Genomic DNA, 71,435 nt, shown 5'->3' with positions numbered 1-71,435 from the left:
TCAGAGAGGAAGAGATTAAGAAATCATGAAAGGAGCGGCTAGGTGGCGCAGTGAGTAAAAGCGCCAGCCCCGGAGTCAGGAGGACCTGAGTTCAGTTCTGGCCTCAGACACTTAACACATAAAAAGAAAAAACACTAGCTGTGTAACCTTGGGCAAGTTACTTAACCCCAACTGCCCTCCAAAAGACAAAAAAAAAGAAATCATGAAAGATCTCTTGTAGGAAATGGCAGTCAAGCTAAGCCCTGAAGAAAGCTGAAGAGAGAGAGGATTCCAAGCATGGTAGAAACAGCCAGTGAAGAGGAGTGAGAAGCGACTGGACAAACTGCCAACTTAAGTCTCTTTAGAAAGGTGTAAGCAAAGGTCTCAAGCTGCTAGCACATGCATAAGCATGACTTGTCTGGGTTCTATTCAGGGGTATGCTGGTAAATGTTTTACAACCAGCTCTCTGAAAAGAGATATGTATGGAGAAAAACAAGCAGGATGGTTCCACTGGATTACAGAGTATACGGAAGGGAGTGATGTGTAATTAGCCTGGAAATGTAGACTTTAAATGACAAATAGAGGAATTTAGATTTGTATCCTGGAAGCAACAGGGAGCCCCTGAAGTATCTTGAGAAGGAGAGCGGTATGGTCAGACTGGATATTTAGAAATATCTGGCAGCTGTTTACAGAATAGATTGGAGAGGGGAGAGGTTGCATGAAGATAAAACAATTAAGAGACTATTGCAATAAACTAGGCAAAGAGTGATGACAAACGCCTAATCTAGGATATTGTCTGTATAGTTGGGAAGAAGATGGCAAATGAAAGAGATGTAAAAAGATAGCCTCTGGGAGCAGTTCCCTAAGTATGCAATGTTCCTGTCTTAGAATCTTGGGAGTTGGGGGAACCTTCTGCCTGGAGCTTTCCAAGAAGGAGGAGCTGGCATGGAGTGGGGTGAGGAGCTAAGGATATGTCTCCGCCTTCTGATCCATTCCCATTTCAGGGGGATGGCAGGGAGGAGAAACGGAGCTGTGCAGACAATTACAGGGGCTAGCTGAAATCACACTAAATGAGCTGATGTGTTATCACAGGGTAATTCAGGGCTATTACTGGTCCTATTACAGCCAAGCTTTCAAGTCACAAGATATTAAAGCACCCATCTAATGCCTCCTTGAGTTAATGATAAGGGTGTGGGGAGACAGCCTACAAGATGCTAGATGGCAGAAAGAAGCCAGACTAGTATTTTAAAAATTGCCATGAATAATCCACACATTGGTAAATTCTGATTTTTATGACGTGATTTCTTTAAGTTTTTAGGCCTGGAGAAGGGAAATGACTTGCCCAAGATCACAAAGAAAGTAAGTAGAAGAGTCAATATTTGAACCCACATTTTCTCACTTCATATTTGGTGTTCTTGGCTCACTGCTTCATGCAGTATCATGCTGCTGCTTCTAACATTCTGTAGAAATTAAGAAACACATCTGGAAACTTTAATGTGCTCTGGAAATGTGGGTATAAGGTATGTGTGAGGTTTTTCCTTTCCCCAGGAGCACCTGCTCCACATTGAAACTAAACACAGAAAGGCAGGCAGGTTAAGGAGCAGCCAACACCCACATGGCTCTTAGTCTCTCCAGTGGCTGGGAAGGTACTGAACTGCCAGCTTAAGTACCTTTTGAAAGCCTTGAGCACATGCATGGGCATGACCTGCCTGGGCCCTATTCAGGGGTATGCTGGTCTTACAACCACTTCTCTGAAAAGAAATATAAATTAGACACACTTTTAAGTTTAATCTGCATTATTAAAATTTTCTGCATAGCTTCTTTAAGTCCACACAATCAACAAAATAAACCGAGCCCTGGGGCGTAGTTTGCCGATTTTCTGAAGTGTAAATGTTCATACTAAACATGAAGAGTCAGTTGGGCTTGAGCTGGTTCCAGCACACCCCAGGTTCTTCCCATTTCTTTAGTGTCTTATAAAGCCCAGGTTCACTTTCATCTTGTGTAGCCTAGGGGACAAAATATGTTCCAGCAATTTAAAATGTATCAAAATTGCTCATGTCCTCATTCCCTTCAAAATCCTAATCTCCTTCCCAACTTTGCATGACCCAAAAGGATTAAACACTCATAATATTTAACAACCAGTCAGCAAGCATTTATTAAGTGCCAGGCACTGTGCTAGGTTCTAGGGATGCAAAAATAAAAGCAGAACAGTCCCTGCCCTCAAGGAGTTTATATTCTAATAGGAGAAATCGGATGTGCATATGTAGGTACATGGTAAAGATCCACAGATACAAGGTCTGGATAGGGAAGATAATAGCCCCTGAAGTGATTAAAAAGGCCTCAGATAGAAGGTGGCCCTTGGGCTGTCTTGAAGGAAAGCAAGGATTTCAGAATGTAGAAGTGAGAAGAGACTGCATTCCAGGCATGGGGGACTTGCCAGTGCAAATACATGGAGACTGGAAAGTGAGTGTCATATATGAGGAACAGCAAGAAAATCAGCTTGGCTGGACTTTGGATTGTGTAGAAGGGAGTAATGTTGCACAATAAGGCTGGAAAGACAGGTTAGGATAAGGTCGTAAAGAGCTTTGAAAGCCAAAGAGAAGAATTTGTATTTGATTCTAGAGATAACAGGGAGTCAGTAGAACTTCCTGAATAAGGGATTCCATGGTCAGAATTGTGCTTCAGAAAGGTCATTTTGGCAGCAGCGTGGAGGATGGACTGGAGTGCAAAAAGATGACACAGGGAGATCAATCAGGAGGCTACTGCAATTGTCCAGACTGAATGGAATCCAATAGCCTGTGAGGCTGAGCCAGCCACTTCTAGGGAAATCTGAAATTCCAGATCCCCTCTCCCAGTCATAAGCACAGTATTACCCAGGCATACTTCAAAACCATACTGACACATCCAGAGAAAGAACTGTGGAGTCTGAATGCAGATCGAAACATACAGGGTTTTTTTTTTCTTTCTCATGTTTTTTCCCTTTTATTATTTTGCTCCCTTCTAAAGAGTTCACTCATATATTTTCTGATATAGTCTAATCTGTATAACTTCTCCAACAGAAGTTTTTCCTCCTGTTTCCTTGTATAAAAAAGGTTTACTTGCTATTTGCTATTATGTTGGTCTTTTGGTTTAGCACACACATAATGGAGTGTTTGACACACATACTAAATAATAAATGCTTTTCCCCCACCCTACCCCTATTCATCTGGGGTCAGTTGCAGGGCAATGGCTGGCAGACTTGGGCTGTGGTTAGAAGCAGCAACATGGTGCCTTTGGTATAGTAGCAGGAACAGTGGATTTAGAGGGAAAGGACCTGAGTGAAAAACGTAACTCTGACTTACTGTCTGTGTGATCTGAGGCTTTCTAGTTCTTTTCATTTTGATGGGTGCCATGTAGCATGTGGGCTGTCCATCTATGGTCTCTCACTCCCCTGACATGCCCTGCTCACCTCCTTTTTCAGTCAAACTGTACATGTCTTTGATGGGTCTTTTATGTAGAAAAAGTACTAGGCTGGGAGTCAAGACACCTGAATTCTGGTCCTGGACTGATACTAATTTATGGTGGACTATGGGCAACTTGACTGGTCAGCCTCAGTTTCTCATCTTTAAAATAAGAAGGTTGGACTATCTTGATCTCTAAGGGCCCTTCAGCTTCCAAACCCTATGATCCTGATTTGGGATTGTTAAGTGTCCTAAGTCATATATATGTCTCTTTTTTAGCATCTTCTGTATTCTTCCCATCCAGAAGTGCCAAAGAACTAGAACCATGTGTAGGAGCACTCACATAAATGGAGGTGCCTAGGGCCAACAGAGACAAATGTCAAAAAAATATTGAAAGGTTCATATTTGTTCACAGAAAAGAAAGTTAAAAACAATAAAAATACAATCATGACAAACATCACAGAGTCAATCAGCTGTTTGATGACAATATTACCAGGTAATGAAAAGGGACATAGCATAGAAGTGTAGACAGTGAGCCTGCTGTATGTTGCAGCATGGGAGTCACTTGGTCTGTTAATTAGGGGATCTACACACACACACACACACACACACTCCTATGAGCCAATGCTGGCTGCTTTCAAACAGCCTGGGAGACTGAGGCTGGTCAAACATCAGAGGCCCAACTGAGGACCCACAGGGAGCCATCTTGAGATGCAACATGGGCAGAAAGATTATTTTAAAAGTTGGACAGGTGGCAAAGAATTGGAAATCAAGGGGATGCCCATCAATTGGGGAATGGTTGAACAAGTTGTGATATATGAATATAATGGAATACTACTGTGCTATAAGAAATGAGGAGCATTTTCAGAGAAAGAAATTAAAGATATCTATAAGCACATGAAGAAATGCTCTAAATCACTATTGATTAGAGAAATGCAAATCAAAACAACTCTGAGGTACCACATCTCACCAGTCAGATTGGCTAAGATGACAAAACAGGAAAATGACAAATTCTGGAGAGGATGTGGGCAAATTGGAACACTAATGCATTGCTGGTGGAGTTGTGAACTGAACCAGCCCTTCTGGAGAGCAATCTGAAATTATGCCCAAAGGGCTATAAATACTTTCATATCCTTTGACCCAGCAATACCACTCCTAGGGTTATATCCCAAAGAGATCATAGAAGTGGGAGGAAGACCCATATGTACAAAAATGTTTATAGCAGCTCTTTTTGTGGTGGCAAAGAATTGGAAATTAAGGGGGTGCCCATCAATTGGGGAATTGCTGAACAAGTTGTAGTATATGCATGTTATGGAATACTGTTGTGCTATAAGAAACGAGGAGCAGATGGTCTTCATATTTACCTGGAGAGGCTTATATACAAATTGATGCTGAATGAGAAGAGTAGAAGCAGGAGAAATTTGTGCACAATTATAGACACAATGTATGTGTGATGACCAACTTTGATAGACTGGACTCTTCTCAGCGATGCAGTGATATAAGTCAACCCCAAAAGACTCATGATGGAGAGAAATGTGTGCATCCAGAGAAAGAACTAGAAAGAACTGAGTTTATATCCAGGTGGAAGCAAAATACCTGATCTTTTTCCCTTTCTTGTTTGGTTTTATGTCCTCTTTACCATTTTTCATTCCATCTGATACAATCCGTCTTTATAACCTGACTAATGTATAATGTGAAAGTATTTACAGATCCTATACTTGACTATATGCAGCCATGGGGGAAAGGGGAGGGAGGGGGACAAAATGTGAAACTCAAGTAATTGTGGAATTGAATCCTGTGAACTAAAAGGAAACAAATTAATTTTTAAAAAAATTATTTTAAAAAAATGAGGAGCAGACGGACTTCACAATAACCTGAAAAGACTTATATAAACTGATGCTGAGCGAGAAGAGCAGAACCAGGAGAAATCTGTACACAATCACAGACACGATGTATGTGTGACGACCAACATCAATAGACTGGGCTCTTCTCATCAATTATAACCTTACATTGCTGTGAAGAGCCCAGTCTTTTGACTCAAGGTACTAGCAGGGGAAAAGACCTCTTGAAGATGGTGGAATTTGAGATTAGTTTTGAAGGGAGCCAGGGAAGCTAAGAGGTACAGGTGACGACAAAAGGAATTCTAGGTTTGGGGACTAAATCATGCAAAGGCTTGGAGCTGGAAGATGGAATGTTTTGTGGGAGGAATAGGTCAGGGTGGCTGGAACATAAACTACAAGGAGGGGAGGGAAGGGTCAGGAGTCAGAATGGGATTGCCACTCACTATGGGATGAAACTATCCCATATCCTAATTTATTACTATAACATTGGGAAGATATTTGAGAAGCCTGCTCTACAAATGATCTCTGGTTATAGTTGTTCCCTTGGCAAAAATGAATCTGAGAGACCATGGAAAGACAAGCACCTTAATGCACTGTTGGTGGGAACTATAAATTGGTTCAAATATTCTGGGAAGCAATTTGGAATTAAGCTAAGATGATATTAAAAGGTCCGTCTTTTTGACCCAAGGATCTGATTGCTCAGCCATATATCCCAAAGAGGTCCAAGATAGAAAGGAAGGTTCCATGTACATCAAAATATTCATGGAGCAGCACATTTTGTAGTAATAAAGAAGGAAACAAACTAGATGTCCAGTGACTGGGGAATGGCTAAACAAATTTTGGTGCACAAATGCAATGGAATATTACAGCACAGAAAAAAATTATGAATATGTAGAATTCAGAGAAGAATGGAAAGAGTTATATCATCTAATACAGAATAAAATAGGCAGAACCATGAAAACAATATACATAAGGACAACAGAAATACAAATGGAAAGTATACCACCAAAAAAAAAATACCCTTAAAATAAACACTGGTAATTTTAAAGACCAAGCTTAGCCTTAAAGAAGGGATGAAAAAACAAACCTCCCTCCCTTCTTTGCAAAGGTGGGGAATTGTGGATGTGTAATATTGTACATATTGTCAGTCAGCTAATGAGTTGATTAGTTTTGCTGAACTGCTTGGCTGAGCTCCCTTCTCCTAAATTCATTGTTGCAAGTTGTTAATGAAGTAGTTAGAAAGACAGGTAGGTAGGGCAAGAGGAAGAATCCATTCAGGAATGAAAGTAATCAATTAGTTATTAACTTTTAACAAAAGTTAAAAACTTTTCTAAAGTTTTTGTTTTGTTTTGTTTTGGTTTGGTTTTTTAAAGTGAGGCTGAGATTTTAGACCTTTACCCAGAATGGTACAGTCATTTAGAAGTTTAAATGTATCTTTTAAGAGTCCCATTTTAGTCAGAAATAATAGCTAGTATTTATATAGCACCTACTAGATGCCAGGCACTGTACTAAGCGCCTTACAAATATTACGTAATTTGATCAGTCAGTAAATGTGATCTAATCTCTGATGTGAGTGGTAATTCCTTTGGGTCACAAGAAGTTGAGAGGGAGATTAAAATCTTAATGGGAATGGGGGTACAAGCCAATTTTGATAAACTTATGAATTATTACACATGATCTCTCCATCTTAAACCCAGATGAAATGAGATAGAATCCAGGCAGACGCTGGGAGGCTGGGAACACTTTCAATGTTCATGCAGACAATATGCATCTATCTATGCCAGGAGGGCTGGAGGCAAGTGGACACCATTTTGCCACTCTCCTTTCTTAACATCTTTAGCAAAAGTATATCCCAATGAAAACAGGTGTATTTATAAAGAGGAAAACAATTCCCCCAGAACCCCCTGGCATTAGTAACATGATATAGTCAACCTATAGCAACTGTGAATCTTTCCATTATTTTTTGGATCATCTGAAATTTTGATTCTTTAGAGATGTTTCATGATTTGTAGCCATCTAGCACTACCAGGGATATAGATGAGACTTGAATGGACATTGGTATAAGGCAGGGGTAGGGAACCTGAGGCCTCAAGGCCACATGTGGCCCTCTAGGTCCTAAAGTGTGGCCCTCTGACTGAATCCAAACTTCATAGAGCAAATCCCCTTAATAAAAGGATTTGTTCTGTAAAACTTGGACTCAATCAAAAAAAAAAAAAAACCACCCAAGGACCTAGAAGGCCATATGTGGCCTCAGAGCTGCAGGTTCCCCACGCCTGGTAAGGGATGCCAGGATATCTGTAACCTAAAGTCTTAGAGAGCTGCCCAGGGCACTGAAAGGTTAAGTGATCACACTGACTATAGGCATCAGAGGCAGGACTTTGAAACCCAAGTCTTTCTGACTTCAAGGCCAACTTTCTATCCACTATGTAATGCAATATAGAGAAGATGGGGTTTAGCAGTAGGTTGTAGCTCTGGTTCATTAAAAGCATCATGCAAAACATAAAAAATACTCATGTGGCACCAGAGCTATGATTTTATCAATATGGCTAATGCCCTGTTGGAAATTCCCTCCACTGATGCTGACAGCAATTTGTCTGCAATTTGTAATCTTAGAGAGTTGGGGGTGGGACATTAAGAAATTAAATGACTAAAAAAAAGAAAAAGAAATTAAATGATTCACCCAGGGTTCTATAGTCAGTATGTATCAGGGACAGGAGTTTAACCTACATCTCCAACACTCCCAAGTCAGCCCTCTATATCTATTCAAATAGGAGTTTTTTAAAAAAGATGCAAAGTAGTATGCCTGATGGGCCATACATGACCAGGCAGGATTTTGCATGGTACAGTGGGGAAACAGAGCCACAAGGATGAAGGTGGTTACTGTACAGGTTAGGGACAAAACCAAGAAGTAAATTAAAGTATCCTGACCAGTGGCATATACATCTTTTCTCTTTCCTAGATGAATACTCCTCCCTAGGAAGAATTATGAAGTGAAATTTGCCTTTGAATTTTCAGTCACTCCTCTCCTCCTCCCTCCCTCGCCCCACCTCCCCACCCCCAACACCTGATGACTGATAATAGCTTTATATTTTTTGTGACAAAGTCCTAACTTAAAGAAATTAATTTCTAATGGTGAAATATAAGCAGATAGGGAGGGGGAATATTTTGAAAGAGAAGACTTCTCTCTTCTTATTCCATTGTCTCCACTTGCCAGTATGCCTGACTACATCTCCATGGCCTATGACCCCATTTATTGCCTTTAAAACACCTAAGATTCTGCTTGCCTTAAGCTTAATTTTTCCCTCCTCTCTTGGGAAAGATGCTTTTATTTTCCAACTTCCACACCAAATGTGGGGCACTAGTGGGACTTTACTGCCACCTAGTGGTCTCTGGCACGGCTACTTTAATGTGTCCATTCCTCTCCAGATTGTACTCTATATATAATACTCTGGACTTTCTCAACCTCTTTACTTTGGAAATTCACTTCCCCCTGGGATTTCTCACACTGACAGTAGTACCCTCCTCCCCTACAGTATATTCCTCTGATTGGTTGGTTTCTCCTAGATTCCCCATTCAAAGGAGGACTACCCCATCAGCCATGTCTTCATTCTTCTGCGGCCTTTCTCTACCACGTGCCCATATGCCCCCTCCTCTCTTCTTGTTGGTTCACCCTTTTTCAGTTTCACCTTATGTGTCGTCTTCTCCCATTAGAATGTAAGCTTCTCAAGGGCAAAGACTTTCTCTTTGTATTTATATTCCCAGCTTAGCACAGTGCCTGGCACAGAGTAAACACATAATAAATGCCTGTTGACTCGACTTGATTATACTGGTTTTTAACGATTATTATTATTTTGGTCACAGATTCTCCCCTGTGTAGTGTGGCATAGCCTCTTCTCGGAATGTTTTTAAATGCATAAATAACCTAGGATTACAAAGGAAATTACAGTGAAATGCAGCTATAAAAATATTTTAAAAGTCAAATTCACAGCTCCTTGAAATATATTCACTGACCACTTGGAGGTCTGTGGACCCCAAGTTAAAAACTCCTGGTAATACTATTTCCAGTGGAACACAAAAATCTATAAATAACTCATTTGCATTTTGCCTCCTTCTGTCCTTTTTTTTTTTTTTAATCAAAGCCACAGACAAAGAAATAAAATGGTTGGAGTTCCCCCTCTTCTCCCTGAACTCCCTCATTCTCTGGTGGTAGCCCTGTGGCAGCTTAGTAAGAAGATTTGTAATGAAGCTTCAGCAGCTACCAAAAAACCCTCAAAGTTTATGAATTAGTGAAAGAGAAAGCCCAGGGGCTAAGGCCAGAGTCCCCAGAAGCAGCCAGGACAGGAAGCACATGTGTGGTTCAGCAAGGCCTACTGACCAGGGCGGATCCTTCACAAGTCACTGAGTCTGTCACACCCTTGGTGGCTGGATTGGTTCCAGGGCTGTGCTGGAAACTTCTGGATCTATTCAAAGGCAGTATTAGGGAGTTATTCTGGACCTGTTCCTATCTTAGTGGAACCTCCTGAACCCTTAGAAAAGATAAAAATTGATTCCTATCTTCTAGACTAGTGGTTTCCAAAATAGAGACCCATACCCACCCAAGTCAGAGGTATGATCCCCATGGAGTGATCAGCCAATTAGAAAGCAGGAATGTAAACCACATCCCATCCTCCCCAAGAGTCTCCAACACAACCATACACCCCAAATCTGACACTCCACCTTCTCCATCTCATCCTTCAGCTGTGCAAACTCCTAATTTCTTCTGCACCAGATGTTGGCCCTCCTGGGAAGTTATAAGCTTCAGCTTATATACTTATATATTCATTATATTATACTTATTATATTTATATATTCAGCTACAATACTCCACCTCTACCTTACTCAAGTCCTGCCCCCAGATTATTTTGTAGCTATGATAGATTGCAGACCCAAGGCTGGCTCTGCACTCCAAGGCAATAGTTGGTAAAAGCCTCACTCTCATTTTCTTTCTTTTTTTTTTGCTTTTTGGAAGGCAGTTGGGGCTAAGTGACTTGCCCAAGGTCACACAGCTAGGTTTTGTGTTAAGTATCTGAGGCTGTATTTGAACTTAGGTCCTCCTGACTCTAGGGCCGGTGCTCTGTTCACTGTGCCACCTAGCCGCCCCTCATTTTCATTTTCAATGGGACAAAGTAACACAGGATGAATAGGCATGAATAGTTTCAGAACTGTATCAAGGATCTGCATTACAGATCTCATTACAAATTATTTTACATCTCAAAACTCGTCTCTGTTCTTTTTACCATTAAAGGCATCACATCATCTTTCCTTTCACTCACTCCACATATGCAGTTTTCAATTCTTATCATTTCTACCTCCATGCTATGTCTCCTACCTCTCCACTCCCACAGCCACCATCCTAGTTCAGGTTCTCATCACCTCTCCCCTGGACTAGGGCAACAGTCTCATAATTAGTTTCTCATTTTTAAGTCTTTCCTGTCTCCAATCCATCTTTCCATGCAGCGGCCAATGATTTTCCTAAAGTGCAATTCTGACCATGTTACTCCCCTACTTAATAAACTCTAGTGGCTCCCTATTGACTCAAATTATTTCATCCTTTTGAAATTTTCTTTTTCTGTAAGTTATATAATACCATTTTAGTATAATAGCTTATTATATAATTTATAAATAAGTAAATATACCCATATTGAAGGATGAGAGTTCAACATTTTTTTTTTTAACTGACAGATGCATGATCAAAAAACGTTTGGAGACCACAGCTCCAGATCAGTGGGTACCTGGATCTGGGCATGGTCCTAGGCAAGATCTTTGTGGCCTCCACCCCAGCATACTTCAAGGAGTAGACAGGGGAGTGAGAACACATGTTAAAAGCAGTGGTTCAGAAAGATTAATTGTGCATGGATTAGATAAGGGAGAGAATGGAAGGAGACCCATTAGATTATTGCTATAAACTGAACTCTGAATTAACAGATTATAATGTTATCATTCTACTTTTTCATCTGCCTTGCTGTTTTTTTTATCTTCTCTATGACCTCCAAACCCTCCACCCCTGAGTCCTTTTCCAGGTTATCACCCCTGCACTGGCTGTACTCTCTTCCCAGCCCCATCTTTTTTTTTTTTTTCCAAATCAGACCAAGGCTTTTATTTATTTATTTCTTGCATTTAAAATATTCTTCGATGACATCTTTGGCCTGAGATTCCTTGCCATAGTCCTTAACAACAACGCAACTGCAGCCAACCACTTTACGGGGCTTTCCCTCTCTGTCAATTTTACAGAGGCCTACCCATTCACCCAACTTCTTGTTGTCATCAACCTTGATCAAGTTGATTTGATGCTCAGCACATAGGGCCTCAACCAACTTTACATACATAGGTTCATCACAGTTGGAAGCAAGTACACAAAGATGGGCTTGGCGTTTGTCCAAGGCTTTGGCAGCTTCACGAATTCCACGAGCTAGGCCATCGTGGATGAGTGCGGTCTTCAGCACTTCTTGTAGAGTGGTGTTAACGTCCATTACACCTCCAGCAGCAATGCCTTCCTCGGCCATGGCAGCGGTTCACGGGTGAAGCTAAATCTTGAAAGCACCCGGGAGCCTCCGCCTCCCGCTCAACTCAGCAGCGACAGGGAAAGAGCTTCCCAGCCCCATCTTGACTGTTGGGGGACTAGTTTAACTCTACCTTGGCCTCTTCTTTGGAGTTCCTTGTTCTCTTGTCCCACTGCAGGCTGGCAACAAGCACTTATTAAAGTGTTGAATATGCCAAGCATTGTGCACAGGGAATACAAATACAAGCAGAACCTATAATACCTATAATTCAGAAGGATCAGTTTGACAGTTGAGAAGAACATGGATTGGAATGGAGAGAGACTTAAGGCATAGAATCGAATCAGAATGCTGTTTTAATAACTCCAGGGGAGAAATGATGGAGGCCTGCATTAGGGTGGTGGTACTGTCAGAGGAGAGAAGTAGGGAAGACAAAACACAATAAAGAGTTGAAGGGGGTGGAGATGCAGGGAGAGTAGAATGGTAGGGGGAGGGGAATAATATTGAAGTCTAGAAAGTGAGAAGCAAAGTTAGGCAGAGAATAAATGCTAGCTTGGCCTGGGGCTCTCCTCAAAATGAAGCCCCAAGAAGAATTCACTAGAGGAAGAAGGGGGCCAGCATGGTGACAAGGCCATAGGGGTCAGATGGTTGTCCCAGGGTCATAAGGCTGAAAGTGCTGAAGGGGGTTCCAGTGTAAGATGGCAGCTGAGGCATGGTGTTGGAAGTCCAGAAGGCCAGAAATTTGTCCTACCCATCCTTAGCTTTCAATTATTCCCATCACCTGCTGCCTTTACTCCTATTCACGTGCTCCTGGATGGTGCTGGAGAAAATCATGAAGCTGTGCTGACTAGATCTGCTACAAATTTATGTAACATAATCTTAACTGGGCCCTCATTGTGGCAAGGTAATTTTTTTATACCTCCCTAATGGATTCACTTATCACACTCATAGCACACATAGCAGCCCTTCCAAACCTTTTCATTCTTCCTTGGACCTCTCATGGCTCCCCTCCCCTCACCCTCTCAGATAAGAATCTTGCCTCATATCTCAATGAAAAAATTGAGGCCATTTGCTGGCATTTTTCTCCTATCCTGCTTATCTGAGATGCCTTCCATTCACCTGTTTCACATGAAGAGGTGACCCTTCTTGCCATAGCCAACCCATGTGTGTACAAGTGATCCCATTCCATTCAGTCTTCTCCAGAAGATTACCCTATCATTCTCACTCTCACTAATCTTCAGTCTCTCCATGTCTACTGGCTGCTTCCATATATCCTACAAACAAGTCCATGTCTTCCCCATTCTCAAAAAATCCTCCCTTCATCCATCCATCCCTAACTACCATCCTGTATCTCTTTTTTCATGACTGAATTCCTTGAAAAGGCTTCCATTTTCTTTCAACTCCCTGGCTTCCAGTTTCATCATTCGATAGAAACTGCTCTCTCCAAAGTTACCAGTGATCTCTTACTTGCCAAATCTCATGTCCTTTCCTCAGTGCTAAATCTTATTGACTTCTCTGCAGCCTTTGACACTGGCAATCACCCTCTTTTCCTTGATACTTTCTTCCCTCTGGGCTTTCATGACACAGCTGTCTCCTGATTCTCTTTCCACCTGAGTGGCCATTCCTCAGTCTCCTTTTCTGGATCTTCATCCAAGTCATTGCCGTTATCTGTAAATGTCTCCCAAGGATGTGTCCTGGGCCCCCTGTACTATTTTACTTGCTCTCATTACTCAGCTCCCATGTATTCAATGATCATCTCTCTGTAGATGCTTCCCAGATCTATTCCTCCAGGCTTAACTTCTCCCCTGATCTCCAGGCTTCAATCTCCAACTACCTATTAGACATCTTGAACTGGAAGACCTGCAGACATCTCAAATTCAACATGTCCAAAGTTGAACTAATTATGTTTTCCCCCAAGCCCTATTCCTAACTTCTGTATTATTATTGAAGGCGCCACAATCTGTCCAGTCACCCAGGTTCTTAACTTAGGCATCAGTCTCAACCCCTTCCTTACACCCTATATATAGTAAATCAGTTACCAAGTCTTGTCAATTCTACCTTTGTAACGTCTTTCACATATGCCACTTCTCTCCTCCAACACTACCAATACTCTAATGCAGGCCTTCATCATTTCTCCCTCGGAGTTATTAAAACAGCATTCTGATTGGATTCTATGCCTCAAGTCTCTTCCCACCACTCTTCACTCAGCTGTCAAGTGGATCTTTCTAAATTACAGGTCTGACCATGTCATCCTCCTATTCAGCAAAGTCCAGTGGCTCTCTATTACCTCCAGGATCAAATATAAAATCCTGTGTGGCTTTTAAAGTTCTTCATAATCTAGCCCCTTCCTACCTTCCTCTTACAACAGCATTTTATCTCCTAACTCGGCATTGTTATTGGCTTTCCCTCATACTTAGAATTCACTTCCTCCTCATCTTTGCTTCCTGTCTTCCTTCAAGGAAGGTTTCAAGCTTTCCTCAGGCAAAATCCTAACTTCTACAAGAAGCTTTTTTCCAGCCCCCCTCAATGCTAGTTCCTTTCCTCTACGAGTAAGTATGTACAAATATATCTCCAAGTTATCTGAGCATATAGCTTTATCTCCAATTTATTCTGTTTGTGCATATGCATACTTGTTTGAATATTGTCACCCCCACTAGACTATGAGTTCCTTGAGAGCAGGGGCTGTTTTTCCCTTTATATCCCCAGGGCATAGCATACTAACTAGAATATTGTTGTACAATCATATCTCATTGTTTCTGACCCGTGGATCATGCTGTCCATGGAGTTTTCTTGGCAAAGATACTGGAGTGGTTTGTCTTTTTCTTCTCCATTGGATTAAGGCAAATGGAGGTTAAGTGACTCGCCCAGGGTCACACAGCTATTAAGTGTCTGAGGCCAAATTTGAACTCGGGTCTTCCTGACTCCAGGCCTAGTGCTCTATCCACTGAGCCATCTAGCTAGGAATATAGCAGGCAAATGCTTCTTGACTTGAAAATTGGGCATGAGGTAATGAGACCAAGGAATAAGACAGCATCAATGGAAATAAAAAAGGAACAATTGGAAACAACATGCAGAAAGAATTGATGGGGCATGATGACTACTTGGCTTTAGGGAAATAAAAGATAGGGAAGGAGTCCAAAATACCCCCAAAACAGAACTGTACCTAGATTAAGTTTGTTCCCCACACGAACAGGTTTTTGCAATCAAAATGGCTCCTTTTGTGCTAGGTCTTCTTTGGGGGAAGGAGATTTCTAGGTTTTCATTATACAGATAGTTTCATGCCCATCTTAGTCTATGTTTATGTCAGACATACTCAATTACAGAAGGGCTAGATGTGCTCAGAAAATGAACTGAAAACATCTTTGAACATCTTGAACAGAGAACCTGGTGAGCAATAAATCTTAATATTTAGGGGTGGCAACATCATAATCCAGAAGCTTCTGGGTTCTGGAGAGGACAGCATTTGATACTATATTATCTATAGGGGTTTTATGTAATTTCCCCAGCAGTCAAAGTAGCTAGCTGGACAATATGTCAAATCTGTTCCTCTGTATGTTTGGGTTCCTGCCTTTGACTGCAATGGATCTGGCAGAAGGGCTCACAGGAGATTTGGCCATGGTAGTTGACGAGTTATTACATTCTATCCAGAGATGGCAACTTTTCATGTTGTAGGGACAGTCTTGCTCTGCTATTACAGGAAAGGCCACGAGGGAGCAGCAAAGGCCCATCAATGCAATGTCTAGTTGTTTTGGAGCCATGGGAAGAAGAGAAATTTCTCCTTCCAAAAATGGAAAATTGAAGAGAAGTAGAACCCCAAGTGGGTTCAACACAGCAAGCAGGCTCTCTTCACACTTTCAGGAGAAAGAGATAGCTCATTTTAATCAGTTAGTTCCTCCAGTACCCACTAACTTCCCTCCATCTCTACTCTTAGAAATGGCAAAGGTGGGGTGTCAGACTTTTTACCCCGTTGCGTGGGTTCTGTACAGTTCTACAGGACTAGGACTTGGCAGAAGACTGGACTAGGCAGAAAAAGAAAACACTGAATTTCATGTTAAATCCCATTACCTCCAATGAGGGAAGCAAACCACCAAATAATGTTTCAGTGCTGTGTTGAAAGGGTTTGGACTTAATAGGATAACTGCTGGACCATTCCCATCAGGATAGTAACCACCACCCTAGAGAGAAACATGAATTGGCTCCTCTCCACTGGCCATCTGGACCAGAACAGACTCTTTATGTGCTCAAGGAAACAAATAGTAATCCTCCATATTTACTAGTACTTTAGGATTCTTTAAAGTACTTTCCTCATACCAACTTTATGAACTAGATAGTGCAAATATTTCCATTTTATAGATGAGGAAACAGAGGTAGAGAGATGATGTAAGGTGTCCAAAGACAAAATAATGCCATTTACATAGCACTTTTAAAGTTTGCAAAGTGTTTTGTATAATTCTCATTTAACTCTCACAACTCAAAGGAAAAAAGTATTATTATCCCCATCTTACAGATAAGGAAACTGAGGTTTAGGATCAGAGAGAAAATGTCAGCATTTTAAAGACAAGTCTGGACTTAATATAAGGGAAATACTTTTAAACAAAATAGGGAAATTAAGCCTTTTTCATACTGAAAATTATCACAGACTAATGTTTTTATACATAATTTCATATTGAATATTTCAAAGGAAATATCTCTAATGCTGCCATTTTTCATGGACTCGCTAATTACACTGTGTGGGACACTTGGGAAACACTGCTTTTACAAACAACCCACCAAAATGGCACAAATACAATGCTATAGAAGGAAAACATTTTCTCTAGATAAAATGGGGCACTTAGTCCAAAAGCTAGGTGCTGCTGCCCTTAGCAATGCTAATGGCTCCTATCACTACTTTCTGTTGCTACCAGGGACCAAGAAAACCAGCCATGTCTTCTCCTCAGGGACAACTAATAGGCAGCCTTATAGAGTAAATAAAACTGGTCCAACATCTGGAGTGTTGGGAAGAAATCCTAGGAACCACAGATCATGGCAGCTGCCTGCCAAAGACTCCCTGAAGTAATAAAAAAGGCAGGAAAAGAACACACAAGACAGAAGCACAAGGCTGGTTAGTTCCATGAATATGTACTCTGAAGTGAGACTTTTGACAACCTTAATAATCCTCAGGAACTCAGTTCCTAACTCCTAAATGGAAGTTAAAAAAGGATGGCCTGAAAAACTAGCTATGCTCAAATTGGGCACTTCACTCCTGTTCTATTTCAGTTTGGTTGATTCCTCTTTGTACTTTTACTTCAATGAATTTATGACCTCGATGATGGGGACACTCTCTGCAACGATGCAGGTCACAGCCCATCCACTTCTCATCCTACACCATCCATCCTTGTCCATGTTTTTTCATAAACTCTACAGAGAGGATGGCATCTCCCTTATGTGCCAGAGGTCTTCCAACATGTCACGAGTACCAAGGCAGCACTGAATCTAATATGTCCCTCAATCTCCCCATGACTTAAGCCCTAAAAAAAATGAAACTACCTTCTGACTAAGGAAAATTCCCAAAGAAAGGCAACAACAAAAACAACTGCATTCATGTAGACCTTCAAAATCTGTAAAGCCCTTTAACAAACAGCATCTCATTCATTCCTCACAACAACCCTGTGAGGTAGGTATTGTTATCTTCACTTTATAGAGGTGGAAACAAAGGTTCAGAGCTCTTAAATGACCTGCCCTTGATCACACACCTATTAAATGTCAAAAAGTGACTTTGACTCCAGGTTGTCCTGACTCCAAATCCAGAACTCTAACCACTACACAGTTACTAGAGAAATATTTTTTATCTCATTTTTAATGATGTAGAAAACCCATGAAAACATACTTTTCTCTTGTTTTACTTGGCCTGGAAATATACAGTTCTTATCTTACATACATACACAAACTTTCACTTTGATGCATGAACACCAAGCACATGAAACATTTCCAAAAGGATTCAAAGATCAAAGGTCATCAGTTCAGAAAGTCAAGAATCTGGTTGAAGAAATCAAGCCATCCAGTTTTTTACAAATGGTCGACCAAATGCCTCATCCTTGGCCATTCAACTTGAAATGATGACAAGCTGCACTGGTTAATGCACGTGCCACAATGTCCCCTCTTGGGTAGTAACAAATAAAAGAAAGGATTTGGGAGCTCGAAGAAATCAATAGCCATATTTTTCATTAAGATGGGTCCTGCCGTCACCACTCTGGCCTGGTTCAAAACAAAGAAACACATTTACTTTTCCAAAATCAGGGAACAAGAGAAGTTATTTGGCAGTCTTCCAAAATAGGAGAAGACAAGAGAAAGATAGTAAAGACAGAAAATGAAACTGGTACCCACCTTCAGGCGGTACCCACACACAATAGTCTGGATCATCTTCTGGATACTTTGAGGAAAGGATCTGTGTTAACTGCAAGAAAAAAAATGGGCAAATTAATCCTAGACTCAGAGTACTTGATAATACTGATGAAGATACAGAACCTCTAAGTACTATGTCTCTGCCTTTTCTTTTATGTTCCATAAATTCAGTCACTGATTTTTAGTAATTTAGACAAATTAGTGATTCAATATAGATCCCTATGCTATCCGTAAAAAGGGGACTGACTGTCCCTACTCTCCCCACCTCAAGTGAGTGACTATTCTATTCTGATTGTGATAAAGATCATTGGCTTTTCAAAATGAAAATATAATTACTAATAAGTCAGGTAGTTAATACCTTAATTTACTATTACTGTGAAAAGCACATTTGTGACTTCATTGGTACAGGAGATTTCTAGTAAAGAAACTCCCTCTGCCAACACAGAGATAAGTGCTTTTCAACTTACAATCTCCTTTAAAAAGGACTGAAAAAGGACTCATAATCTCAGACATATAAGAAACTAACTGAAACTTACAAGACTAAAAGCCATAGACATAAAAGTCCCAATAGCTAATTGGTCAAAAGACATGAACAAGCAATTTTCTTTCTTCCTTCCTTTTTTTTTTTTTTTTGCTTTTTAGAGGGGAGGAAGGGCAGTTGGGGTTAAGTGACTTACCCAAGGTCACACAGCTAGTAAGTGTTAAGTGTCTGAGACCGGATTTGAACTCAGGTCCCCCTGACTCAAGGGCTGGTACTTCACATACTGTGCCACCTAGCTGCCCCAAACAAGCAACTTTCAAGGAAAAAAACCCCAAGGTATCAATGGCCATATGAAAAAATTCTCTATATCACTAATTATGGGAGAAATGCAAATCAAAGCAACTTTGAGATTCTCCTCACACTCATCAGTCTTGACAAAGGTGACAAAAGACAAAAATAACAAATGTTGAGGGACTATGGGAAAACAGATACTGTGAATTGGTCCAGACATTCTGAAAAGAATTTGAAACTTCCCAATAAGTTACCAAATTATGCATGCTCTTTGTCCCAGCTATACTACTAGGCCTATACTCCAAAGAAATGAGAGAAAGAATAAAAGAACCTACACATGCAAACATAGTCATAGCAGTTTTTTTTCTGTGATAGACAAAAATTAGTTAAGAGGCTGTCTTCCTCTTAAGGAATGTCTAAACAAATTGCGGCATATGAACATAATGGAATATTAAATGTTATAAGAAATGAGAGAGATAGGGGTGGCTAGGTGGCACAGTGAGTAAAGTGCCGGCCCCGGAGTCAGGAAGACCCGAGTTCGGTTCTGGCCTCAGACACTTAACACCCACACAAAAAAACTAGCCGTGTAACCTTGGGCAAGTTACTTAACCCCAACTGTCCTCCAAAAGGCCAAAAAAAAAAAGAAATAAGCGGAATGGACAGTTTCAATGGATACTAGGAAGGCCTCATGATCTGGGGCAAACTGTAGGGAACAGAACTAGAACAATCTATAAAATGATAATAACATTATAGAGAAAAACAACTTTGAAAAACTTAAAACTCTGATTAATGGAATGATAAACCAAAAGGGTAAAGAGTTCAAAAGAATAAAGATGATTTCTTGTAAGGGAAGAGAACTTAAAATGAAGAAAGAGACATTCATCTTTGGACATGCCCAATATGTATTGAGGAATTTATTTTCCCATTAAAAAAAAAATTTTCCTTGGGGGGTAGGGATGGGGTGAGAGTGGCAGAAATAAAGAAAAAAAAGGTAAGTATTTGAAAAAGAATTATAAACAGCAATGTCAAAGACACCATGTTTTGAGAAACTGTACCAAAAAACAAGGTCACCTAACACAATATTTATTACTAATGATCATTTATTATACTTTCATATTATAATTATCACATCAATTATATTGTTTTTTATCATAATTTAGTACAATGCTGATGTTATTATAATTATGTTATACATACCTAGGTATGTTAAATTATTTTATGTTTAATTTTGGTTTGTTATGTAAATAAAATTGTAATGATTTTTTTTTAAAGAGAGAAAGAGAGAGTTGCCCAGGAAACTGAAAAGTTAAATTATTTGTCCAAAGTTACGGGCCAAATCTGAACCAAGGTCTTCCTGATTTCAAGGTTTAGCTTTCTATCCATTAAGCCACATAGTGACTGTACTACTGTTTGTACTACTACTAATAATGGCAATATCAAGAATTTTGAAAGGTAATTATACTTTTTTAAACATTCATTTAAAAAAAAAATTTTAACCTCCAGTTCCTTCCCCAGCATTTGAGAAGGCAAGCGATATGACATCAATTATACATGTGAAGTCATGCAAACATGCCCCCCTAATTAATAAAAAAATGAGAGATAAAGAAAACTTTTAAATTATGCTTTAACCTCCATTCAAAGTTCATCAATTTACTTTCTGGAGCTGGATAGTATTTTTCATCATGGCTCCTTTGGAACTGTCATGGATCATTGTATTGATCAAAGTAACTAAGTCTTTCATAGTTGATGAGCATTACAACATTGCTGTTACTACATACAATGTTCTCCTGGTTCTGTTCAATTCACTTTGCATCAGTTCATATAAGTCTTTCTAGATTTTTCTAAAATCATCCCCCTCACCATTTCTTATAGCATAATAGTATTCCATCACAATCACATACCACAACTTGTTTAGCCATTTCCCAATTAAAAGGCACTTCTCAAATTCCAATTCTTTGCTACTGCAAAGAGTTGCTACAAATTTTTGTACATACAGGTCCTTTTCCTTTTTCTTTGATTTCTTTGGGATACAAACTTAGTAGTGGTATTACTGGGTCAACAGCACCAAGAATTTAGAAATGCTTGATCCTTATAATAACCTTGTGAAACAGGAATACCAATTACATATTCCTTTCCTCATTTTACAAAGGAGAAAACAGGTTGACTGATTTGCTTAAGATAATAGGGCTGATGGACATAAGAAGCAGACTTAGGTTTTCTGACTCCTAGGTTGACTTTTTTCCACTTAACAATGATGATAACAAGGTACATGGCATTTTCAAAAACACTAAAAAAATGCCTATGGTATGTACAGAAGGGGAAATACAATTGCAAAAAAGACATATATATGAATACCAAAAATATAAAATAGAATATGCATGTAAGAGGTACAAATACAGGGGTTAAGAGTTTCTGGGAGGGACAGATTGATTCTGTCTAGAGTGCTCAGGGAATGCTTCCTAGAGAAGGATAATATTTGAACTAAACCCTGAGGAACCAATAGGATTTCAGTAGCCAGAGAGCCAGAGGTAAAAGGGAAGGCATTCCTGACATGGTATAGACAAAATCATGGAGGAGGGAAAGTGTGGCATGGATTCTGAGTAGTTCATAGTCTAGTTTGTTTGAAGGACAGAGGGAGTAGTGAGAGAGAAGACTAAAAAGGTAGTTTGGAGCAAGTCTGTGAAGGTTCAGGCTAAGGATTATGGACTTGGGCTTTTAGGGAATGGAGAGTCACTGAAAGACTTTACAGCATTCTAGTGACATGATCAGAACTGTATATGGATGATTCTAGTAGCTGTGTGATGAACAGGTTGGAAAGAGGAGAATCTGAAGAGAGAGAACAGGAGCGTGAGAGATAGTGACTCCAGTAGATGGCTAGTAATGAAGCCCCAGTGAGAGGTGAGAGTGAGAGCTGATGAAGGGGATAGCAGCCACCGATATGAGAATAGAAAGCAGTCCTGATAAAGTGCCAACAATCACCTCGCAAAGACAACATAAAGAACTTACTCTGCTTGGACTGGCAGCTTTCTTCAGTACTTCCTTGCTCTGCTTGCAGCTATTTTTTGATTCTGGTGAAAGAACAAAGCTCCATCACTCCAATGAGCAAGAATTAAACATACTAATTCTTGCTCCACCAAAATCGTTATCTTTTGGTCAAATCTGCTTTAAAAAATAAACTTTCAAAATCCTACAGTTAGAATAGTATTACAGGAGAGAAGTAAAAATCCTGAGTTGAGTGAAATGTAGTAATTCACCTAGGAAAGGCTTTTTGTACCATTTTTACAAGTTCATTCCAATCCAGTAAAAATAAAATGTAATTTCCCCCTTCAAAAATTCATATACTTCTAATCTACATGCATTTAGTGATTATGTAAAATAGTTAAGTATAATTCATACCACTGAAATAGTAATATGCAAAACCTATCATAATCGAATTCTAGAGTCTGGATTTGCTATTTCATAATTTAACACTTAAGAAGTAAAATTAGTTGGCTATTATTAATCCTTTATTGCTTTATCATAGTAAGGAATCACACTACTACAATACCTTGAGGTTTACAAAGTGCTTTCCTCCCCCACAGTGCTCTAAGTTGTTGTAGTTGAAGGATTATTAGGCCTTTCTTTATACTGATGAGAAAACTCAAGGTCAAAGTGGTAAAATTAGAGCTGGGGTCAGGCAGAGCTAGAAACATATACCTGGTCTCCCGACCCAATTCTGTTGTCTCATCTCTCTAGCCAGACTTTCTTGTGAATTCTGAAATCTCCCCTGGGACAAGATTTATCCTGAGACTCCTAACTTGTGTGACTCTGGTTAGCCTGAAGGTACCAGGAACCTCAAGATGGTGGAGAACAGAAAGGCATGCAAGAAGGACCAAAATCCTTCAGCAGCTCCTTTAAATGTAAATCTTAGGCCCTGTCATTTTGTCTGTTGCCTTGCGGCCAATGCTCAGTGTCAAAGTTGAGGCTATTAGTTACTCACCTGAGGACTCCCCTTGTACCACAGTCTCTCCCTTGACCTCTGGGGATCCTTTATTCAGTCCTGCCTGGCTAGGCTGAGTCGAAGAAGACCCTGTTTCTGCAAAAAAGCAATACCAAAGCACACAGTCAGGCAGTGGACTGGAGGACAGGGAGATGCTCCAGGATGAGCACAATCCCAGCACCTGATACCACCTTTAGTACTTGCAGCTTCAACCACCAGCATTTGGATTTTGCCGAATGGAGAGCTATCAACCTTTTATTTTAATAAACAGGTCAATCTGGTTTTTCTTTTCAGTCATCCTTCATTTCAATTCTAGGGATGGAAAAGAAATACATTTTTGTATGATAAGAACTAGAAGAGACTTCATGGGTCATCTGATTCAATTCATTCATTTTACAGATGAGAAGAATGAAGCCTGGAAAGGGAAGGTAACTTAACTAGGGTCACCTAGCTGGTTAGTGCTAAAGCTGGGACTAGGTATCTTGACTCCTTGTCTAAGGCTCCTTTTCCTCCACCATACTGACTCAAGAGGCAGCTTGGGTCTGACATTTTCTGAACAGAGAGCCCCTATCATAACTCAGGATGTTTCTGGACCATATATTAGGTTGCTAGTTTGGGTTACAGATTTTAAGACTATCAATTTCTACCAACTGTAGAAATGAAATTGTATGGAGCACTCAGGAGGGCTGGGCAGGGGGCAGGAAGGTTGTAAATGAAGAGCGTACAAGCTAGAAATATTTCTTTTGAAATAAATATTAAACTGTCTAGGAGAGACTAGGCCCTGAAACAAAAGTCAAGCTCAATCTGTTTAGACCTGCAGGAGTTAAATCTTTTTTTTTTTTTGTGCCATGGATCCCTTCTGAGAAAAATGTTTTAAAATGCACAGTGGGTCCTTGAATAACAGACAAGACCTCTATAATATTCATTTGTTCAAACAGCTAACTTTCTCATATAGAAAAAGAAAAAAAGGAGTAGAAGCAGGTCTTCCACGCGGCTCCCAGCTTCCGCCTTCCCCAGTTCACGTATAAAGGGGACTCTAAACAAACTTTGGAGCTACCGAACCCACAAAATAACACAGAGGAGCTAACCTCCCGCTGAGGACAGCCTGGCAGCCCTGCAGGAATCAGCAAGTACAGCGCTCTGGGAGCTGAGCCCAGCTCCACACTGAGGCTTTAGACCCAGGACAGGGCCTGACCAGCCACTGGCCAGAGGGACTCCAGATCAGCAGCAGCTGTGGCCGTTTCCAGATTTATCAACACACAGATGCGAAGGAGAAAGTGAGAGGTCTGTGTAGTATGGACTTTGGGACCCAGTAGTTGGGAGTGCCTATGCTTTTGCCCCTGGGGAAAGAAGCTGCTGAGGGCTGCAGTGCAGCCCCCACTGCCACGTGGTAGCTTCAGCTCCTGGCCTGCAGAGTGTAGTGGGACCAAGCAACCAGTCTGAGGGGTAATTGCTCTTGCTTTAACCTTCTTGGATCTGGATTGCAGTCTAGGCTGGAGGTCCTGGGGTGTGTGTCCAGCTTGCCAGAGCCTGTGGAGGCTTCAGAGAGGGCTCCCAACTAATACCTCCGGCAGCTGAGAAAACCCCAGCGTTTGGGATAGAAGCTCCCCTGTCTGGTAGCAGAGTCCTACTGTGGCAAAAAGTCCAAAAGTCAAGTAATTGAGTGGCAACCTGCCCAGGCAAAGGAAAAAAGCAAACAGAAGAAGCCAACATTAGACTCCTACTTTGGGGAAAAAAAGGATCAAGGCATGGAACAGGAGGAAGACAGTGAAGTCAGAACTCCTGCACCAAAAGATTCAAAGGAAAACATGAGCTGGTTACAGGCCATAGGGGACCTTAAAAAGCAGATAAGAGAAGTAGAGGAAAAACTGGGAAGAGAAATGAGAACAATGCAAGAAAATTACGAAATGAGAGTCAACAGCCTGACTGAGGAAAATCACACCTTAAAAAACAGATTAACTCAAATGGCAAAAGAGGCTCAAAAAGGCAATGAGGAGAAGAATGCCTTAAAAAGCCAAATTTGGCAGATGGAAAAAGAATCTCAAAAGCTCAATGAGGAGAATCATTACTTCAGAATTAGACTGGAGCATATGGAAGCTAATGACTTTATGAGAAATCAAGATGCTATTAGAACAGATCCAAACAAATGAAAGAATAGAAGGCAATGTGAAATATCTCATGGGAAAAACCACTGACCTAGAAAATAGATCCAGGAGAGATAATTTAAAAATTATTGGACTACCTGAAAGCCATGATCAAAGAAAGAACATAGAAATCATGCTCCAAGAACTTCTGAAGGAAAATTGCCCTGATGTTTTAGAACCAGAGGGCAAAAGAGAGCTTGAAAGAATCTACCGATCATCTCCTGAAAAAGATCCCAAAAAGAAAACTCCTAGGAATCTTACAGCCAGGTTCCAGAATTCCCAGATTAAGGAGAGAATATTACAAGCAGCCAGGAAGAAACAATTTGAATATTGTGGAAACACAATCAGGATAACCCAGGATCTGGCAGCATCTACACTGAGGGATCAAAGGGCTTGGAATATGATATTCCGAAGGGCAAAGGAGCTGGGATTAAAACCAAGAATCACCTACCCAGCAAAACTGAGTATCATGTTTCAGGGGAAAATATGGTCATTTAGTGGAATAGAGGACTTTCAAGCGTTCTTGATGAAAAAACCAGAGTTGAATAGAAAATTTGACATTTAGATACAAGAAGCAAGAGAAGTTTGAGAAGGTAAACAGGGAAAAGAAACCATAAGGAACTTATCAAAGTGGAACCATTAACATTCCTATATGGAAAAACGATAATTGTAACTGATGAAACTTTTCTCAATATGAAAATAGTTGAAGGGAATATATATATATATATATATATATATATATGTATATATATATATATATTTATTTATTTATGTGTATATATATATGTCTATATTGGAGGGTATATGGGTGTATGAATACGTATGTGAATGTGTGTATATATGTTTACAGGTAGACATAAATAGAGGGCACAGGACCAATTTAATAGGAAGGGATGATACTTAGGTGAAATTAAGAGGTGAGAGAGGAATATAATGAAAGGAGATGGGGAGAGACAGAATGGGGTAAACTATCTCATATAGAAGAGGCAAGGGAAAACAGTTATAATGGAAGAAGAATAGGAAGGCAAAAGGGAATGGGTCAACCTTGTTCTCATTGAATTTGGCTTGGGGAGGGAATGAAATACACACTAAATAGGGTATCTAACCCTACAGGAGAGTAGGGGGGAAGGGGATGAGAAGGGGGATGATGGAATGGAGGGCAGGCTGTGGGGGAGGGAAGATGGAAGCACCCACTTTTGAAAAGGGATGGGATCAAAGTAGAGAATAGAACTAGTGGGAGGTGGGATAGGAGGGAGGGAAATATAGTCAGTCTTTTACAATATATCAACTATATTAATGTTTTGCATAAGCTACACATGTACAACCTATACTGAACTGCATATCTTTCCAGTAAGGGTGGGTGACAAGGGAGGAAGGGAATGAATCTGGAATTCAAAGTTTTAAAATCAAATCTTTAAATATATATACTATTAGTAATACTATTTTACATGTAATTGGGAAATAAGATATACAGGCACTGGGGCACAGAGATCTACCATGCCCTATTGGAAAAGTAAAAGGGGGTATGAGAGAAGATATAGGAGAGAACAGATTGGAGGAGGGGATATACTGTGGGACTGCTATTTTGGGGCAGTGGTTAGGGGAAAAACGGGGAGAAAATGTGTATCTCAAAATCTGGTGGAAATGAATGATGTAAATCAGAAGTTAATAAAGCATTTGAAAAATGAAAGAAAAAGAAAAAGAAACAAAGAAAAGGGTTTATTATACTGTCACATTGTCAAATGAATTAACTAAGAAAACTGAACAGCAAGATCTCATGAAGGATGTTTTATAGAAGGACAAAGGAACAGAAAGAGAAATAAATGCCTTCGAGGTCAAGAGAAAAGAAAAAGTATAGAGGTCAAGAATAATATTTATATATTCTAGTCATTAGGAAGCAGTAGTTGCAGTTTATAATATAACAATTTGACAAATTATGATCTAGAAAAGGTATATAAGATGCTTGTAGACCTCTGATGGATACATGAGTACCTTTAGTAATTAGTTGTGAGGTCTGCTAACAAAGGGGACTGTTACATATTGATGTAATTTAGGATTAAATTTGTATAGTCTTCTATTGTCCAGGAGACAGATGTTTCAAGTAAGTGGGAAGAGGAAGAGGCTCAGGTAGTACAGAAAACCTTGGAGGCCACATAGTCTAACCCATATCTGAACAATCTCCTCAACAACACATCCAATAGGTGGTCAATAGCCTTTGCTTAAAAACCTCTATAGTAAAAGGAAACTCACCACCTCTCAAGACAACCCATTTTACTTTTGGAAGTTTTGCTGACATAAAGCCTAAATTTGTCTTTCTGGAACTTCTATCCACTGTTCTTAATCCTGACTTATGGAGCAATGAAGAAAATGAGTCTGGTCCGTCTTCTGCCTACAAGCCTCTGAATAGCTGAGGACAGTCAACCTTATCAACCTTAAATCCAATCTTCTCTTTTATTAAGGATAAGACTTGTGTCCATAACTTGGAGAAAAAATAAATACCAGAAACAAGAATACAAATTATCAAAAGGTTGGGCATCCTGTGGCCTGCAGTGGGCAGATTCTCCTGAATTATCCCTAGAAAAGAAGTAATTGCCAACACTCAGGCTACACCTTAACAAAGAACTCTTCCTGTTTACTGACCCTACAGGAACCAAGTGGGAGGAAAGGGATGACTGCCACAGGGCTACAACTTCGGGTACTGCACACATCATTCCTGGCATTTCTATCCCCTCTTGTCTATGACTGGTCAGTGGGTCACAGTTCTGTGCATACAAGGTTTAGGGAGGCAAGGAAGTAAAGTACTCTTTTTGATATTGGGCTGGATCTGTAAATAGGTCCTTTCCAGTCCTATCAAAACAAACAAAAAGAGCAGCCCCTAAGTGTTGATGACTAAATGTGACACCAGAAGAATCTGAAAGGTCCATCCCAAGTTCACTCTGAGACTGAACTGCAAACTGAATTAAAAGAGAAAGTACCACAGTGGGGGAACTACTTTCCTAAACAGAGTGTTAGCCCAGATTCTCAAAGTATCATCCAGGAATCCCCAAGGGGAGGTCTATAAGGCCAAAACTCTTTCTCATAATAATACCAAGACATTTACATTTCTAATATTTTAAATATCAGGCAGCTAGGTGCCACAGTGGATAGAGCATTGGGTCTGAAGTCAGGAAGACTCATCTGCCTGAACTCAAATCTAGCTGTGTGAAGTTGGGTAAGTCACTTAATTCTGTTTGCCTCAGTTCCCTCATCTGTAAAATGAATTGGAGAAGGCAATGGCAAACTATTCCAGTACCTCTGCCAAGAACACCCCAAGTGGGGTCAAAAAAGTAAAACATTACTGAAAAACAACTGAAACAACAAATGCAAAATATCAATAGCTATAACCTAAATAAATAAAAGCTCTTTGAGAGGAAGTCCCTGATAATTTTTAAGCATATAAAAGGGAATTGAGACCCAAAAATTTGAGAACTACTGCTCTAGCACATGTGTAGCCAACACAGAATGAAGAATCAGATTTCTTTTTGTAAGCCCATGAGCTTGTAACATTAGGAAAAATTCTCTCACTAAAACAGAAGAAACAAAAAAAAGTTACCATGTCTGGTATCCATCAGTTTCTTCTGATCTGAAAGATTTGGAGTTGGACAAGTTTCTTGCATTGCTTCTTCTGACTGCAGTTCCATTTTCAGAGATTCATGATCCGTGGATCCTATTTGTTCTTTGTGTTCTTCTTCTTCTTCCTCCTCTTCCTCTTCTTCAGGCTCATCCTTCATTCTTATTAAACTTGGAGGGAGTGCCGGACGCTTAGGGGGCAACTTCTAGGATGGAAGAAAAAGGACAAATAAGATAAACTTACATAACTAAAAGAAAAAGCAAATTTCTCTAAAAGGGTTGGCTATGGAGAAGAGGACAGGAAATCACCCTGAAAAGGTGATAATCTCTATAGAAGTCTCTTGGAAGGATGGTTTCCATGTGAAACTTTAACCTTTCATGACTTCAGTGAGTGTAGAACTAACAGGGGCAAAGGAATATTAACCACAAAACACTCAGGGGGGCCTGCAAGGATAGGGAAGCTGGTTCCAGGACACTAGCTGACTTGCAAGAAGAAGCAAAAGAGAGATAATTAATCAACTAGGATGGTCACAGGCTATTTTCACTACAGAAGAAAAATTATATATGAAGAAAGCTACCTGCAAGAGCTTGTGATACTAAATTGGCTTAGGATGCTGGAGTCTCAGAGAATGTATCGCCTCTGAAGCTAGACATGAACGCTACAGAAGGACTTTTAACTCAAAGAGACAAGGTAGATAAGTAATAGTGAAACATTCAATATGAGGTCTGTAAGACTGAGAATTGAAATAACAGGTCCAGCTGGGGATTAGTGACAAAGGTAACAAGATCTGCACTTCAGTTTTTGTTTTCTTTGCCACCTGAAAGCAACATATTTTAAATACAGTATTCAGTAGAGTCACATTTCAGGATATGCTGTACAAGAAGAGCAGGATCATGTGCTTGCCTTTTAGTCAGGGCCTGAGCCTGGCCTTAGTTCACCCCAATACCTGGCTCTGGGGAACAGGGCTTGACCAATTCCCCATCCACATAAAATGTGCTAGTAGGGATAGAAAATATCCAAATTTCCTTTAAGCTCTAAAATGCTATGACTAATTTCAGCTCTTTTAAAAAATGACTATTCTTTTTTGCTAAAAAAGAAAAGTTCTTTTCCCCCTCCACCTCAAGTAAATTCACCCTAAGTCATAAGCTTTTCAGTCTACATGTCCACAAACCAGACATCATTGCTACATGGTAACAGTCTAACCTAAACACAGATTTGTTTCTGTTGCATTTGCCAAAGAAAACTTATAAAGTGCTAACTAACATTAATTTACCAATCAATTGTCTTATCTATCATTTGGTTTTCTACCCACCAGGAAGAAAGTGCCACAGCATATAATCTCTCTCCATAATTTACAGAGGGTAAAGTATCTCCCTTCACAAATCAGTAAAATGCCATCTACTTTATTTGTCAATCTAGTTAGCATCAATCAGTTCATCATGGCCTGATCTCCCCAGAATGAGCTGATAAAGAAGAGTCTCTGGCTGGCTTGAATGAGAACTGGGTGGAGAGGAAGCATAGCACGGGAGGAATCTGAGGATACGGGGCTCAAATACCAGATCTATGGTGACAGTGTAGGCAAGTCTCTGGATTTTGTTTTTTTCACTTGAAAAATGAAGGGGTTGGACTAAAAGACTCTCTTTCAGCTCCAAATCCTATGACAGAGGTAACCTCACCAAAGGTATTGAAGCTATAAACAATCACTTTAACATTATGAAAGGATTTTATCTATCAACAAGAAGGTGAATGGAAAGCAGCACAGGAATGATTCAAGGACCAAAAGTTTACATTTTCTTCCCCAACTTACCCCTACTGTTCCAGTTTTTAATTTAAATTTGCTTCCTCCTTTCATGGCACCAAAAAGAGGCAACATTAGCTTTTTAGGCTTGTTTTCCATATTTTCAGCCTGGCTTTCAGTCCTATTAAGAAAAAGTAAAAGTCATTACTATTGTAACCACTAAAACATTGCAACAAATGCCTATGTACTTCCATGACAGATAATGCAATAACCTTTATAAAGCAAAAAGGGCAATACTAGAGATTTGATTGTGTAGCAATAGAAAATGTATTCCACTTGAAACAATTACAATTAACATCACTCTACATCACTGGTTTTCACAGAAGCAGTCAAAGCAAGTAAGTGAGCAGGAAGACACCTATCCTCCGGCCTGATGATTCCCCAGACTGAGGAGAGCAGAAGCAGTTGTAACATTCCCACCCCTATCCCTAATAGCAATTACTAGTACTTTAAGGTTTGAAAAAATTTTTCCTCACAATGGCCTGTGGGATGGGCAGCATAAGTATTATTAGTGTTTAACAGATGAAAAAATGGAGGCTCTGATATCCACATCCAGAGAAAGAGCTACAGAGTCTGAACGCAGATTGAAACAAACTACCTGCTCTCTTTTTCTTGTTTTGTTTTGTTTCCTCTTCCCCATTATTCATTCCATTGGTTATAATCCTTCTTTACAACCTGACTAATGTTTAATGTGAAGGTATTTGTAGATCCTATATTTCACTGCATGCTGCCATGGGGGAAGGGGAGAGGGAGGGGGAGAAAATCTGAAACTCAATAGATTGTGGGAATTGAATGTTGTAAACTAAAAGTAAATAAATTAATTTTTTAAAAATTAAAAAAAAAAGAAATGAAGGCTCGGAGAAGAGAAGTCAGACAGCTAGGAAGGATCAGAACCATGTCTGCCCCTCTTTCCACAATACTTTCCAGCTTCTCTCAACCTCGTTTTTGCCAAACTATGACCCTAGGAAGGGAGTCACACAAGTAAGAGGGGGAAATATGCAGGAATTATTCATGTAGAGGCAGAATCAGCCCCAAACTCAAAGATAATACTAAACAGGACTAAAGTTTCCTAATCAGGAGGCAAAGGACATTTACCTTGGCTAGAAAAACCTAAGCCCTGGAAGGAAAAAGAGAAAAATACATATAACAGAAAAATAAGGTAAATATAAGAAGAGACAGTAAAGAAGAAGAAAAAGTAAAGAAAATAAGAGGTAAGGAGAAACAAACAACGGAGGCAGCCGGCAGAGCAACATGGGCCCTGAGCACATAATAGGCTCACAAGTGTAGATCTGGAAGTGATCTTAGAGGTCATTATGGCCAACTCCCCTCCTTTTAGAGATGAGGAAAATGAGGCCTGAGGCTATCCTAAAAGTTGTCATCCGTAACAGCTGAGAAGACAGCTAGCCTGGAGACAGAAAACTGTAACAGCTCTGCAGTGTAGGGGAAAATGAGATTAATAAAACATTAACAAAAAGCTAACAATTTATATTAACGTAGCATTTCAAGAGCTTTTCCTCATGATAACCAGTGGAGAGAGTACTACAAATAGAATACCTGTTTGAGTGGTTTTGTATTTGGCAGCAAAGGACAACCCCATGTAGGCAGTGATTGCTCAAAAAATAAGACATCAATTTTTAACCGCCAATGTGAGGAAATGTAACGCCATGGCTAAATAGCTCTGACATGTCAAAAGCTCAGCACTGAGGAAAAAAACGGAAATATACTCAGCTCCTCCTACTGTTGATAGACTGAATTAGGAAATTAAAAAAAAAAAAGAATTTCATTCTTACTAATTGCTGCTCTCCAGCTTGTCATAACAGTGTCTGGAAGGTTTGAAAAATTTTGAAAAAAATCTGAAAATTTTTTGAAAAAACCTTCAAACATCCTAGATATACTCGTATCATTCTTTTCAACTTGAGATTATGTGAATTCCTCCTCCAGTCTATTCTAGCTACCTCACTCTCACCTATCCCTCAGGTGCCAAATCCACTCAGAGCCACCATCCTAGTTCAGGCACCTGAACCGGGCCTGGCCTGCACTGTTGCCCAGGCCTCTTCACTGGTCTCTCTTCTCTGCCTCAAGTATTTACCCATTCCAATCCATCTTTCCACACAGCCACCTCAGTGTTTTTCCTAAGGTACAGATCTGACTGTGTCACTCCCTGATTCAAATTCAAAGAGTTGCTCCCTAGTGCTGCTAGACCCAAATATACACTTCTCTGTTCTAGAATGATAACATTACTAGCCTCCATGGACTCTACTGTACAGTCCAGCCAACTGGGTTTCTTGCTGTTCCTCACATTCCCTCTTCCATATCCATGCCTTTGCTCTGCTTCACACTGAACTCAGAATTCATTTCCTTCCCTTTCATCTCTTTAAATCCTCTTTCCTTCTGATCTTTCCTGGCCCCACTAGCTTCTTGCAATTCCCTCTCATCCCCCAGTTATCTTCTCTCCATTTGTACACACCTAGATATGTACACACTGTCTCCTTCAATGGAAGGTAATCTCAAGGAAAGGGCCTGTTTAGATTTTATTTTTGTATCTATGGTCTCTAACATACTGCCTGGCACATAGCAGGTGCTCATGGATTAATAATCCGCATTTAAAAAGAATTATAAAGTTTAAGAAGTGCAGAGCAGAAAAAAAAGGTAGATTTTTGTTGATTAAAAAATACCTTGCAGGGTGGCCAGGTAGCACAGCAAGTAAGAGCACCGGCTCCAGTGTTGGGATGACCTGGGGATCAAATCCGGGCTCCAATACTTAGCACCACACCCAGAAATAACTGACCGTGTAACCTTGAGCAAGTTACTTAACCCTGACTGCTTAAAAAAAAAAATACCTTGCCCTGTTTACAAAGCTAAAATGTATCAGAGCTAACATTTGAAATAATTCTCTGGAATACAAAGTCTCACATTTCCCCCCCTATATCATGTATCACTTCTTTTTTTTTTTTTTAAAGCAATCAGGGTTAAGTAACTTGCTCAAGGTTACAGGGCCAATTATTATTATTTTTGTGTGGGTGCCGAGAATCAGAAGCTGGAACTGATCCCAGGTCTCCCAACACTGGGGCTGGTGCTCTTACTCACTGTGCCACCTGGCCACCCCTAAGTAATTGGGGTTAAGTAACTTCCTCAAGGTTACACAGCCATTTATTTTGTGTGGGTGTTAAGTATCTGAGCCCGGAACTGAACCCAAGTCTCCCAACTCTGGGGCCGGCGCTCTTACTCACTGTGACACCTAGCCACCCCTCATGTATCACTTCTAATCTCAGAATAGAAATAGTTCAATTTCAAATCACATACCAACTTTCACCTATTTCAAATTCTATTTCAAGCTCTGAACACTATTACTAACACTCACTTTTTAAGCTCTGGCATCTCTGTTGGTTTCACAAGTTTAATCAGCCCTTTAAGTCTCTGCTGTTCTTTTCTCAGCTCAAAGGTTCTTAAATGAAGCTTTTTCCGGGACACACCATCTAATGTGTTCCCTGATTTGATTTCTGTCATGAATGCATCCAAAGAATCCCGAGGTGTAGATTCTGACAGGGCTGACAAAAAAAAAAGAGAATAAGTTAGAAAATATATAGCCAAAGGTTCTATGGAGACAACAGTGACACAGGGCTTAATAGTAAGATATTAAGGTCATAATGGTAATATAATAAGAAACTAAGGTCATAGAACTGGATCTGAAGCAATCACTATGACCATAACAAATGTCAATTTCACTAAGACTGGCAGCAAGGTGCAGCACTGCCAAATATCAATGCAATGTATTTACTAAAGAACACTTTGGAAGATAACAGAATGAGAATAAGGAAAGCCAGGCAAGCCAGGCTCCTAACATTCCCTTCAAAAAATGACCAAAGAGACATTTGAAAAATGGTCAAAAATCCAAAATGTGATTTAAATGTAGCTCCAAAATAAACAAAGCAAGAAAAGCACTGATATAATTTTTAAAATATTGTTTCAAAGCAACTAAACAGTAAACGAACCAGAAGTAATGCAGACAGGAAAAGAAACAACAGAGTTACTGGAGTTATACAAGCCAACATCACTAATCTGATTTCAGTGATCTGTCCTGCTCCCATAGCCAGGATATATAAGGGGTGGGGTTTGAACCTGGGTCTTTCTGACTCTGGAGCTCACCCTCTACCTACCATATCACATTAACCTCTCACATTTGATGTACACTGAAACAACAACAAGGAATAAGATAATGGGGGGCAGCTGGGTGGTGCAGTGAATAGAGCACTGGCCCTGGTGTCAGGAGGACCTGAGTTCAAATCCACTCTCAGACACTTTACACTTACTAGCTGTGTGACCTTGGGCAAGTCACTTAACCCCAATTGCCCTGCCTTCCCCCTCTAGAGAGACCAAAGAAAAGAAATAATGAGAAGTAGAACATAATAGGACATAAAGGATTTATGTTAAAAACACTGAAAGATTGAGGATCATAGATCTAAAGTTGGAAGGGACCTCAGTCCAACCCCCTCATTTTACAGAGGAGGAAATTGAAACAGAAAGATCTTTCCTAAATATGATGAAGAAGTATTGAAATCACCAACTGATATCAAGAAAAAAAATGAAATATATGAGATATTCCCACTAAAAATAAATGGAAAGCAGGGCTGTCTCCTGTCATCAATCCTGTGATAATCTTACATAGGTTGGCTTAGCAATAAAAGTTGAAAAGGGAGAAGAGAAGGAAATAAAGCATTATTAAGCACCTACTATGTGCCAGGCTCTGTGCTTAGCCCTTCAAATTTACTATCTCACAACTCACAACCCTGCAAAGTAGGTGCTATTATTATCTCCATTATAGAGTTGAGAAAACAGGGTTTAAATGACTTGCCCAGGGTTGGGCAAGTGTCTGAGGCTGGATAGGAATTCAGGTCTTCCTGACTCCTGCTCACTTCTAAAAAGTACTGGCAATGGAGAAATTAAAGTATCTATTTGCAGATGACAAGACTATCTAGAAAAGTCAAGATACTAAATTAAAATCTTGAGGTAATAAATGGCTTGACTAAACAAAGATAAAAAGGATTTTACAAGACAAAAAGCAAGATCTTTAAAATAAAAAGAAAAGAACAGCCTGGGAAAATAGTTGCAGCAAATATGTCAGATAGAGGATGACATCCAGAACTGATAGGGAAGTAAGGTAGCCCAGTACAGCAGAAAGAACACAGACTCTTTTTTTTTAATTCAATTTTTAATTTATTAATTTGTTTCCTTTTAGTTTACAGGATTCAATTCCACAATTCTTTGAATTTTCACATCCCCCTCCTTCCCAAGAACACAGACTCTTTAGAGAACCCTTGTTTGATTCTTATTCTGTCACTTTTGTCTGTGCTGTGTGACCCTGGGCAAATCATTCATCTTCAGTTTCCTCATCTGTAAAGTGAGAAGTTTGGACTAGGACAGGTGATCTCTACCATTCCAACAGTAATTCTATGAAATATCTCTAGCAGAGTGATTATGCACTCCTCAATGGAGAAGTGGTCAAAAGACTTGAACAGTCAACTTTTTTTTTTTTGCTTTTTGGAGGGTAACTGGGGTTAAGTGACTCGCTCAAGGTCACACAGCTAGTTTTTGTATTAAGTGTCTAAGGCCAAATTTGAACTCAGGTCCTCCTGACTCCAGGGCCGGTGCTCTATTCACTGTGCCACCTAGCTGCCCCAGCAGTCAACTTTTAAAGGAAGAAATGGGACATAGTAATACTGTAAATGACCACGATGAAAAGCTAGTCAAATTCTCAAAAAGTACAAATCAAAGTAATGCTCATATCATTTATCTAGTTAAAAGTATATCATACTACATAATATGAGTTATGGATCTTAATCTATTTCTGCCATATAAGCTGTCCAATTTTCCCAAGAGTTTTAACTGAATAATGACTCCATTTCCTTGTGTTTTTTAATAAGTTTATTAAATACTAGTTTTTTATGTGCATCAGGTTTAATTTTTGGACAGTTGTATCGATCTGTTTCTCTGCCTTTTTTATTTCATTATTACCAGAAAGTTTTTATAACCGCTTTATAATACATTTTGAAATATGTTATTGAGCACCTTGAGATACTACCACCTGCCTATTAAACTGGCAAAAATTTCCTCCTCACCACTCCCTGTTCCCCTTCCCCATAAGTTCCCCCTCTAAGTCTCTCAAAAGAGAAGCTTCAATGTTAGAGCTGTGTTAAAACAGACAGTCTATTAAACTGCTGGCAGGAACACAGACTGGTACAAACATTCAAGAGCTACTTAGCCAAATGCAATAAAAATTATAAAACTGATCATACCATTTCACCGGGCAATCTAACAAAAATATATTTTAAAGATACTGTTAAAAGGGATAAAGGATCTAGCTATACAAAAATATTTGCATTAACAAAAAATGGAAATGATTTGTGTGTTTCTTGGGTAACAGATAAATTATGATATATAAAAGTACCACTAAAACCCATCTAATGTGATTAATACAAGGAATTATGGAAAGATCTAGAGGAAGTGATACAAAGTGAGATCCACAAAATAGCAACTATGCAAAAATTTTATAAATAAAGAAGTTGACTTTTCCAAGGTCACATATGTGCTTTTTTTTAAAACTGAAATTTAAATCCAAGTCATCGGACTCCAGATAGAGTATGGTCTTTCTATTATACCATACTGCCTGATGCTCAAGAATATAGAGACACTCTTCAGTTTATAAAAAAAAAAACAATAGGCATTCAATAAATGCTTGTTGAATGACCACATAAATGAGTCACTAACCTAGCAAAGAAGAAAGCCACTGAAAAAAATCAGTATTCTACTGTAACCTCAATAGGATCTATAGCAGTCCTATTCCTGGTTTGCTCCAAAAGTTTCATAAAACAATCCACAAATGACTACTGTATGTCTATCATTGTGAGGTCAACCTGCCTAAGTTTTGAAAATCACCAGAAAGTTGACCACAATCATTTGAAGACTGTCTATTGAGTTGTGCCAGGGAGTGGAGGAAGTACTCAGACTAACAAACTCACAGATCACTAGAAATAATGAATGAGTCTTACCTTTGTCTGAGACTTTCAACTTCTCTGAAATCTCAGCAAGTTCTTTCTCTGTATTATTTAACTTCCCAATCTAAAAAAGTAAAATAAAATAAAAAAGTTTAGTAAACCGATAACCAATCAAAAATTGTGCATACTTTTTCATCCAGCTATACTACTATTAGGCCTATACCCCTTAAAGACATCAAAGAAAAAGAAAAGGACTTATCTGTACAAAAATAGTTATTGCAGCTCTTTTTTTTTCCAAAGCAAGTGGGGTTAAGTAACTTGCCGAAGGTTACACGGACAGTTTTTTTGTGTGGGTATTAAGTATCTGAGGCCAGAACCAATCCTGGGTCCTCCCGACTCCGGGGCTGGTGCTCTTACTCACTGCGCCACCTAGCCACCCCTATTGAAGTTCTTTTGATGACAGCAAAGAACTGAAAACTAAGGAAGTACCCACTAACTGGGAAATTGCTAAACAAGTTATGTTATATGAATGCAAAAGAATAAGAAATGGAAAAAATGATAGTTTCAGGGAGGGAGGTCAGGAAAACCTACATGTAGAAGATGGAGCCTAAGCTGAATCTCAAAAGCAAGAGAGGGACTCTTGGGGCATAGGTAAGGAGGGAGTACATTCCTGCAAAGGTACAGAAGGCACAAGATTAAAAGTCATGCATGAGGAAAAGAGAGAAGGCCAATTTAGCTATATCACAGAGAACAGAAGAGGAAGTAATATACAACAAGGCTAGAAAGGTAGGTTGGGGCCAGGATGTATATGGTTTTAAAAGCTAAACAATAATTTTTATTTTATTCTAGTGGCAATAGGAAGCCATGTAGTTGGATAAGTAAGGAAGTAGAATAGATCTTCACTTAAAGAAAATTACTTTGACAGCAATGTGTGGGATGGCTGCAGTGGTAAAAGGCTGGTGTCAGAGAGGTTGTTAGTATGAGGCTGTTAAAATAATTTAGGTGACAGGTGATGAGGGCCTTAATAAAAGTGGCAACTTCATGAATGGAAAGAATAGGATAAAAAGCTAGATTTTGTATAAGTGGAAATGACAAGATTTGGCAACTGATTAGTTACGTGGAATGAGACAAAGTGAGGATAAGGCTAAGATTATGTACCTGAGATACTGGAAGGAGGGTGTTTTTTATAGAAATAGATAATTTTGGAAAAGGACTAGATTTAGAGGGAAGAGATAATGAGCTCAGGTTTAAGCATACTGAGTTTTAAGATGTCTCTGGGACATCTTTGGGACAGTTTGAAATATCCAATAGGCAACTGGCAATCCAGAACTGAAATGGAGGGGAGAAGAGGGATACTAGGATTATGTACATAGATCCGAGAGTCATCTGCATCTAGTTAAAACTCAAGGGAACCGATAAGGATACCAAGAGAGAAGGATAAAGGGAAAAGAGAAGAGGGACCAGGAGAGAACTGGGGAAAACTCTCATAGGGGAAGTGATCAGCAAAGACTGAAGAGGTCAGACAGATAGCAGGCAAACCAATAGAGAGTAGTATCACAAAAACCCAGAGAAAAGAATATCTACTATACAGCCATGAACAGTTAGGTGAAGAAGCATTGTATCTAAGAAAAGATACGATTTGGGAATCAAGACATCGTTGGGAACTTTGAAGAGAAATGTTTCAGTTGAGTGATTAGGTCAAAAGCCCAATGGCAAAGGTCTAAGGAGTGAGTCAGAGGAAAGAAAGCAAAGGCATAGAGTTTATACAACTTTTAAGAAATTTCAAGGAGTTTGGATAAGAAAGGCAGGAGAGATATAGGACAAAAACTTAAGGAGATAATAGTAGGGCCCAGTAAAGGTGTTCCTTTTAGGTTTTGTTTTTTTAAGGCTAGAGACTATGTTTGAAGACAGTAGGGAGATAAGTTGACAAGGAGAGGTTAAAGATTCAAAGGCTGAAGACTGTTGTTGAAGATTCAAAAGATAGTGAGGATATTTGAGGATTAAATTTGCTGGAAAAGAACAAAGGGGATGGAATGAAGTGCATATACCCTTGGTAGAGAGAAGAGTTATCTCTCTGTTAGACACTGGGAGAAAGGAAAAGAGAGTGGGAGCTGTTGAAGATGTCAGAATTGAGTAGGACTGAAAGCACAAGGCAGACTTCAAATTTTATTTCACTTGGTCCAAAAGCATTGTTTAGCAGCATTTTTTTTTCACTGTAGGTCAATGGAACAGGATTAGACATTGTCTAAATTCTGTATGCCTAGGAGACTGTTGGCTATCAACATGCGTAGTATAACACTAGACAAGTAAAAAAAATAGTACATTTTGGAATCTAATGTTAATACATCCTCAAAATGCTTTTCATTTTCCCTTGTTAGTCCATGCTATTTTATTTTCCCTTAGTCCTGATTTGGAAGATTTTTTCTTCTCTGTTTTACAACTGTAGCTCTACTTACTTCTCTATTTCAAAGCATTAAAGTGCTGTCATATAATAAATTCATATAAAATAATGCTGTAAAATAGATGATTCCATATTCACCAGTGAATCATAGGTCTCTGGCTTATCATCAATCTTTCCAGCTTTTTTCATCCTGTTAAGTCGCTTCTTCTCAACCAAACCAGTTCGATCAAGGAATGTATCATCATCACTGTCATAATAATCTTCTTCCTCCCAGTTCTTGGCTTTCCTTTTTCGAGATACTAAAATATGCATAATGGATAAAAAGGGAAAAGTTAGAAATTTTTTTTAAAGCAATTGGGGTTAAGTAACTTGCTCAAGGTTACATGGCCAGTTATTTTGTGTGGGTGCTAAGTATCTAAGGCCGGAACTGATACCGGGTCTCCTGACTCCGGGGCCGGCACTCTTACTCACTGTGCCACCTGGCCGCCCCAGAAATCTTTTTTTCAAGTTTTTTTTTTTTTACTGTCTTTTCTTTCTGTATCAGTTATTTCTGAAAATACTCTCCCTTCTCAATAGATTAAACTTTGCTGTGTAACAAAGAAAACAGCTAAAGAAAAACACATTTGATAGTGCCTATAATATTCTGCCCGATTGGTCCTTTTCCTCTCTGCTGAGAAGAGAAAGAGATATTTCATTATCTATTCTTCAGTACCGTCACTGATTCTACTATTCATAGCACAGCTTCCTTTTAGTGATATTTTTATTTGAATTGTTGTAGTCATTGTGTACATTGTTCTTTGTGTTCTGTTTACTTCACTCTGCATCAATTCACAGGATTTCTTCCCATCTTTCTATTAATTCTTCATGCTCGTCATTTCTTATTGCACCATAATATTCCATTATATTCATACACTGCAGCTTTTTCAAAAGGATGGAGGCAGTTAAGGACAAGCTAACTTGGATAATAAAGATTATTATATTTTCATCCTTAACTGTTTTCATAAGAAAGAGGTTCCAAGAGGCTGCCAATTGCCTTGCCTGTCTACAGACCTGCCTCCTGACGCAGCAAACCCAAAGCATCAAGCATCCGACAGGCTTCCAGGGAGCACTGGATCATTGCTTCCTTTTTCTTCCCTGAGTGAATGGCCTCAGCCACCAGTTGTTTTCCTGATGAATCATCTACAGGCAATCTGCATCAGTTACAAACATCAATGAGGAAAAGGAGCTAATATGTATTAGCATCTGCCACGCATCTGAATGGCTTGATTCAATTCAACACATTTATTAAAATGCCTATTATGTACTATGCACCGTACTACAAAGACAAAAATAAAAAAGCTCCAGCTCTCAAGCAGCTACCATTCATTAGACTACAAGCTCCTTAAGGGTAAGGACTGACTTTTCCCACTTTTTACAGGACAGTGCCTGGCACATAGTAGGCACTTAATGTCTACTGATTGACTAAGTCTAGGAAGGAGATGGATACAACACGTACACAAATAAGTAAGTCCTCCAGAGAGACCGAAGAAAGAAAAGAATGGGAAGTAGAACATAACAGGACATAGAGGATTTATTTATGTTAAAAGCATTGAAAGATTGAGGATCATAGATCTAAAGTTGGAAGGGACCTCAGTCCAATCCCCTCATTTTACAGAGGAGGAAATCGAAACAGAAAGATATATAGAGAATATTGGGAAGATGGGGGAATGAAAGGTATCCTAGACTGCAGCTATTCTCCCTCTCCCCCTTTCCCGCTACCAGAAAAGGTAAAGAGCCAGTAATGTAGTAAAAGGAGCAATGATAGGGAGAGGAAAATGGAAAAACCCTGGAAAAAGTTAATTTTGATAGAAAAAAGAACTTAAGAAACTTTTATAGAAAAAAAAAAGACTTGGCTCTATCTCACTCACTTTTCCTGTGTCCACCCCTGTGCTGGCCTGGAGCCTATGTCCCTATATCCCTGCCATTTCAGGGACTATCTTCTGAATAGTTTTGAATCTTTGATAGTGGTCCAGAAAGAAGTTGATCCCAGAGTGGGCTGAGGCTCATGAATCAGACCACTCCCCAGTACTTCAAAGAAGGGGTACAAAACATAGAGGAGGGAAGGGCCCAGAAGTACAGCATCTGTTACAACTATTTAGTATTCTCCAGGAGGAAAAAAGGTAGCCAACAGAGAGATCTAGAGAAGAGAATGAGAGTTACAGAATGCTTTCAACCATGACGCTCTGAGAGAAAAAAGAACTGAGAGAAAGGAACAAAAAAATAAGAAGCACCTTTACTACAAAGCTATCACTGAAGAAAACCAGTAGTGATTGATACAAACAGATAAAAAGCTTACCAAGGAGGAGAAATAAATATCTGAAGAATCAATTAACCAATAACCATTTATTAAGCACCTACTACTTGCTGGGGATGCAAAAAAAAAAAAAAAAGAAGCAAAAGACAATACAGATCCTGCCCTCCAGGAGGCTCATAATGTAATAGAGGAGACAAATATATATATATATACACACACGTATAAAAATAAAGTTATATCCAGGATAAATGGGAAATAATTAAGAGGGAAGGCACTAGAATAAAGAGGGGTTGGGGAAAGCTTCCAGTAAAAGATGGGATTTTAGTTTGCACTTACCATGTTTCCCCGATAATAAGACCTATCCCGAAAATAAGCCCTCCCCTGAAAATAAGCCCTCTGGTGTTTTTCTTTCCAAAAAAATTAATAAGACAGTGTCTTATTATCGGGGAAACACGGTAACAAGAAACCAAGGAATTTAGTAGGCAGAATGGAGGAGAAATAGCATTCCAGGTATTCTGGATAGTCAGAGAAAATGTCCAGAGCTAAAACTTGGCATGTCTTGTTGTGAATGGCCAAGAGGCAAGTGTCACTGAATCAAAGAATATATATCTGGGAATAAGGTGCAAGAAAAGTAGTCTATGAATACATAGCATTTTGTACAAAAAAATCATTTCCATAGACAACTTTACAACAAGCAAAGATCATACAAATAGTTCTCTAAGGCCCTCTGAAACATTAAAGCAACCCTAAGAACCCTTAGAATGGTTCAGAAAAGCAATCAATGAATTAAGTGAAAATATAAAAGAAACAACAGAAATTAGAACTCATGAAGAAATCAGCAAGTCCAAAGAAAGATTAGAGGATTTAGGAGAGTAAGGAATAATGTAGTTAGACACTCTACATAATACAATTTCTGTAAAAGAGAACAACAGAATTGCAAGGCAGAAGAAAAATTAACTGAACAAAATTTAAATATGCACAAAATTATTTCAAGAGGGAAAGCATGCTAATAAATGGCAAGATCATGAGAGGATTCCTCTATCAACTAGCTGCTGAGTTCTTCAAAGGATATTAGGAATTTGCTGAATGGGAGGTGAGGAAAGACTGTAATTCAAACATAGGGATCAGCCCTGTGACAGCATAGAGGTGAGAGATCAAAGGTCAAATACGGGAAACAGCCAGCCTAACAGTTTGATAGGAAAGGAGAATTTGTAAAGGGAAAAAGTATAAAGAAAAGATGAAAAGGTAACTAGGAAACAGGCTGATAATTCTGAATGTTATCCTAGAGGTAACAGAAGTCAGTAAAGACTGAGTAGGAGAGTTACATGGTCAGGTCTATAATTTAAGAATATCAATTTGGTGGCTATGTGGAAGATCAATCAAAGAAGGGGGAAACTAGTTCTTAAATTGCTTTGTTCTAGTCTCCACTATAATGCTTCAAATTCCCAAAAAAGAAAAGTAACACCACTTCCCCATATCCACAGAGGTAAAAATATAATAAATACCTATGAAATACCAAAACTCAAACTCAGAACTAACTTCTTTGATAAATCTTAAATAAATTTTTATTTATATTAAATATTAAATTTTATTTTAAAAAATGTTTTAAAATTTTATAAATCTTAAAACTCTTATTTAGGACTATAAATGAAGCTTAAAATTAATTAACCTGTAAAGGGAGAATAGGAAGAACACATACCTAACTCTGCAAAGCCAAGTGCTGTGTCCCTGTTCATCATATTCATATTCTAATTCTTCTCCTATAGAGGTAAAAAAGAGAGATTTGTAACAACAACTGAAAGTAACTTAACTAAATTCAGTTATTAGCTGAACCTGATATACCAGGGAAAGAAAATTAGAGTTAAACAATCTTAAGTAAAATATATTTTTTAACCATATGAAATTACCACATATCATAAGAATTGCAGAATATTACTACATAACTTAGGAACAGAAAAGTTATAAGAACTTGATCCAAATTTCCTAACACCAAAGTTTTCTGCTAAGGATCTGAGTCAAGTCAAGTGAAATATGTCATTTGTTTCAGGTCAGGAAGAATGTCAAGGCTCTTACTCCTCCACTAAATTCTTGTTTTGCCTCATAATGTTGTGGAGGTGACTGAGTTTTCAAAAGCTATGCCAGAGGAATGGAAGTTCCAGTAGGTTATTTAGAGTTTGGGCTTGGCAATAGCTACATGGCTATCTGTAACGAGCCTAGCTAAACTCTGAAAGTGTCATGCTGGCAACACCACAAAATGAAACTGATTTTGCTCATAGCAATTAGTGAAAATGGTATGCTAAGGTATAGGAAGTTGAGTGAATGGGCCACTGATGTAAATCTTTTGGAATATTAAAAAATGTATCCACCATATGACCCTTTTTGACCGCAAAACTTTTGAGGGCAGGGTTCTCATCTTACATAAACTTTATATGTCCCTAGTACTTCGCAAAATGCTAGGCAAACAGCAGGCATTTAAATGTTTGCTGAAATTAATTATTGGCAAATCCTGAAGGAACACACTTCAATCAAAGAAACAGGTGAAGGCTAAACTATTATGCAGAATCTGAGCAGTTATACAGAATACCCAGGGAAAGGAGATTTTATGACATTTTAAAGTATGGCATTAAACTGGAATTTATGGTATAGGATATGTACAACTTCTACCATCAAAGGCTATTCACAGACCTTCTCTTTCAAAAAACCCTTGCAGGGCCTTTTTGGGATCCTTTATATAAAATGCCTCACGTTCCTGCTGAAACTCTATGACAATAGGGTTCTCTTCAACTTCATCTTCAATGGCATCTTCTCCTACAGAAGGGGGTTTAAGGGTAGAGAAAATAGAAGAGAATGTCAGACATATTATATAAGTAGGGAGGAAAAAAAAGAAAATCTCACCAAAATAGCATTTAGTACCTTATTTCAATAAAGAGAGTCAGGCTGTACAAAACTGAGATCATAAATGATACTTCTAACCACAAATCCCAAATGTATCCCATTTATCAATAGCTTAACAAAACCAGGAGGAAAATGGGACAAGGGACAGGCCTGAGAAGTGTAGTCTTAGGTGTAGTAGCTAAGTGCTGTGAATAAACTCACACCTATTCGAAAAAAATAAAAATTAAAAAACCACCCACAACAATTTGTCTTTAGGAAAAAGTCTAAATTATTTAATTTAGCAATCTCAGGTCTATCTCTACAACTGCTCTAAAACAAGAGATTACTGGAGGAGACTCCAGAACAAACTGTCTGTGTTCTCTCAAAGTTACCCTGCTTCATTTTAAGTTCTACATTGACTTTCAAGCCAGCTCCTTTGGAGCATTCCCTAAATGTTCAAGCCCTCAAGTCCTACATCATATTGTTTATATTATTCATTTGGCATTTATAGGACAACTTATATTGCTACTTATCATTTTATGCATAGACATACTTTACATCTCTAGTGCCTAGCAGAGTGCCATAAAACAGTAGGTATTGGGTAGTTCCTTGCTGATGCTGTACAGAGATGAAGAGGATTAAATAACTACTCTAGTTTGGTTCCTCATCTGTAAGATGAAGGGTTTGGCCTAAATGACCTTCAAGGTCTCTTCCAGCTCTATGATTCCTTGAGATATGCTGTCTTCTTCTCCAAAATCTGGATGTACACACCTCTATATAAACATGCAAATGCAAAGGAAAATTTTAGTATTTTAACTGGGTCTATTTGTGCACTTATTCAATGATGACAAACAGAAAAAATTTTTTGCTAGAGGATCCCTAAATTCATAGAATGTAAGCTGAAAGAAAGCCCTCTCATATTGCAGAAGAGGATACTGAGGATCAGAGAAGTGGCAGAGCCAAGCTTTGAACCCAAGTCTTCTAACTCCCAACTTTAGTGCGCTTTACACTGCAGCATACTGCTTCTCCCTTTCCTTAAATTAACAAGGACTAGGACCAAAGAGAACACAGAGAGCTATTCACTTCATAGTCATAAAATCTCTCATTTGACAATTTCCCCATACTTTACTGTACCACAAATAAGGGCATTCTCCTAAGAAGAGAAGGTGATCATTTGAACCTGGGAACCAGAATTTAATAACTGCATTAAGTGCCTTAACCATACACTAGGGGCCAGTTTTTAAGATCACTTAGTCCAACCTTCTAATTTTACAAATGAAGAAACTGAGGCCCAAAGAGATTAAGTGACTTGCTAGAGGAATGTGTTCAATCAAAATACTGTTGGCAGTAATGATAATGTAAGCAAATTCTCAAAAAAGTTTTATTCATAGTAAGGTTATAATAGAGTCAAAACTCTGATAGTTCTGGATCTGTTGATAGCTGTGTGACCTCAGGCAAGTAATTTCAACTCTGGAGCTCAGTTTTCTTGTTTTAAAAGTGGGGATAACAAGGGCGAAGTCAAGATGGTGGAGTAGAAGCAGGACCTCCCCTCGGCTCGGGCTTCTACCTTCCCCAATCCCAATAAAAAGGGGACTCTGAACAAACTTTGGAGCTGCAGAACCCACAAAATGACACAGAGAAGCTAACCTCCCACTGAGGACAGCCCAGCAGGCCGACAGGAATCTGCTAGAGCAGCGCTCTGGGAACCAAGCCCAGGCCCATGTGAGCCGAAGGTTTTAGCCCCACGGCAGGCCTGGACCAGCCGCTGGCTGGAGGGACTCCAAATCAACAGCAGCTGTGGCGATTTCCAGATTCATCAACACATAGATGCGAAGGACAAAGTGAGAGGTCAGTACAAGTGTGCTTTGCGAACAGTAGCTGGGAGTGATTCAGCTTTTGCCCCCAGAGCGAGAAGCTGCTGAGACGCCTTGGATCAGCCAGTGCCACGTTGCAGCTTCAGCTCCTGGCCTGCAGAGTGTAGGGGGACCAAGCGACCAGTCTGAGGGGTAATTGCTCTTGCTTTAACCTTCTTGGATCTGGATTGCAGTCTAGGGTGGAGGTCCTGGGGTGTGTGACCAGCTTGCCAGAGCCTGTGGAGGCTTCAGAGAGGGCTCCCAACTAATACCTCCGGCAGCTGAGAAAACCCCAGCATCTGGGACAAAAGCTCCCCTGTCTGGTGTTAGAGTCCTACTGTGGCAAAAAGCCCAGGGATCAAGTGACTGAGGGGCGACATGACCAGGCAAAGGAAACAAAGCAAACAGAAGAATCCAACATTAGACTCCTATTTTGGGGACAAAAAGGATCAAGGCATGGAACAGGAGGAAGACAGTGAAGTCAGAACTCCTGCACCAAAAGATTCAAAGGAAAATATGAGCTGGTTACAGGCCATAGAGGACCTTAAGAAGCAGATAAGAGAAGTGGAGGAAAAATTGTGAAGAGAAATGAGAACAATGCAAGAAAATTACGAAATGAGAGTCAACAGCCTGACTGAGGAAAATCACACCTTAAAAAACAGACTAACTCAATTGGCAAAAGAGGCTCAAAAAGGCAATGAGGAGAGGAATGCCTTAAAAAGCCAAACTTTCCAGATGGAAAAAGAATCTCAAAAGCTCAATGAGGAGAATCGTTCCCTCAGATTTAGAATGGAGCAAAGGGAAGCTAGTGACTTTATGAGAAATCAAGATGATGTTAAACAGATCCAAACAAATGAAAGAATAGAAGGCAATGTGAAATATCTCATGGGAAAAACCACTGACCTGGAAAATAGATCCAGGACAGATAATTTAAAAATTATTGGACTACCTGAAAGCCATAATCAAAGAAAGAACATAGAAATCATGCTCCAAGAATTTCTGAAGGAAAATTACCCTGATTTTTAGAATCAGAAGGCAAAATAGAGGTTGAAAGAATCCACCAATCACCTCCTAAAAAAGATCCCAAAAAGAAAACTCCTAGGAATATTATAGCCAGATTCCAGAATTCCCAGATCAAGGAGAGAATATTACAAGCAGCCAGGAAGAAACAATTTGAATATTGTGGAAACACAATCAGGATAACCCAGGATCTGGCAGCTTCTACACTGAGGGATCGAAGGACCTGGAATATGATATTCTGGAGGGCAGAGTAGATGGGATTAAAACCAAGAATCACCTACCCAGCAAAACTGAGTATCATGTTTCAGGGGCGAATATGGTCATTCAGTGGAATAGAGGACTTTCAAGCATTCTTAATGAAAAAACCAGAGGTGAATAGAAAATTTGACATTCAGATACAAGAAGCAAGAGAAGCTTGAGAAGGTAAACAGGGAAAAGAAATCATAAGCCACTTATCAAAGTTGAACTATTAACATTCCTACATGGAAAAACGATAATTGTAACTGATGAAACTTTTCTCAGTATGAAAATAATTGAAGGGAATATATATATGTCTATATTAGAGGGCATATGAATACATGTGTGAACGTGTGTATATATGCTTACAGGTATACATAGATAGAGGGCACAGGACCAATTTAACAAGAAGGGATGATACTTAAAAGATGAAATTAAGAGGTGAGAGGAATATAATGAGAGGAGATGGAGAGATACAGAATGGGGTAAACTACCTCATAAAGAAGAGGCAAGGGAAAAGGGTTACAATGGAGGGGAAGAATAGGAAGGCAAAAAGGAATGGGTCAACCTTATTCTCACTGAATTTGGCTCAGGGAGGGAATGAAATACACACTAAATAGGGTATCTCACCCTACAGGAGAGTAGGGGGAAGGGGATGAGAGGAAAGATGATGGAAGGGGGGGCAGGCTGGGCGGGGGTGGGAAGTTGGAAGCACCCACTTTTGAAAAGGGACGGGATCAAAGTAGAGAACAGAACAAGTGGGTGGTGGGATAGGAGGGAGGGAAATATAGTCAGTCTTTTACAATATATCTACTATGTTAATAATAACTGTTAAAATAATTACTATGTTAAAATAATGTGTAGCATTAGCTACACATGTACACCCTATACTGAACTGCTTATCTTTCCAGTAAGGGTGGGTGAAGGGGGGAAGGGAATGAATCTGGAATTCAAAGTTTTAAAATCAAATGTTTAAAATTATATATACTATTATTAATACTGTCTTACATGTAATTGGGAAAGAAGATATACAGGCACTGGGGCATAGAGATCCACCATGCCCTAGTGGAAAAGTCTAAGGGGGTATGGGAGAAGATATGGGAGAGAGCAGATTGGAGGAGGGTATATCCTGTCGGACTGCTATTCTGGGGTGGTGAGTAGGGGAAAAATGGGGAGAAAATTTGTAACTCAAAATCTGGCGGAAATGAATGATGTAAATCAGAAGTTAATAAAGCATTTGAAAAATGAAAAAAAAAGTGGGGATAACAAAAGTCACTCCTCTATACTTCGTATAGCTGTTACAGGGACCAAACGGATATTTATGTGCCTTTGAAACACAAGACAAGTATAAGATACAATTAATAATATGCTAAAAAAAAAAATTCTGACTTTTTTAGTAGCTTTCATTTCTTACCCATTCCCCAAGTACAGCCCATCTCAACATCCTGACTACTAGTATTTCTCTTCTCTTCTGTGGCATCTGTCTCCTCTTCCTCATCTGAGTCTTCACCCAACATCTTCTTCTCTAATTTCATCTGCTGCTGCTTTCGCAAAGCCTTCAACTGAGTTACCGTTAGCTCGGATTCTGCCTCCTTATCTTCTTCTGGTCCCTGTTGAGTCAAGTAGAACAATCCCTTTAGGATGTGGGAGCAGAAGCCATAAGGAAGTCTATCTAGGTGCCAGAAGGCATAACTCTCAACTCTGGGAAAGGCTGACTGGGACGCTGCCTGGACAAAAACTAATAATAAGATTTGGTGTACGGGGGCGGGGCCCGGGAAGTGTCAGTCCTTGGGACTTCTTTACCTGCAGAATAAAGAGCCGGGTGCTGGCCCCGAAGCGGAGAACGTGGCCCACGTGCACGCGGCAGTAGGTGCGGGGCGGAACGCGAATTTTGTTCAAGAAGGTGCCATGGGTGCTCCCCAGGTCGTACAAGTAGAAGCCGGGTCCCCGGGGGTCTTCGTCCCCCGCCAGGCCCCGCGCCCGGTGCTGAAGCACGGCGTGGAAGCGGGATACTGAAGGATGCTCTAGGATCACGTCGCAGCTGGACAGGCGCCCGAACACGCAGCGGCTCCGGCCCTCCAGACTGCGGCTGCCTAGTATGGTCCCGCCCTTCAGTGTCTCCAGGTAGTAAGGAGCGTCGGGGGGTCCCCCCCACGGGGGCTCCTGATATGGGGGAGCTGGAGCCGGACTTTCAGCTGGAGGAGCCCCAGCCGCTGATCTGGACGGCCGCGGCTTCTCCTCGACTGGGGGCTCGGGTCCGGGCTCCTCCTGGACGTCTCGCCGCCGGACCGGCCGGACTCCCTGCTCTCCAGGACCGCCGGCCAGCGGCGGCTTCTCCTCCTCTTCCTGCTCCTCCCGCTCCCGAGGACTGGGACCCAGGGCAGGCTCCGGCGGCGCCGAGGACAATGGTAGAACTGGCTTCTTGAAGTCGTTGTCTGGAGGCCCGGAGCTGGACCCCAGCTCTGCCTCTGAGGAGAGCGCCGCCATCTTCGAGGAATCCGGTGTCTAATAATGTTCGCCGGAAACGGATCCTGAGAGCTCTAAGTTCCCCCTTCAGCTTCAGACCCTCCCTGGAGAGGGGAGACGCTGGAGCTTGGAGACTTCAATAACCTCATCAGACCCCTGCAGTCTCGCCGACCGGACCAAATTAAAACTCGAACACTATCGAATAAAGGAGGCGTCTTGGAAAGGGAGGACGTCTTTACAGGTGCACCGCTTAGTGACGACTTCCGGCGGCCGTCTCCAACCCGAAGAGAGGAGCTTCCGTCTGCTTCCAAGTCGTGTGGGCTTTACTCTCTCGCAGCCTCCACGCACAGTTCCTCGCCCGCGCGTCGCTCGGCAGGCGTCTCTGGGGACATCATGGCCTGCTGAGGACCGGCTCAGACGTCGCCCCTTCCCAGCCACTCCCCTGAAAACTGGTAAATACCCTTCCCCCTCGTCCCCCAAACACTCCCCAGCCCAGGGGCGGGTCCTGAGATCTTTAGAACTTCAGCATAGAGCTAGGAGGGACCCCTGAGGTCTTCGAAGGTCAGCCCCTGGTTTTACAGAGGAGGAAACTGAGGCCCAGAGTGGTGAAGGGTTCATAAGAACTGAGTGACAGGTTTTAAACCCAGGACCTCCGACTCCTGCACCCTTTCAACGGCACCACGCTGTCTCACATCAGTCCAGCTCCCTGAGTTTTGCAGATGAGGACACAGGCCTGTGAAGGCAAGTGACTTGCTCAGGATCACACAGATAGTAATGTCCCGTCTGTTACTGAACCCTGGTCTTCAGCTTTCCAATGTACAGTTCTTATTAGCTAACATGCTCTGTCCCTGCTCCCTGTTGCCAGGGACGACCCTTCAAGTTAATTCCTGAGCCAGTCTGCCACTTGCCCGAACAAAGACACAGAGTTGTAAGGGACCTCAGAGACCATCTAGTTCAACTTCTACATGGATAGGAACTCCCCTGACAACATTCCCTACAAATCATCTGGTCTTTACTCAAAGATCACTCTGAGGGGGAACCCAAAGCTTCCTGAGGAGAAAGCCCATTCAGCTTTGGCATACCTCTAATTACTAAGAAGTTTTTCTTTATTTTAAGCCTAAATTTTCTTTTTGGAAAACTCATATGCTTCTTCTGTGTGAATACCCTTCAAAAACAGCAATCAAATCCCTCCTCAGTTTTTCTTTTCTCCAGATTAAATATGCCCAGTTTCTTCAGTGATTCATCATATAATAGGATCCCTAGTAGCTCACTTACACCATGGCATGGCAGATAAGAGTTATGTACCTGGAGTTAGGAAAACCTGGGTTCAAATCCCAACCACTGATTCTTAGTTCTTTTGTGAGCATGTGCAACTCCATTAAGCTCTCTGGGTCTCAGTTACTTTACCTGTAATGTGTAGATAGTAATAACTGTATTTACCCACCTCACAGGATTTTTGTGAGGCTTTTAATGAGATAGCATAGGTAAAGTACTTTGCAAATTTTAAAATGTTAAATAAGTGTCAGTTCTTTCATTTCCTGGCTTGCCATGGCCAAGGCATGTCATCAGGGAAGTGTAGAATCAAGAAAGAAGATGAGTTGGTCATATGGCAAGAGCATGAGATAACCAATGGACGACCCATTCTTTCAGATGTCCCAAGAAATAAGGGAAGGCATCCAACATATTGAGTGGAAACCCTGTTGCAAACTTATGGAAAGATGTACAAAGGAATCTGATAGAATGGGCAAGCATGAATTTATTGCAGTCTGCATCCATATCAATATGTATCCAAAACTGGTTATAATACTTTAGTTGTTCTCTGATCAGGCCAGATTGTTACCTCTCTACTCAGGGAAACCATACCTTTTCTTTCTTTTTTTTTTTTTTAAGCAATAGGGGTTAATTAACTTACTCAAGGTTACAGGGCCAGTTGTTTCTGGGTGTGGTGCTAAGTATCTGAGCCCCCATTTGATCCCCAGGTCATCCCGACACTGGAGCCAAGCAGGTGCTCTTACTTGCTGAGCTACCTGGCCGCCCCTAAGCAATTGGGGTTAAGTAACTTGCTCAAGGTTACAGGGCCTGTTATTTCTGGGTGTGGTGCTAAGTATCTGAGCCCCCCTTTGATCCCCAGGTCATCCCAACACTGGAGCCAAGCAGGTGCTCTTACTTGCTGAGCTACCTGGCCGCCCCTAAGCAATTGGGGTTAAGTAACTTGCTCAAGGTTACACGGCCAGGTGTTTCTGCGTGGGTGCTAAGTGTCTGAGCCCAGATTCGATCCCCAGGTCATCCTGGACACTGGAGCCAGTGCTCTTACTCACTATGCTACATGGCCACCACAAACTATACCTTTCTTAATTCAACTTAGGATCACATTCATTTTATTAGATGCCATATCACAGTATTGTCTCTCTTTTAGAATTTGCAGTCTAAGAAGTCTCTTAAATCTTTTTTAGATGAACTCTTTTCTACTCATTCTTGTTCAAACCGAGCTATTGGTGGAAAGTAGATTGAGCTGCAAATTCCCTGTTCTGCCCTTATAAAGTAAAGCTTTGGGTGGAGTTTAGGGCTCCACCTTCCAGCCTTGTAGTCAAAGAGGAAAAGAGGCATAGGGAGGTAAAGAGGTATTAAGTATCCAAGGTTGTGTTAAACTGCATGATGAGATTTCTGGTGATCAGCTTGTGTTGGGAGAGTAGTAGGAAGCCATTCACTGTGTATGTAAGGTATCCCATTTCATTTTAGGAAAACTAATTTTTAAGAAAGTTTTTCCCAACCTCAAGCCTACATCTGCCTCTTAGCAATGTGTACCCGGTGTTCTTAGTTTTGTATCTCCCTACTTCTGGATGCTATGCCTTTCATAATAGCATTGTCATCATAACTGACTGCTTTAAAGTTTTCAAAGATTTTTACATACAGGATCTCATTTTAGCCTTACAACAAACCCTATGAGGTAGGTACTACAGGGACAGTTATTGTACCCATTTCACAAAAGAGGAAACAAGACTCAAAGGGGAAGCAATTTATCCTTGACCAGTAAGTATCAGAGACAGGATGTGAACCCAGGTTTTCTTGACTTCTTCATGAAGGCTAAAATTGCAATTAGCATTGATGACAGCCATATATGAGTTATCAGTTTCCTTGATTGTGATGATAAACATCAAATTTTTTTTTTCAGATAATAAATCACATGTTTCTTCAATGAGAGCTATGCTGATCCTTCTACAGCACTGCTGGGGCAGACATTTTTCTAGTCTTGGATGGACTGACTTTTCTTACTCTGACAAGGATGATGTAAGGAGGTGATTTAACCAATCTCCTTTCTATTTTGGAAGCCAGTCTTGTGGATTGGGAAACATTGTTTTTGTCAGACTTAACAACTCACTCTCCAAAAATGCTAAGATACTGGGGAGAGATCCCAATATCATCCAGCCAAGCTAACAGAAGCTCCTTTGATTTGCTCCCTCGGGAGTTTCGTCTGGTGGAAGTCCAAGATCCACTCCTGCACCAACCTTCTGCCAATAAACCACGGCCAACCACCATGCTGGACATCCCATCTGAGCCTTGCAGCCTCACCACCCACACAATCCAACTTATCCAGCACAACAGGCGCCTAAGAAGCCTCATTGCTACAGCTCAGGCTCAAATGCAGCAGCAGGCAGAGGGTATCAAAACTGAAGAGAGTGAACCACTTCCACCCTGTCCAGCTTCACCCCCCCTCCCTGATGATCTGCTTTCTTTGGATAATAAGACTGGCAAAATGCCATTCCAGATCAGGCATAGTGACCCAGAGAGTGACTTTTACCGGTAAGGCAGGGATCTAACATGGAATATCTGAGAGCATGCAAAAGCATGATCCAGTCTATTGGAAGTGCTTTAGTGGTTCTTAGTTAAATATGTGAAATGCAGTCATTGCTTGAGAACAGGCAAGCTGTTATTTTGCTGTTCTGAGTATTGAGTGACTCATAATAAGTGAGTAGTAGGGACAGCATATTATTTTACTCCTTGTCTACATTCTGAGAGGAGTGGTAAATTTAATATGTAAATTAGTATGTCTTTTATAAAAACTAACACCTCTGTCTAGAGGAACCCTTTAACAATACAGCCTTACCTCACAAGCATGAAAATGTCACCAATAAGATTAGAAAAGCAGGAATTTTACCATAGCCTTTGGGTTTGGGTTTTTGGGTTTGTTTGTTTTTATTACATACTTTCTTTAATTCTTCATGGTGAAGCCATACATCATATTAGGTGTTAAGCATATATTTGATAAATACTCTTATTTTTCCACTACATTCAAAGGTTTTCTCTTTTAATTAACAAAAATCGATTTTTTTTCTTGCTCTTTTTTCTCTACCCCATTGACAAGGGTGTCATGATGGGTGGGGGGATGGGGGACACTTTTAATATGCATAATTAAAACAAAATTGTTTTTATTTGCTTTTCTTTTGCTATTAGTTATTTGGAACATTATTTCATATAGCTATTGATAACTGATATTTCTTCCTTTCAAAACTGCCAGTTCATATCTTTTGACTTTTTGTCTATTAGGGAATTTGCTATATCTGTGTTAACCTTAGTACTTTGCTGGTGAACCAGCCTGCCTATCTCAAGGAAGCACGTGGCAAAGTAGAGAATATTTCACCAATGGAGGATATTCATCCACACATGACTGTTTTGTACTAACTATGAGCTTAAGGAGCTGCTCCATTTAAAATTATTTTTGTTTTTAGTTACTATATAAGCTGTTCACAGAACTAGATGGAATTATGCTATTATTGTATTTGAAATTCACAGGAAGTAACTGAATCTATATTAGAGAGTAATAGCTGGAAATGATTCTGTTTCCATAGACTAGTGTATTGGAACATGGGGGTTGAAGTTGGCTGAAAGAGAACTGAGGTTGGGGAGTTACAAGCTGATCGTGGGGTGCCTGGGCTATGCTCAGGCAGTCTGAGAAAGAAACCTCAAGAGCTAACCTGACCCAGATTTCCCTACAACAATGGAATTTTATCTTAAAATTGGAAAGCTCCTAGGAAGGCAGGGGTAGATTTCCCCCATAGTGTGAGCCCTTGTGACATTGAGCTATCTGTGCTTTCAGAGGAAAGGGGGAGCCTGTGACTGAACTGAGTTGGAACTCCTGTCGTCAGCTGCTTTACCAGTCAGTAGCCACAATCCTGGCTCACGCAGGCTTTGAATGTGCTCACGAAAGTGTCCTGGAGACTCTCACAGATGTGGCTCATGAATATTGCCTTAAATTCACCAAGCTGCTGCGCTTTGCTGTGGACCGGGAGGCCCAGTTGGGGCAGACCCCCTTTCCTGATGTGATGGAGCAGGTGTTCCATGAGGTGGGCATTGGTAGTGTCCTGTCCCTGCAGAAGTTCTGGCAGCACCGCATCAAGGACTATCACAGTTACATGTTACAGGTAAGGGTACCATATGACAAAGTAAACAAAGTAGACTGAATCGGGTTCTCAGGTTCCCTCATCCCTCAGAACTGGAGTGGAGAGTGAAAGCTGTAGGACAAGGGAAGAATCTTCATCTTTGGTAATCTTATCCTTTATTTTCCTAAACTACTATGTTTCCCAGACCTTGTTTCCTGTTTTCAGTGTGGGGCCCATCAATAATATTCCATGTAGATTGAAAGCAGATGACAAGGATGTAACAGATGTGCTAGAAGGAGGTAAGGACTGAGAGGTGGTAAATATATTCAGGGCATTGAACTCTAGAACAGAAATTCTTGTTTAATCTGATCTTCTCTTGTGACCTTAAGCAAACCTCTTGACCATTGCTTCAGTTTCCCCTAAGGCTAAATGAGATAGAGTATTTCTAACACATAAGAAGAAAGTCTTCTTTAATTAACCTAGGTGTCTACATACCATATATAATTATACCTAAAAATAGAACATTTTTTACTGTCCCTCCACTTTTCCATTAGTATCTTTCTTCACATTTTCTCACATAAACATATCCTATCTATGTGTGTATTATTAACACATACTCTGTATTAACAAGCTTTTTCAATCTGTCATGCCTTTCTCTCATTAATTTGCTAAACAAAGCTCCTCCATCTTTAAACTTCTCTGTCATTTATATTCTTCCCTTTCCAACCCCTTTATCCCCCTTTTTTTCCCAGGGGAAGAAAGATGAAGACCAGCTTGCCTTCACCATTCTCTTGGAAAACTTTGTCTCTTGCCTGCTGACAGGTTAGCAAGCAGCTCTCTGAGGAGTATGAGAAGATTGTAAATCCTGAGAAGGCCACAGAAGATACCAAGCCCCTGAAGGTCAAGGAGGAACTTGTCAGCGATATCACCTTCCCAGTCAGTGAGGAGCTGGAAGGGGACCTGGCATCTGGTGACCAGTCTCTGCCTGTAGGAGTGCTTGGAGCTCAAAATGAGCGGTTCTCATCCAACCTGGAGGTCGAAGCTTCCCCACAGGCTTCAGGTGGGAAGAATGCTCTTATTCTGTGATGATGGCCCATACATTCAGCTGCCCTTATTGCTTTTGCTTTTGCTTTTTCCTTCCATATGAAATTGAGCTCTTGAGGAAATGATAGGTGAGCTTCAGGTAAAAGAATGAAAGAGAGGGAGGGGAAAGGCAAGTAAGAATGAGAAGCCCAGAACTTTAAAGTGCCAGGTCACAAGACATCTCAGTTGGATGCTTGGATCCTGAAGTTATCTTCTCTCTCCTTTTCCTGTTCTTATTGGAAAAATAGGCTAGGTTAGAGCAGGGGTGGGGAATCTGTAGCCTCCAGGCCACATGGGGCCCCCTAGGTCCTCAAGTGTGGCCCTCTGACTGAATCCAAACTTCATACAACAAATCATTTTATTAAGGGGATTTGTTCTGTAAAGTTTGGATTCAGTCAAAGAGCTGCACTTGAGGACCTAGGGGACCCCATGTGGCCTTGAGGCCACAAGTTCCCCACCCATGTTCTAGAGGAAGCATTCTCCAAAGTAACTGTCAGTTATGGCATGATTACAAGAAAGCTGCTAAGTGAGTCAAATTATCATCTCTTCTCAGAGATTGGGAAGAGTACAAATGCATATCCTACTTGAGCCAAAGAAATTAATTTTGCAAATATTAAATGCCATTTAGATCTTCATCATTTTCTTTAGCCCAGTAACTAATACTCTGACCTAACAGCCTCCCCTTGAAGTCTTATTCTCATCTCTTATGGTAACATGTAGGTGATCCCAGCCTCTTCATGGCCATGCCAGCAGGACATAAATTTGGCAGGTTCTTTCAGTCTGGATAGGCTTCAAGTACAGGTCCATCCAATATTGGACTCTGTGTTGTTATATAGGGACCAGCCTAGCTATGTTCAAGGACCTTTGTCACTGTAGGGTGTTGACATTTTTGGCCATACTAATTCTCAGAGATGATCTACTGAGTTGTAACTGGATTGGAGGCAGCATTGGTGGAAATATTACCCATATCAATGACATTATAGATCCTTCAGGTTTTGGTGGTGGTAGTGGTGGACCTGGGAGAAGTCAGACCTGACTTAAAAAAGATGTTTTTAAATTATCAGGCAAAGAGCCTAACAAGTAGAACAAATAATCAGAGATCATGACTACAGAGACAAGAGTGTGAGAGGAATTGCTGAAGGCTCACAGAGCAGTCTGCCATTCATAGATAGAAGACTCCCCTCCCTGGGTCAGGCCTGGCCAAAAAATATTTGGCCAAATGAGGAGAGTGATAATCTTAACTTATTTCTATCTGTCACAGTGTCAGGAAGCCAGAACAAAAAGCTAGAAGACAGGTGCCTTGTAAAGAAGGAAACCAGAGGAAGCACATCCATGAGCCCCTGAACCAGACAGGGACACTCCTATCCTTTTTATCTTCTCTTAAAGAGTCAAGAGAAAGTGAAGATATATACAGGGTTCATTTACCTTTGAAGGTGACAGAATGGAGGGCAGCCACCATGACTTTCCCTAGAGATAGCTTCCTTGTCATAGCAGCATTAGGATGCACGGGACTATTTGTATGACCTAGTATTGAATTTCTTATTCTTTTTATAGTCTTCATTTGTATCAACTCTCAGATTCCTTCTCCGTCCATAATCTTCACTAACCCGTGTATACTTGGCTTTTTGTTGATGTCTGACTGCTGGGATCTTGGAATCTGTTTCTAGGTGCTGAAGTAAATGCTTCTCCTCTTTGGAATTTGGCCCCAGTAAAAATAGAGTCACAGGAGAGTGAAGAAGGCACTGTCTCTGGGCATGGCGTGCTGGGCAGTGATGTCTTTGAAGAGCCTATGTCTGGCATCAGCGAGGCTGGGATACCCCAGAGTCCCAATGGCTCAGAGAGCAGCTATGGATCCCACTCCCCTGACAGCCTCATGGGATCCTCCCCTGTCTTCAACCAGCGTTGCAAAAAGAGGATAAGGAAAATATAAGAGGAAAAGGAAGAGCTTTTTCTTCCAAACCAGTAAGGGAGCAACTATACAAGAACTCGTTCCCATGAACAGTAAATTGATATGGAGGGGTCCAAGGCTCCAGAGGCTGTTCGCAGGACCTCCAGCAGTGGGTTTGGCCAACAGTGGTCTTTTCTGTTCCAGGATGACTGTCAGTACAGTTTTGCATGAACAAAAACAAATCAAGGTGGTGATCGTGAGACCAGAGTTCTGTTTTGGCTTTAATGCTGAGTTTGCAATGGGATCAAGTTACTTCACCACTAAATCTAGTTCCTCTTTTCTACTATGAAAAACATGTATGTGCTGCAGTTATGACTAAGAGTCAGCTCAGTATAATTATGGTGATTTATCAGATTTGTTAAAGCTATTACCTAATAGCTATGCTTAGATTTAGGTCCTGTGTGTATAGAGGGATTTTGTAAAAATGTATTTAGCTTCCTTCATTAACAGATGGAAGTCACTGTGAATCAAATATTGGTGCCTAAAAGCAAATGGCCAACACCAATAAATGGCTTCTTCCACCAACTAACATCAAGAGTCCTGCTCTTACATTTAGACACCTGTGGTGACATGTCACACCAACTCCTCATGGTCCCCTCCTTTCTCTTCATTGTTTAGCTTTTCTTCTTCCTTGTCCTCCAGTCTCTTGAGCACATCTTCCCCACTAACTTCATTTTTTTCGATGTACATTGCCTTGTTTTATCCTCTCTTTTCTCCTTTTCTTTCATTGGGGCAGAGTGTGGTTAGATTAATTAAATCAAACTGAGAAAAACAAAGGGAACTTATCAGGGCTATGGAATGGCCAGCAGATTAGTGTTCTTAAATTCTATCAAGGGATAAAGTTGTATTATTTCTGCTGCTCCCACATCATTTGAACAAATATTTACTAAGCACCTACAATTTGTAGGGCATTGGAAGTACAAAAGCAAAACAAAATTCCCCCTACTCGAGGAGCTTACATTGTAGAGGGGGATTATAAAACATGCACAGATTATATACAGAGTAAGAGCCTGAACTAACATGAACCAAGTCTGATCCTGGCCTAGTGACTAGACTACACTGAGAGTTATTTTTACTCTTTAGCTTGTTATCCCTACTTAGAGTTACTAAAGGAAAATCCTCTTACATACTCATGGTAAAATCATGTCTAGGTTTCCCAAAATGAGGTTAATAAAGTGCCCAGATTGCATGACAGTGAATAAAGTCTGGGCCTAGAGTCAGAAAGACCCTAGTTCAAGTCCAGCCTCAGATACTTATTAGCTTTGTGACCCTGAGCAAGTCACTTAACCTCTGCCTCAGTTTCCTCAACTGTAAAGTGGAGATAATAGCACCTACCTTTCAAAGTTGTAAAGATGAAATGAGATACTTGTGAAGTGGTTAGCACAATGCCTGAGACATAGTAGGTGCTTGATAAAAATGCTTACTCTTTTCTCTCAGTATGTAACATGGGTACTAGGTATGGGACAGCTTTTCTTTCCCACATAGAAAATGCATGAGAAGCTAAGGACTTGAGCCCATAAAGAAATATAGAAAACATAAAGTAGGCAATCCATTAGCTTTCTCCATGATCCCCAGATTTAGGGAATCAAACTTGAAGTTGCTGTTAGAGCAACATCCTAACATTCTAAGGAAATCCTCTCCCATGGTCATGTTGTCCCCACTGATACTCAATAGTGTGTAACTCTGTAGTTTAGATTCTCCCTAGAAGTAATATTACTTCAGGGGTTTATGTACAAACAATTCATTTTCCATCAGACCTTCATTGTGGATCCATGATTGATTGACTTTGCTCTCCATGTAGGGCACTGCACAGGGATTATGTGGATAATCTTTCTCCAAAAACACAGGTCTGCCATTGGCAGTGATCTACCTGGATATTACATGGTTGTGGTTTCTAATGAGAGACAGGTAGCTTCAGCAACATTAATACATACTATGTTTTATAACATTTCTAACAATTTTACTGACCTTATATGCCTTTTGACCATGAGTACAAAATTAGTCATGCTTTATATTAGCATGTGAAAATTAATTGAAAGTATCTCCTTGGAATAAAATGCCAAGATTCATGGAAGTCAAATATCCTTTATCACTGGTCTTACATCAAGGTACAACTTGTTAGCTAAATAATTGATTTTTTATTTAGTTTAAATAATTTATGAAAAATTGGCCAGAGACACTATATGAAGTCTTTAGACCACATAGCTAGTCTAAATTTTTCCTACTCAACAATGGAGAAGGTAACCAATAAAATTGGTAGGAAAATTGAATAACATATGAAGTTATATTTTGTATCATTTAAAATAAATTCCAAATCAGTGATCTAAATCTGAAAACATCATAGAAAAGTTGAAAGAAAATGGAATTACAGATATATCACAATTGTAAAAAAGAAGAAAATCGTTAAGATGGATAAAATTATGGACAAAAGCAGATAGTTTTGATCACAGAAAGCAGATCTTGTACAAAAAAATCATCCACAATAAAAATCAGTGGAAAAAACATTGTTGCGAATATTTTTGATAAAAATGAGATATACAAAATCTATAAAGAATTAATGCAAAATGTATAAGAGAAAGTCCCTAAATGGTCAAGGTGTATATGGAAGGGAAGTTCTTATAAGAAATCTAAATTATCAACCACTGTCAGAAGTATTCTTAAAATTCTCCCTAATAGAGAAATATACATTAGCATTTTTTTGTATCAGACTTGTAATTTAATTGGTATAGGAGATTCCCCATGAGGAAAACCCCTACCAAGGGAATTCAGCACCTTTTTTGCAATTAACAGAGTTATCTGGGCTACTTACTGAGAGGTCAAATGCCCACCTAAGGTCACACAGTAGTATATGTCAGAGGCAGGCCTTGAACAAAGGTCTTCCTAACTTGAAGGGCAGCTCTTTATCTCTTATGCCATGACGCTTCTTCTGCACAATCTTATACTCATGAAATTGGCAAAAATAGTTGTAAAAGTCAGTGTTGGTAGGGCCATGGAGAAAGGACACCCTATTAGAAGGCTGGGGGAAGCCTCGAATTGGCGTGAGCTTTTATATGATATGTGAACATCAAAACTTTCCAATATCTGAGTTTGAAGGCACCTCAGAGGCCTTCTACTGCAACCCATATTAGAAATTCCAACTACAACATGCCAGTTGAATGTAAGCTTTTTACAGGCAAGGGCTGTGTCTTTTTTGTCTCTGTATCCCCAGTCCTTTGCAGGTAGTAGGAACTTAATGTTTGCTGAACTGAATACTGAAAAGTGGCCACACAGCCGTTGTGTTGGATTGTATTTAAACAAAGTAGAAACTTTGCAAAAGTAAAAACAAAGTAGAAAAAAACACGCACTTGGAGTTCATCAGTTCTCCCTCTGAAGATGGGTTGCATTTTTCATTATGAGTCCTCTGAAGCCCATTACTTCTTAAGGCAGCCTATTCGACTTGGGCTTTGTTATTGCTCAGTCATTTTAAACCTGTCCAACTCTTCATGACTCCTTTTAGGGTTTTCTTGACAAAGATACTGGAGTGGTTTGCCATTTCCTTCTCCAACCCATTTTACAGATGAGGAAACCAAGGCAAACAGGATTAAGTGACTTGCCCAGGGTCACACAGCTCCTAAGTATTTTAGACCAAATTTGAACTCAGGGAGATGAGTCTCCCTGACTCCAGGTCCAGTGCTCTATCTACTGTGTCAGCACCTTTAGCTTTAGTTTTAATAAAGCTTTTCCTAATACTGGGTCCACTGAAGTACTGAGCAGCAGAGTTCCCTGCTGACTTTTTGGAGACCAAGCATGAGGACAACACAAAGGCTGAATGGCCATTTCTCAGTATGTGGAGGATCATAGTGAGGTAGTTTTCTTTCTCCATTTTGATACTGAATTGGAGCATACTTGAAAGCATTCTTCTACAAATGACCTTTGTGTCTGTTCCTGTAATCAAAGTAAGGAAACAGGATGCAGAAGACAAGGTGGAAGGCATGAGAATTGGTATTCCAGGAAGGACTGTGCTCAATTGCTTAGAAATTAAGTTAAACTTCCCTTTTCACTGTAGTAGATGCATTTAGTCCATATGCCAAGTGATTTCTTTAGGGCAACATTTGGAAAGGGAGTGATGACTGGGACCTCCAAGTGGGTAGAGGGACACACCTGTCATTGCAAAAGTTAAATCTTACGGAATTTATATGTCTAGAGCCATCACAGAACCTGGAACACCAGGGGGGACTTCATTTTGTACATCCTTAGTTGAGTTGACATGACTCAAGTTTCACATGTCATGTGTGACTAACAACAAATTAAGCAATCTCCAGTAGCTGCTCCAAGTCAAGCATAGTTTATGTGGAAACACTGTCTACAAGGGACCCAAAGTGTTTCATGTAAAACAAGGGAATTGGACTAGATAACCTCTGAGGTCCCTTCGGGCTCTGGAACCATGATGCTGTGACCCAGTGAGCCAGATCCTATTATGGGGTCCTATTATACCACATCAATGACATAGCAAAACTGGAGGCCACCTGAAACCACCATTATTAACAAGATATTCTATCTATTATTAACAAGATGTCTATCAACAAGGTAAAGTGAAAGCTCTACAAGAATAACTAATTCAAGAACTGATAGTTCCACTTTCTTCCACAGATTACCCCTACTCTTTCAACTTTCCACTTAAATTTACTTCTTTCATGGCACCAAAGAGAAGCGGTATGAGCTTTTAGTCTTGTTACTTCTCCACTCTTTAAAAAATTTTCTTTTATTTTACACTTAAATACAAAATGAGAAAAGAAAAAAATTTGCCATGTACACAGCAGATCTTGAGAGGACTCAATATAAAACAATAAATTTCAATTTCAAGAAAACCTATATAATAAATACTACAGTTTTCAAAGCTGTCCTGCTTTTCTTTTGCATTCTGTGGTGAACTTATTACTTTTTTTCCCCCCTCTAAAGAAGGTTACAATTAAGCGTGGATACACACATATACACACACAGAGATTATCTATAAATGTAAACATATATACACATACATACTCATACACATATATATTTAAGGTCATACTATGCTTATTTCCTATCATTTGATTCTTTGAAGGTGGATGGCATTGATGAGGGATGGCTCACAATAGGTTCAGCAGGAACTCTGATCTTATCTAAGACCAGAAAGCCTGAAATTCAGTCTTGAAAGAATTCAGCCCAAGCCAACTTGGAGTCAGACTTGTAAAAGTTTATTGTATGCTTTACAGCGGGCAAGGGTCCTTAGGGGACCTGCAAGTTTATTGTTAGGCTGTACAGAGGGCAAGAGTCCTTTAGGGGACCTGCAACCTTAAAGGGGTAGAATAAAGATTTTTATAGAGTAATCCATAGTAGAACCCATGCCAATTATGTTAACTAGGTGATTAAGGGTGGGATTAGGGAGGAGTTAAGGAGGGGCCAGTGTCTAAAGGAACATGCATTTTTAATGCAACTGTGAAGGCATATTGCCCATAATTCACTGGGAAAAAGCCCAAGGTGGGGCTACCTGGAGATGTGGTTTTAGGCTTCAAATGTCAGCTAGTGGTCAAGGGCTGACTGTCAAGTCAGTGCCCAGTCTGCCACCCATCAGTGTCAAAAGATTGATGTCTGGGAACCAAGGCTAACGGAGACTCAGTGTGTGGATAATAGGCTAAGGAGTTAACCCAGAGATAGGGTCCTGAAGGATTCATGGGGGCAGCGGGACACTATACAAGGGGGAGATGATAGTTGCCTAAGCTGGAATGTTTATAGATACTTTTGTGAAAGATTCACAGGTGTAGCTTGTCATTGTTCCAAGCTGAGAAAAACAATTCATGAGTTGTTGCTGGGCAGAGTTAATGCTCTGAAGCTGGGGGGAGGGATTTTACAAACTGGTCTTATAGACTGATGTTAAAGTGGCATTACAAATTGGTGTTACAAATATAGATCCCAAGCACCCCATCATTACTGATGTTACAAATTGAGTTTACAAATTGATTTTACAAACATAGATCCCAAGCACCCCATCAGTATCTTCCTTCGTAAGTCCAAGTCTTTCCATGTTTTTCTAAATCAACCAGTTCATCATTTCCTACATCATGTTATTTCTTTCTGGATTCAAACAGCATCTTCCTTCATAGGATCTAAGGTTGACTTGGGTATTTATAATAGAATGACTTGGTTCTTCCAAGCTGTTCTTAAAACAATACTGCTGTGAAGTGTATACAGAGTTCTCTTGGTTCTGCTAATTTCATTCATTATTTCATGGAGGTCTCTCCATACTTTTCTAAAATCACCGAGCTCATCTTTTCTTATAGCAGAGTAATATCCCATCATGAACACATACCACAATTGGTTTAGCCATTCCCCAATTGATGGACATACCCACACTTTCCAGTTCTTTGCCACCACAGAGAGAAGCTATATTTTAAAACATGTAGGTTCTTTTCCATTTTCCCTAATCCTCTTGGCAAACAGACCTAATAGTGGTATGACTGGGTCAAAAGGTCTAGGCCGTTAAATATTTTTCACTTATTTCTTAGCCCTCTGCCCAATCTATCTTTTGACCTCACTAATAAACCAGTCTTGCTAAAGTTACAAAAGACCTCTTAATTGCCAAATCCAATAGCCTCTTATGAGTCTTAATTCTTATTAATCTCATACCTTATTAATGATATGGTAGATAAGAGAGCTGGCCTCAGAATCAGGAATACCTGGGTTAAACTTCCCTGTGCCAAAAACTGGCAGTCACTTAACCAGTATCTCAAGAAGATCTTTAATGAATGTCCTTCCTCAAGGATGATGCTCAAAACTGAACACAATGTATCATATTAAGTAAATATAAGAAAATTTAAGGCACTAATTTAGGCCAGAAGTTGTAGAATCATAACTCATGTGAAGTCTATGCCAAAACTGTGACAATGCTACAAAAGCAAATGCTTCCAGTCCCAGTGATTGTCCCAGAGAGAGTTTTTGTCTCTCAGTCTGGAGGCCTGGAGGTAACACCACAAATGGATCTTTGAATTCGGTTTCCATTAGATAAACATGCTGTGCTGATTTGCAACTTTGTAATGAACCTAGTTGTATAAAGATCACCATTTAGAACCCCTGTAGAATCCCCTTAGTAAGGCATAAAACTCAAGTCTTCTGTCACTGCATTTTTGGAAAGCATAGGATTCCAAGTCAGTTAAAAGTGCTCTCTACAACTGTCTAAAACATTAACAAATGTATTTCTAATAGATGTGATAATTAAAACACAACATGGGGCAGCTAGGTGGCACAGTGAATAGAGAACAGGCCCTGGAGTCAGGAGTACAGAGTTCAAAGCCAGCCTCAGACACTTAACACAAAAACTGTGACCTTGGGCAAGTAACTTAACCCCAACTGCCCTCCAAAAAGCAAAAAACAAAAACAAAAACCACAACATAGAGACCAACTCTTTTTTTTTTTTAAATAAGCAATTGGGGTTAAGTAACGTGCTCAAGGTTACACAGCCAGGTGTTTCTGGGTGGGTGCTAAGTGTCTGAGCCCGAGATTTGATCCCCAGATCATCCCGACACTGGGGCCAGTGCTCTTACTTGCTGTGCTACCTGGCCGCCCCGACACCAACTCTTAAGTAATGTGTTGAATTCAAAGATTTCATTTGGTGTAAGGCTATACTGATAAAGCCTAGTGGTTTGAGTTGGATAAAGAAAAGGTATATATATTTGATCCCTTGTGTTCTATGATATTGATATGGATTGGGAAACAGAGAAAACATATCCTAGCATATGTATATATAAAATAAATGAGCCCTAGCTTAGGGTGGGAAGGGATGGGGAGATGGGATTTATGCTACTTTCCAAAAGAACATGGATCCTGACTCAGAACTTTTACGTGGCCTCTATATTATAAATTCTCTATGAGCAGAAAAGGACCTCTTATCTTTATGTGGTAAATTTCAAGAAGCAACACCTAAGAGCAGACTAGACATGTGACCTCAATTCTACTTTCTGAATGAGGGGAGAAGTATGTTTTTAGAGAACTTTAAAACCTAAGTAATTTCTCACTAATTTCAAATCATGACACATAGGCTCACAAAGTTAAATAAATTATTTATCCAAGTTCCAACACAAATCAGGGTGTTCCTATTTTCCTCCAACAGGCTTGAGGTCCTACAAACAACATAATGCTAGACAAGTTCTAGCACAGACTGACAAAGTGAGTGGGAAGCCGCTGACATTTCTGGCTTGTGAAGACTCACCCTCAGCACCACTTGTCACACAGGGAAAGGGGCACATACAGTCAAGGGAGTAGAAAAGGCAGAGTGAAGTGTTGGCTGCAAAACCAGCCTCCCAATGGAGATGCAGAAGGTACCACCAAAAGTGAGCTCTCAATTTCTACTTGGCAGCAACAAAGATACTTGAGTTTAACATGATAAAATGATAAGAAAACCTCAGGACTGCAACAGTATGAGCTTCTATCCAGAGGGCTTAGGAAAGGTGAAGAGGAATCCAGCTTCTCAATGAAGAACACTGACTGCCAAGCCAAAAGGTCTCTTCTTCATGACCCAAATCAGTGGAAGACAACAACAGTTCCTTTATGCAGAACTCCTGAACTCAGGATTTCAAGTAACCCAAGTAGAACTTCCTAATGTCTCTCTCCTTCTAATTATTTATTTATTCGTTGCTTCTGTTCCTGTACCACATCACTGATTCCTGCATAAAATTCTTGAAAGCTGGTTCTTCATGGCTTTCTTCCGTAACTGGAAAGGGAAAAAGAAGTAATGAAAATTACTTCCCAGTTAGCCAGGTGGGTGGAAATTGTTCTCATTCCATTTCTCAGGAAAGACATTCTGTTTCAATAAAATTGACTGTTCCCTTTATTCAACTAGGAAGCTCTCTGAGAACTTTATGATCACGTGTAGGGCATAACACTTGAGAGAGGCTTTGCCAGTTGGTACTGCTGAAGTTTAGGGACATCAGGACAGCACTCTTATATTGGAGGAGCTGGGTAGAAAGGTAGATTTGGTTCACAACTCATAGAACTGCTCCTAACCAAGTTAAACCCTCAAGGGTTTTAAAGCTAAATCATCCTCTATATCCTGATACTCTTAGACTTCTACTTCATGAATAACCTAACCATAAACCAAAATGAGTCCCTCAGATCTTTCTATGTGTCTTCAAAGCAATTCTAGGGGCCTCAGAATGACATTAGGCTTTAAAAACTGAAGTCTAAAGAGAATCATGGGACAGTGAAGAGGCTGAAAACATTTGCGACTATCCAAGGGCAAAAGAAAGCCTCTGGGAAGCAATCTCCTATCACTATATACCTACCCCTTACCATTTCTCATCTCCATGGCTACAGGTGACATGCTTCAGAAACTAGGAATTTTACTCCAAGATATTAGTGTCCTGGGCAGCCAACTCCCAGAAGAAGCAGTTCTCTGTCTCTGCAAAGTCATTCCAGTTTGCTACCTTCAGTGCAACTGTTTTCTCTCTCACCTTTATGGTCAATATCATCTGTATCACTATCTTCTTCATCCTCTTCTTCTTCATCTGCTGTACCTCTGGTTAGAATCAGATCAGAAGGAGTCACTGCATTAGCTGAACTGTCTATAAAGGAAACACAAATATCAACTTACAACAGACATCTTCACTTCCTAAAAAGTGATTATGAAGCATGCCCCCACCCCCACTCCAATCCCTTGAATGGAGAGGGACTAGGAGCAGAGCAAGAAGATCACTGTATCATTCACGGAGGTAGCACTGGGACCTGCCTCAAGAATCACACCCATAGGGCGGCTAGGTGGCACAGTGAATAGAGCACTGGCCCTGGAGTCAGGAGGACCTGAGTTCAAATCCAGTCACAAACACTTAACACAAACACTAGCTGTGTGACCTTGGGCAAGTCACTTAACCCCAATTGCCCTCCAAAAAAGCCAAAAAAAAAAAAAAAAAGGAATTACACCTATAAAACCCTGATACCCAGAGTGACCAGGGAACTACATAGCAGGGGTTTAGCAGGGTTTATATTTAACTTTGGGACCATCTAAATGAAAACTAGATACTTATTTTGATATAAAAATGGATGAGAAATGTCTTTCGGAAAGATAGCAACTATCTTCCTACTGTAGACAACTACAAAATGGAGCTATGAGGGGCAGCTAGGTGGCACAGTGAATAAAGCACTGGCACTGTAGTCAGTATGTCCCAAGTTCAAATCTGGCCTCAGACACTTAACATTTACTAGCTGTGTGACCTTGGACAAGTCAGTTACCCCCAATTGCCCTGCCCTTGCCCCTCCACAAAGCAAAAAACAAAAAACAAAACCAAAATGGACCTAAGAGGACTCTCCAGTGAAGGAAAGGTCACCTTTGAGAATTCTTCCTAAGCTATACTGCTAGAAAAAAACTCCTCTTAGGTATTTCACAGATGGCATAATTGCTCAGTAGCTTCCTAAAGAAAAATAATTAATTTGAGAAACTAGGAGACCCCAAGTGGTAATTTGCCCCATTAAGAAAGACTAAATGAAACCTTTGATAGTAAAGGGAGAGCAGGGACTAACGTGACAACTGCTTCAGGGATAGAAATAGTTAACAGGAGTAAAAATCTTGTTAAAAGGAACAGAAAGCACTTTAATTGTGAATGAAACCTTGGCCCCAAAAGGATTATTAGTTATTTCTCATTTAGTAAATAACCTTTCATCCTCTAGTCCCCAACCTGAACAATCACTAATTCACCCTAAAGAGTTGGCCAGCGCCATATTTCAGGATCGGAATCCAATAGTCATTCTACCGTGTTTCCCCGATAATAAGACCTATCCCGAAAATAAGCCCTCCCCTTACTGTGTAAGATTCCTCTAAAATAAGCCCTCCCCCGAAAATAAGCCCTATTGAGATTGCTACTGTAGTGAAGGTGATCCCTTGCGCTACACACTACATTACGGTACCCTCTGTATGCACCGTCCCCCCCCCCACCCCGGGTGAAACGCACGCTGCGCTCCGAGCTGCATCCAATCAGAGCTGCAGCAGTGAGCGCGTCATCCTGTTCTTCCCCAGTGATTTGCTTATTGAATAAAGGTACATTTTTTTGTTCACATTTACCTGTTTATTAAAATTGCTGTCAATGTTCATTAAAATAAGCCCTCCCCTGAAAATAAGCCCTCTGGTGTTTTTCTGTCCAAAAAAAAAATAATAAGACAGTGTCTTATTATCGGGGAAACACGGTATATAGAAGCCTAAGGAAGAGGAACCTTTTAGACTTTGCTATCAGTTAAACAGAATCTGTGAAGTCAATAAAAGACAAATTTCAGATCCCACCACAAAATTGGCAAAGATGATAAAAGCCTGAAACGGTCACTGTTGGTGTGGCAGTTGAAAGATGAGCATGATAATGCATTATGTGATGATGCTAAGAATTTGTCTAGGTTATCTGGAAAACAATCTGGAATTATCTGAGAAAGTCACTAAATTGTTTATAACCTTTAACCCAGAGATCCTTACCACTGGGAATATACTCCACCCCAAAGAGTTCAAAGACAGGAAGGTACCCAACTGGAAACAAAGTAAACGATCATTGGCAGGAGAATCGACAAACTGTGGTATATCAATACAATGGAATATTGTTTCGCCACAAAATATGATGAATATAGGAAAGCACTGAAAAACTTATAGGAACCAGAAGGATGTACACAATAACTTCGATACTGAAATGAAAGCTAGCACTAAGATACTTGAAATCAAATTAAATGTCGGGGACCAATTCTGTGCCTGTGCCTCCATCTTCAGGTGTCCTTGTAGCCTTTGGTCTGGATGTGTTCTCTGACTAGCAAGTTCCTCAGACTAGGAACCAGACTATGATTTCACTGGTGCACGGGGCTCCTACTAAACCAGAGCAGATCAGCCCCTTCTCTACAAGTTATTGTATTGAATGCCTTCAGCACTCAGAGGCAAGTCACTTGCTAGGCAGTACGTCTCAGACGTGGGACTTGAACCTGGGTCTTCATAAGTCCCAGGCTAGCTCTCTATCCAGTTCACCACACTGCTTCTTTCTCCTTTGAAATACTAATAGCTTACTGAACTGAAATGTGTGCTGACGTGAAATTTTCCCTAGAAAATAAATGTAGGCTCAAGGAATAAACTAAAAACCACTTAAATTTCACCTGAACAGATTGGAAATTGAATTACAAGGAGAGTATAAGTGTGATAGGACCACAAACAAGCAGGGAAAATGTGAAACCCCCTCTGCTTCAAAATGAGCAAACTCATGATGTGGGAGAGAAAAAACCAAAGCTACAGCCACCATACCAAAGGTTATGATGAAACGAGAGAAGGGCACCAATTTCAGGGTGACCCAGAAACATATTAAAATTATTTCTAAGCTTAAACCCAATGTAGTTTCAGCAGTGCACTGAACCTCAATCACTTTCTGCCATCAACAGGAAGCCACGGA

At 40.1% G+C, this 71,435-nt stretch overlaps 4 protein-coding genes across 5 annotated transcripts in view; 1 reads left to right on the top strand and 3 right to left on the bottom strand.

The window, feature by feature from the left end:
- Positions 1 to 11,403: 11,403 nt before the first annotated feature.
- LOC138148985 (small ribosomal subunit protein eS12-like) lies at positions 11,404 to 11,802 on the bottom strand. Its single transcript, XM_069071810.1, has one exon. The coding sequence runs from the start codon at positions 11,800 to 11,802 to the stop codon at positions 11,404 to 11,406; it is 399 nt and encodes a 132-aa protein (XP_068927911.1).
- A 5,579-nt stretch (positions 11,803 to 17,381) lies between these two features.
- On the bottom strand, positions 17,382 to 50,825 carry SLC4A1AP (solute carrier family 4 member 1 adaptor protein). Of its 2 annotated transcripts, XM_069072100.1 has the most exons (14): positions 49,954 to 50,825; positions 49,565 to 49,760; positions 44,852 to 44,974; positions 43,866 to 43,926; positions 40,924 to 41,063; positions 40,012 to 40,172; positions 37,527 to 37,596; positions 33,842 to 34,028; positions 30,490 to 30,601; positions 28,665 to 28,887; positions 22,929 to 23,024; positions 21,956 to 22,017; positions 18,160 to 18,229; positions 17,839 to 18,030 (listed from the first exon to the last, which is right to left on the bottom strand). In XM_069072100.1, the coding sequence occupies exons 1-14, from the start codon at positions 50,635 to 50,637 to the stop codon at positions 17,981 to 17,983; spliced, it is 2,235 nt and encodes a 744-aa protein (XP_068928201.1). In that variant the 5' UTR covers positions 50,638 to 50,825; the 3' UTR covers positions 17,839 to 17,980. The 2 variants fall into 2 exon arrangements, with proteins under 2 accessions (XP_068928202.1, XP_068928201.1); XM_069072101.1 differs by lacking the exons at positions 21,956 to 22,017; positions 22,929 to 23,024 and having other exon boundaries at positions 17,382 to 18,030; positions 18,160 to 18,201; positions 28,693 to 28,887.
- Positions 50,826 to 50,875: 50 nt separating this feature from the next.
- SUPT7L (SPT7 like, STAGA complex subunit gamma) lies at positions 50,876 to 59,554 on the top strand. The gene is made up of 5 exons (XM_069072103.1): positions 50,876 to 51,068; positions 53,789 to 54,417; positions 55,712 to 56,036; positions 56,817 to 57,054; positions 58,745 to 59,554. Exons 2-5 carry the CDS (start codon positions 54,005 to 54,007, stop codon positions 59,005 to 59,007), a joined length of 1,239 nt encoding a protein of 412 aa, XP_068928204.1. The 5' UTR covers positions 50,876 to 51,068; positions 53,789 to 54,004; the 3' UTR covers positions 59,008 to 59,554.
- Positions 59,555 to 67,085: 7,531 nt separating this feature from the next.
- Positions 67,086 to 71,435, bottom strand: part of GPN1 (GPN-loop GTPase 1) — a 22,619-nt gene continuing 18,269 nt past the window's right edge. The window contains exons 13-14 of the mRNA XM_069072104.1: positions 68,487 to 68,597; positions 67,086 to 67,747 (exon numbers count right to left, since the gene is read on the bottom strand). Coding sequence (XP_068928205.1) covers positions 67,662 to 67,747; positions 68,487 to 68,597 — 197 coding nt within the window. The 3' untranslated portion in view covers positions 67,086 to 67,661. The remainder of the gene's footprint in view (positions 67,748 to 68,486; positions 68,598 to 71,435) is intronic.

The sequence above is a fragment of the Petaurus breviceps genome, unplaced genomic scaffold (assembly GCF_028583685.1).
Source record: "Petaurus breviceps papuanus isolate PSGF00001 unplaced genomic scaffold, PetGlider_PUasm1.0 90845, whole genome shotgun sequence".
Taxonomy (NCBI): domain Eukaryota; kingdom Metazoa; phylum Chordata; class Mammalia; order Diprotodontia; family Petauridae; genus Petaurus; species Petaurus breviceps.
This window is presented reverse-complemented; position numbering and strand designations above follow the sequence as displayed.

Coding starts and splice junctions, on each gene's coding strand:
- SLC4A1AP (XM_069072100.1), bottom strand. CDS start 50,637: ATGGCGGCGCTCTCCTCAGAGGCAGAGCTGGGGTCCAGCTCCGGGCCT. Junction 28,888..30,489: donor TAAAAACTGGAACAGTAGGG/GTAAGTTGGGGA, acceptor CTTCCATCCTAG/AAGTTGCCCCCTAAGCGTCC. Junction 18,230..21,955: donor AAGCTGCCAGTCCAAGCAGA/GTAAGTTCTTTA, acceptor TTTTTCTTGCAG/TTAACACAGATCCTTTCCTC.
- SUPT7L (XM_069072103.1), top strand. CDS start 54,005: ATGCTAAGATACTGGGGAGAGATCCCAATATCATCCAGCCAAGCTAAC. Junction 54,418..55,711: donor CCAGAGAGTGACTTTTACCG/GTAAGGCAGGGA, acceptor CTGTGCTTTCAG/AGGAAAGGGGGAGCCTGTGA. Junction 57,055..58,744: donor AGCTTCCCCACAGGCTTCAG/GTGGGAAGAATG, acceptor ATCTGTTTCTAG/GTGCTGAAGTAAATGCTTCT.
- LOC138148985 (XM_069071810.1), bottom strand. CDS start 11,802: ATGGCCGAGGAAGGCATTGCTGCTGGAGGTGTAATGGACGTTAACACC.